The sequence below is a fragment of the Triticum dicoccoides genome, chromosome 5B (assembly GCF_002162155.2).
Source record: "Triticum dicoccoides isolate Atlit2015 ecotype Zavitan chromosome 5B, WEW_v2.0, whole genome shotgun sequence".
Classification (NCBI taxonomy): Eukaryota; Viridiplantae; Streptophyta; class Magnoliopsida; order Poales; family Poaceae; genus Triticum; species Triticum dicoccoides.
In genome coordinates, this window is record NC_041389.1 from 8,557,301 (window position 1) to 8,629,389 (window position 72,089).

At 43.4% G+C, this 72,089-nt stretch overlaps 1 protein-coding gene and 1 pseudogene across 1 annotated transcript; both read left to right on the plus strand.

Annotated features, from left to right (window-relative positions):
- Positions 1 to 21,387: 21,387 nt before the first annotated feature.
- On the plus strand, positions 21,388 to 31,458 carry LOC119306271 (annotated as a pseudogene).
- Positions 31,459 to 32,036: 578 nt separating this feature from the next.
- Positions 32,037 to 35,768, plus strand: LOC119306276 (putative serine protease HhoA). Its single transcript, XM_037582541.1, has 8 exons — positions 32,037 to 32,502; positions 32,600 to 32,763; positions 32,853 to 33,083; positions 33,172 to 33,252; positions 33,335 to 33,465; positions 33,924 to 34,041; positions 34,252 to 34,344; positions 35,053 to 35,768. Exons 1-8 carry the CDS (start codon positions 32,271 to 32,273, stop codon positions 35,209 to 35,211), a joined length of 1,209 nt encoding a protein of 402 aa, XP_037438438.1. The 5' UTR covers positions 32,037 to 32,270; the 3' UTR covers positions 35,212 to 35,768.
- Positions 35,769 to 72,089: the final 36,321 nt, after the last annotated feature.

Here is a 72,089-nt window from a genome sequence, read left to right on the forward strand (position 1 = left end):
TGGTTGAACAAGTTTGCTTTTGTTATGTTGAACAAGTTTGCTTTTATTATGTTGAACAAGTTTGCTTTTGTAATGACGAACAAGTTTTCTTTGGTTGTCTGTTGACATCATCTAATCGCTGAGCATGGTTTAGTTTTACCTTTATCTATTTATTATTTAGGCAGAGCTATTCAGGCATGGAAGATATAATCATCCTTATGGTTACAATGACACATGATCTTTCCAACCACATAAGTTAACTGCAAACATTTCCCCTGTAAATTGTAGTTACACATTCCAACCAATACCTGCAGGTTGTAATTTCATACTGAATGACCATCAATGACTAAGTGAAGCAAATAATTGCTATGCAAATAATTGCTATAATCATCCTTGTAGTTACACATTCTCCTCTTGCTCTCTACTTCCTCTCTTCTCTTCTTTAGTTAATAAACTAAATTTTACTGATGTTGTTGTTAACTGAATTTTACTAGTTAAACACATTATAACTTGAGTGTAACTCAGGACAAGTTAAACTTAAGCTAGAAGATACAAGTTGAAGACACACCAGGCAATTTTTATAATATTATCAGAAAAATATCTTCAGTGTAACTCAGGACAAGAAAAATCTCCACCAGAATAGGACTAGCATTTAAGAGTAATTTCCTCCAGTCAAACAAAGTTCAAACAAAAACTGACAACAGTCTTTTGATTAAGAGCCAAGTCACAACACTCTTTGAAGTTCAAACAAAAATTGACAACACTTGTTTGATCTGTGTCCTCCAAGAAAGAGCCAAGTCAGTCTCACCCAACTAGGGAAACATCAGTTAGACCACTAGCAATTGGGAATACACAACTGGGGCTAGGTTTGTGCTCTAGCTAGGCAGTAAAACAGAGCATATAGAGGCATTGCCTGCCTCTGCTGCAAGTGGGGATGTGAGCAGGATTATCACAATTAGATCACTAATTTGCTGGAATCTTATTTACAATTTTCTTCAAACTAGTTACCACTCACTAGTACAATGTTTTCTAAACTGGTTGCCATCATCTCCCTTTTATCATTTTGGTTATGTGAAATTAGTTGTAGTGAGTGGCCAAGCAACCACTAGCAATTTGTGCATAACAATTCCTGGTAGTTTTACCTGTAAGCCCCCCTCTTCTGGCAACCTAGTAAAAAAAATTATACTACACAGGAAGCATCTGTTTCCATCTCTCTGTATAAAGGTTTAGCATTTGGCTGAATTGACTGAACGAGAAATGGGAAAAACTAACAACTCAAACAGAATGATGCCACTGCCGTTCGGCGCTACTATTGGATTGAAATACTACAACCGGAATCAACATGATTATCGCTGATTTGCTGGACAAACAGAGTGTTTGCGAGAAGGAAGAGGGGAGAGGAGGCGGAGCTCACCGGGGAGGCGCAAGGAGGCCCTGCGACAGCTTAGTAGCAACAGAGGTGGCCGAAGTTGAGGAAGACAGCGGCGACCCAAGGAAGAAGAGGTGGAGGGGGGGTGGAGGGGTCGAGCGCCGTCGCGCCCTGGTTCCGCGGCTCGCCGGCCCGGTGTTGAAGCAGATTCTGTCCGCCGCCTTGCCTGTCGCCTCGCACGATGGAGCTTGAGGGCTGGGAAGGTGAGGGAGGGGGTGGGTGGGTCCGGTGAAGGCAAGGGATGGGGTGGATTGGGAGCGGACGACGATGGGGGGCAGGGCAGGAGCTGACTGGGGGCGGCGACGGAGACGGAGGTGCGGGGGCGGCGGCGGCGTGGGTCGGGGCAGCGCGCGGGTGGATCTGGTGGCGAGGGAGAGAGGGTCGAAGGGAGGGAGGATAGCTAGGGGGAGGGTTCTAACGGCGCACCGTCCAGTCGTGCGCCATAAGTATGACTATTCTAATGGCGCACCACACCACGGCACGCCATTAGAACTTTGTTTTAATCTAGCCCACTAACCATATCTACAACGTAACCCAATCTACACCAGAACCCACCCACTAGCCCGAATGGTCAGCACGCAGCACACACACCAGGATGTCCTGGGTTCGATTCCCAGGCTCCCCAATATTTTTTATACATTTTAAATGCTGTTTTTTATATTTATTTGTGTTTAAATATGTTCAAACTTATTTAAATCATAACAGTAATATTTTTTATAAAAACAGTAATATTTTTTTAAAAAATATGTTCAAATTTCTTACTTGAAAATATCATCAGCGGCGGCGGTGGAGCGGGGGAGGGTGCGGGGATCGAGATCGAGATGGAGGGGGAATCGAGATCGAGATGGAGGGGGATTGAGATCAAGATGGAGGGGGATCGAGATCAAGTGTCCTCATGAATTCAAAAAGTGCCCATGACATTTAAAAATATTCATGATATCAAAAAGTGCCCATGAAATACAATCGAGAAATGAAGACTACGATCTGCTTGCCCTTCTTTTTCGCAAATGGAGTTCTTCTGTGGAACGGACGTCCTTTAGGTAGGGTGGTCCTGCTTCTTCTTGTGGTGTGTGCTGCTACTTCATCGTCGTCGTCATGTTCGATCTTCGGGTCGCCATACTTGTCGAAGTCTTGCTCATTGGCTACTCCATCCATTCCGATGATCTTCCTTTTGTCTCTCCTCACGACAACACGACTGGGCTTTGGCGGGTCGGTAATGAAGAAGCATTGGTCCACTTGGGAAGCCAGTACCCATGGCTCATTTTTCGCGGTGACGTTTGCGCCCGCGGTCTTGGATTTGGCTTCGGGTATAAACACGACTGGGCTTTGGCATAGTGCGCCATTAGTAGGTTTGCAAAAAAGTAAAAAAAATTATATACTAATGGCGCACTGTCTCGGTCGTGCGCCATTACTAGTTCTAACTAGTAATGGCGCACTTTGCCATCCCTGCGCCATTAGTTTGTATGGAAAATGGAAAAAAAATCAATAGTAGTGGTGCACCATGAGCACGGTGCGCCATTAGTGTCTTCCACACTAATGGCGCACGAGCAACCTGTGCGCCATTCCTATAGCCCTTTTCCTAGTAGTGTGACCGAGACGGTTCTCCGGTCAATAACCAACAGCGGGATCTGGATACCCATGTTGGCTCCCACATACTCCTTGATGATCTCATCGGATGAACCACGATGTCGAGGGTTCAAGCAACCACGTATACTATTCCCTTTGTCAAACGATATGTTACTTGCCCGAGACTCGATCGTCGGTATCCCAATACCTCGTTCAGTCTCGTTACCGGCAAGTCACTTTACTCGTACCGTAATGCATGATCCCGTGACCAGACACTTGGTCACTTTGAGCTCATTATGATGATGCACTACCAAGTGGGCCCAGTGATACCTCTCCGTAACACGGAGTGACAAATCCCAGTCTCGATCCGTGTCAACCCAACAGATACTTTCGAAGATACCTGTAGTGCACCTTTATAGTCACCCAGTTATGTTGTGACGTTTGGTACACCCAAAGCACTCCTACGGTATCCGGGAGTTACACGATCTCATGGTCTAAGGAAGAGATACTTGACATTGGAAAAGCTCTAGCAAAACGAACTACACGATCTTGTGCTATGCTTAGGAATGGGTATTGTCCATCACATCATTCTCCTAATGATGTGATCCCGTTGTCAACGACATCTAATGTCCATAGTCAGGAAACCATGACTATTTGTTGACCAACGAGCTAGTCAACTAGAGGCTTACTAGGGACGTATTGTGGTCTATGTATTCACACGTGTATTATGATTTCCGGATAATACAATTATAGCATGAATAAAAGACAATTATCATGAACAAGGAAATATAATAACAATCCATTTATCATTGCCTCTAGGGCATATTTCCAACACGTACTCGTCGTGATCCAAATCACCGGAGATCCTAGTGCCGAACGGACGGCACCTCCGCGTTCAACACACGTACAGCCCGGTGACGTCTCCCATGCCTTGATCCAGCAAGGTGAGAGGGAGAGGTTGAGGAAGACTCCATCCAGCAGCAGCACAACGGCGTGGTGGTGATGGAGGAGCGTGGTAGTCCAGCAGGGCTTCGCCAAGCACCGCGGGAGAGGAGGAGTAAGAGAGGTAGGGTTACGCCAAGAAGGGAGAGGTTCTCATGTGTTGGCAGCCCCAAAACCCTCAAGTATATATAGGGGAGAGGGAGGGGGGTGCGCCCCCTCTAGGGTTTCCACCCCAAGGGGTGCGGCTGCCCCAATCCCATCTAAGGGTGGCGGTCAAGGGGAGAGAGGGGGGAAACTTGCCCCCCAAGTTAGGTGGAAGCACCCCCTCCCCAAACCCTAGGCGCCTTGGGCCCTTGTGGGGGGCGCACCAGCCCACCTGGGGCTGGTCCCCTCCCACACTTGGCCCATGCAGCCCTCCGGGGCCGGTGGCCCCACTTGGTGGACCCCCAGGACCCTCCTGGTGGTCCCGGTACGTTACCGATAAAACCCGAAACTTTTCCGGTGACCAAAACAGGACTTCCCATATATAAATCTTTACCTCCGGACCATTCCGGAACTCCTCGTGACGTCCGGGATCTCATCTGGGACTCCGAACAACATTCGGTAACCACATACAAACTTCCTTTATAACCCTAGCGTCATCGAACCTTAAGTGTGTAGACCCTACGGGTTCGGGGACCATGCAGACATGACCGAGACGTTCTCCGGTCAATAACCAACAGCGGGATCTGGATACCCATGTTGTCTCCCACATGTTCCACGATGATCTCATCGGATGAACCACGATGTCAAGGACTCAATCGATCCCGTATACAATTCCCTTTGTCTAGCAGTATTGTACTTGCCCGAGATTCGATCGTCGGTATACCGATACCTTGTTCAATCTTGTTACCGGAAAGTCTCTTTACTCGTTCCGTAACACATCATCCCGTGATCAACCCCTTGGTCACATTGTGCACATTATGATGATGTCCTACCGAGTGGGCCCAGAGATACCTCTCCGTTTACACGGAGTGACAAATCCTAGTCTCGATTCGTGCCAACCCAACAGACACTTTCGAAGATACCTGTAGTGCACCTTTATAGCCACCCAGTTACGTTGTGACGTTTGGTACACCCAAAGCATTCCTACGGTAACCGGGAGTTGCACAATCTCATGGTCTAAGGAAATGATACTTAACATTAGAAAAGCTTTAGCATACGAACTACGATCTTTGTGCTAGGCTTAGGATTGGGTCTTGTCCATCACATCATTCTCCTAATGATGTGATCCCGTTATCAACGACATCCAATGTTCATGGTCAGGAAACCGTAACCATCTATTGATCAACGAGCTAGTTAATTAGAGGCTTACTAGGGACATGGTGTTGTCTATGTATCCACACATGTATCTGAGTTTCCTATCAATACAATTATAGCATGGATAATAAACGATTATCATGAACAAGGAAATATAATAATAACTAATTTATTATTGCCTCTAGGGCATATTTCCAACAGTCTCCCACTTGCACTAGAGTCAATAATCTAGTTCACATCGCCATGTGATTAACACTCACAGGTCACATCGCCATGTGACCAACATCCAAAGAGTTTACTAGTTTCATTAAACTAGTTCACATCATCATGTGATTAAGACTCAATGAGTTCTAGGGTTTGATCATGTTTTGCTTGTGAGAGAGGTTTTAGTCAACGGGTCTGCAACATTCAGATCCGTATGTACTTCGCAAATCTCTAGGTCATATTGTAAATGCTGCTTCCACGCTCCACTTGGAGCTATTCCAAATGGTTACTCCACTATACGTATTTGTTTTGCTACTCAGAGTCATTCGGATAGGTGTTAAAGCTTGCATCAACGTAACCCTTTACGCCGAACTCTTTATCACCTCCATAATCGAGAAACATATCCTTATTCCTCTAAGGATAATTTTGACCGCTATCTAGTGATCCACTCCTTGATCACCTTTGTACCCTCTTGCCAGATATGTAGCAAGGCACACATCAGGTGCAGTACACAACATAGCATACTGTAGAGCCTACGTCTAAGGCATAGGGGACGACCTTCGTCCTTTCTCTCTTTTCTGCCGTGGTTGAGCTTTAACTATTAACTTCGTACCTTACTACTTAGGCAAGAACTCCTTCTTTGACTGATCCATCTTGAACACCTTCAAGATCATGTCAAGGTATGTGCTCATTTGAAAGTACTATTGAGCGTTTTTTGATCTATCCTCATAGATCTTGATGCTCAATGTTCAAGCAGCTTAATCCAGTTTTTCTATTGAAAAACACCTTTCAAATAACCCTATATGCTTTCTAGAAATTCTACATCATTTCTGATCAACAACATGTCAACAACATACTCATCAGAAATTCTATAGTGCTCCCACTCACTTCTTTGGAAATACAAGTTTCTCATAAACTTTGTATAAACCCAAAATCTTTGATCATCTTATCAAAGTGCATATTCCAACTCCGAGATGCTTACTCCAGTCCATGGAAGGATCGCTGGAGCTAGCATACCTTTTAGCATCCTTAGGATCGACAAAACCTTTCTGATTGTATCACATACAACCTTTCCTTACGAAGACTGGTAAGGAAACTCGTTTTGACATCCATCTGCCAGATTTCATAAATGCACCTAATGCTAACATGATTCCGACGGACTTAAGCATCGCTACGGATGAGAAAATCTCATCGTAGTCAACTCCTTGAACTTGTGAAAAACTCTTCACCACAAGTCAAGCTTCATAGACGGTGACATTACTGTCCACGTCCGTCTTCTTCTTAAAGATCCATTTATCTCAATGGCTTGCTGATCATCGGGCAAGTCCACCAAAGTCCATGCTTTGTTCTGATACATGGATCCGTTATCGGATTTCATGGCTTCTAACCATTTGTCGGAATTTGGGCCCACCATCGCTTCTCCATAGCTCGTTGGTTCATTGTTGTCTAGCAACATGACCTTCAAGACATGATTACTGTACCACTCTGAAGTAGTACGCATCCTTGTCACCCTACGAGGTACGGTAGTGACTTGATCCAAAACTTCATGATCACTATCATAAGCTTCTACCTCAATTGTTGTAGGCGCCACAGGAACAACTTCCTGTGCCCTGCTACACACTTGTTGAAGTGACGGTTGAATAACCTTATCAAGTCTCCACCATCCTCCCACTCAACTCTCGAGACAAACCTTTCCTCGAGAAAGGACCAATTCAAGAAACAATCCCTATTGCTTTCGGATCTGAATTAGGAGGTATACCCAACTGTTTTGGGTGTTCTATGAAGATGCATTTTATCCGCTTTGGGTTCGAGCTTATCAACCTGAAACTTTTTCACATAAGCGTCGCAGCCCCAAACTTTTAAGAAACGACAACTTAGGTTTCTCCAAACCATAGTTCAAACGGTGTCATCTCAACGAAATTACGTGGTGCCCTATAAAGTGAGTGCGGTTGTCTCTAATGCCTAACCCATGAACGATAGTGGTAATTCGATAAGAGACACCATGGTACGCACCATATCCAATAGGGTGCAACTATGATGTTCGGACACACCATCACACTATGGTGTTCCAGGCGGTATTGGTTGTGAAACAATCTCCACAAAGTCTTAATTGTGTGCCAAACTCGTAACTCAGATACTCATCTCTATGATCATATCATAGACATTTTATCCTCTTGTCACAATGATCTTCAACTTCACTCTGAAATTACTTGAACCATTCAATAATTCAGACTTGTGTTTCATCAAGTAAATATACTCAACATCTACTCGAATCATTTGTGAAGTAAGAACATAACGATATTCACTGCATGCCTCAGCACTCATTGGACTGCACACATCAAAATGTGTTACTTCCAACAAGTTGCTGTCTTGTTCCATCTTACTGAAAACGAGGCTTTTCAGTCATCTTGCCCATGCGGTATGATTTGCATATCTCAAGTGATTCAAAATCAAGTGAGTCCAAACGATCCATCTGCATGGAGTTTCTTCATGCGTATACACCAATAGACATGGTTCGCATGTCTCAAACTTTTCAAAAACGAGTGAGTCCAAAGATCCATCAACATGGAGCTTCTTCATGCGTTTTATACCAATATGACTTACATGGCAGTGCCACAAGTAAGTGGTACTATCATTACTATCTTATATCTTTTTGCACGAAAAATGTGTATCACTACGATCGAGATTCATCCTTTAGGTGCAAGACCATTGAAGGTATTATTCAAATAAATAGAGTAACCATTATTCTCCTTAAATGAATAACCGTATTGCGATAGACATAATCCAATCATGTCTATGCTCAACGCAAACACCAAATGACAATTATTCAGGTTTAATACTAATCTTGATGGTAGAGGGAGCGTGCGATGTTTGATCACATCAAACTTGGAAACACTTCCAACACATATCATCAGCTCACCTTCAGCTAGTCTCCGTTTATTCCGTAGCTCTTTTATTTCGAGTTAATAACACTTAGCAACCAAACCGGTATCTTAATACCCTGGTGCTACTAGGAGTACTAGCAAAGTACACATTAACATAATGTATATCCAATATACTTCTATCGACCTTGCCAGCCTTCTCTTCTACCAAGTATCTAGGGTAATCCTGCTCCAGTGGTTGTTCCCCTTATTACAGAAGCACTTAGTCTTGGGTTTGGGTTCAACCTTGGGTTTCTTCACTAGAGCAGCAGCTGATTTGCCGTTTCATGAAGTATCCCTTCTTGCCCTTTCCCTTCTTGAAACTAGTGGTTTCATTAACCATCAACAATTGATGCTCCTGCTTGACTTCTACTTTCGCGGTGTCAAACATCGCGAATACTTCAAGGATCATCATATCTATCCCTGATATGTTATAGTTCATCACGAAGCTCTAGCAGCTTGGTGGCAATGACTTTGGAGAAACATCACTATCTCATCTGGAAGATCAACTCCCACTCGATTCAAGTGATTGTTGCACTCAGAGAATCTGAGCACAAGCTCAACGATTGAGCTTTTCTTCCTTAGTTTGCAGGCTAAGAAAATTGTCGAAGGTCTTATACCTCTTGACGTGGGCACGAGCCTGAAATCCCAATTTCAGCCCTCGAAACATCTCATATGTTCCGCGATGTTTCGAAAACGTCTTTGGTGCCTCAACTCTAAACCATTTAAGTGAACTATCACGTAGTTATCAAAACGTGTATGTCCGATGTTCGCAACATCCACAAACGACGTTTGGGGTTCAGCACACTGAGGGGTGCATTAAGGACATAAGCTTTCTACTGTCCGCATAATCGCTACTGTCAACTTTCAACTATATTTTCTCTAGGAACATATCTAAACAGTGGAACTAAAGCGCGAGCTTACGACATAATTTGTGAAGCTCTTTTGACTATGTTCAGGATAATTAAGTTCATCTTATGAACTCCCACTCAGATAGATATCCCTCTAGTCATCTAAGTGATTACATGATCCGAGTCAACTAGGCCGTGTCTGATCATCACGTGAGACGGACTAGTCATCATCGGTGAACATCTTCATGTTGATCGTATCTACTATACGACTCATGCTCGACCTTTCGGTCTCTTGTGTTCTGAGGCCATGTCTGTACATGCTAGGCTCGTCAAGTTAACCTAAGTGTTTCGCGTGTGTAAATCTGGCTTACACTCGTTGTATGTGAACGTAAGAATCTATCACGCCCGATCATCACGTGGTGCTTCGAAACGACGAACTTTCGCAACGGTGCACAGTTAGGGGGAACACTTTCTTGAAATTTTAATGAGGGATCATCTTATTTACTACCGTCGCTCTAAGCAAATAAGATGCATAAACATGATAAACATCACATGCAATCAAATAGTGACATGATATGGCCAATATCATTTTGCTCCTTTTGATCTCCATCTTCGGGGCTCCATGATCATCATCGTCACCGGCACGACACCATGATCTCCATCATCGTGTCTTCATGAAGTTGTCTCGCCAACTATTACTTCTACTACTATGGCTACCAGTTAGCAATAAAGTAAAGTAATTATATGGCGTTGTTTAATGACACGCAGGTCATACAATAAATAAAGACAACTCCTATGGCTCCTGCCGGTTGTCATACTCATCGACATGCAAGTCGTGATTCCTATTACAAGAACATGATCAATCTCATACATCACATATCATTCATCACATTCTTCTTGGCCATATCACATCACAAAGCATACCCTGCAAAAACAAGTTAGACGTCCTCTAATTGTTGTTTGCATGTTTTACGTGGCTGCTATGGGTTTCTAGCAAGAACGTTTCTTACCTACGCAAAACCACAACGTGATATGCCAATTGCTATTTACCCTTCATAAGGACCCTTTTCATCGAATCCGTTCCGACTAAAGTGGGAGAGGCTGGCACCCGCTAGCCACCTTATGCACCAAGTGCATGTCAGTCGGTGGAACCTGTCTCATGTAAGAGTACGTGTAAGGTCGGTCCGGGCCGCTTCATCCCACAATACCGTCGAAACAAGATTGGACTAGTAACGGTAAGCATATTGAACAAAATCAACGCCCACAACTACTTTGTGTTCTACTCGTGCAAAGAATCTACGCAATAGACCTAGCTCATGATGCCACTGTTGGGGAACATAGCAGAAATTCAAAATTTTCCTATGTGTTACCAAGATCTATCTATGGAGAAACCAGCAACGAGGGGAAGGAGAGTGCATCTACATACCCTTGTAGATTGCTAAGCGGAAGCATTCAAGAGAACGGGGTTGAAGGAGTCGTACTCGTCGTGATCCAAATCACCGGAGATCCTAGTGCCGAACGGACGACACCTCCGCGTTCAACACACGTACAGCCCGGTGACGTCTCCCATGCCTTGATCCAACAAGGTGAGAGGGAGAGGTTGAGGAAGACTCCATCCAGCAGCAGCACAACGGCGTGGTGGTGATGGAGGAGCGTGGTAGTCCAGCAGGGCTTCGCCAAGCACCGCGGGAGAGGAGGAGTAAGAGAGGTAGGGTTGCGCCAAGAGGGAGAGGTTCTCATGTGTTGGCAGCCCCAAAACCCTCAAGTATATATAGGGGAGAGGGAGGGGGGTGCGCCCCCTCCAGGGTTTCCACCCCAAGGGGTGCGGCTGCCCCAATCCCATCTAAGGGTGGCGGTCAAGGGGAGAGAGGGGGGAAACTTGCCCCCCAAGTTAGGTGGAAGCACCCCCTCCCCAAACCCTAGGCGCCTTGGGCCCTTGTGGGGGGCGCACCAGCCCACCTGGGGCTGGTCCCCTCCCACACTTGGCCCATGCAGCCCTCCGGGGCCGGTGGCCATACTTGGTGGACCCCCGGGACCCTCCTGGTGGTCCCGGTACGTTACCGATAAAACCCGAAACTTTTCCGGTGACCAAAATAGGACTTCCCATATACAAATCTTTACCACCGGACCATTTTGGAACTCCTCGTGACGTCCGGGGTCTCATCCGGGACTCCGAACAACATTCGGTAACCACATACAAACTTCCTTTATAACCCTAGCGTCATCGAACCTTAAGTGTGTAGACCCTACGGGTTCGGGAACCATGCAGACATGACCGAGACGTTCTCCGGTCAATAACCAACAGCGGGATCTGGATACCCATGTTGGCTCCCACATGTTCCACGATGATCTCATCGGATGAACCACGATGTCAAGGACTCAATCGATCACGTATACAATTCCCTTTGTCTAGCGGTATTGTACTTGCCCGAGATTCGATCGTCGGTATATCGATACCTTGTTCAATCTCATTACCGGCAAGTCTCTTTACTCGTTCCGTAACACATCATCCCATGATCAACCCCTTGGTCACATTGTGCACATTATGATGATGTCCTACCGAGTGGGCCCAGAGATACCTCTCCGTTTACACGGAGTGACAAATCCCAGTCTCGATTCATGCCAACCCAACAGACACTTTCGAAGATACATGTAGTGCACCTTTATAGCCACCCAGTTACGTTGTGACGTTTGGTACACCCAAAGCATTCCTACGGTAACCGGGAGTTGCACAATCTCATGGTCTAAGGAAATGATACTTGACATTAGAAAAGCTTTAGCATACGAACTACGATCTTTGTGCTAGGCTTAGGATTGGGTCTTGTCCATCACATCATTCTCCTAATGATGTGATCCCGTTATCAACGACATCCAATGTTCATGGTCAGGAAACCGTAACCATCTATTGATCAACGAGCTAGTCAATTAGAGGCTTACTAGGGACATGGTGTTGTCTATGTATCCACACATGTATCTGAGTTTCCTATCAATACAATTATAGCATGGATAATAAACGATTATCATGAACAAGGAAATATAATAATAACTAATTTATTATTGCCTCTAGGGCATATTTCCAACAGCCTCGCTGCCTCACCCTCCCCTCAACCGCCACCCACCGTCGTGTTGCCGCCCCCCGGCCATCCCTATAACCCCGGTCATGCACCATTTTTTCCTGTGAACCTCTGCACCCCCTTCCCCCTCCTTGACATCCCTAAGACAGATAATGGGGTAGCCTGCACTCTAAGATAGACAATGGGATCTCTGTCGTCCTAAGATAGATAATGAGGTTTCTTCTCCGGCAAAGCGAGCTTCTTCCTTTCCTCCTATGCTTCGTTCCATCACTCAAAAATGGTCCGACCCAAATTTCAAATTCAGACGACTTACATGTAACCATCGTGGCCAATATTAGGCAACTTACCATGCATATGGAAAACCTGAACCACATTTTTTGCTACCACCTCGCGTGGTGGCACGGCAGGTCAGCTGCAAGAAAGTGTTGGGTAACGTAGCAGAAATTCAAAATTTTCCTACGTATCACCAAGATCTATCTATGGAGAGACCAGCAACGAGTAGAAAGGAGAGTGCATCTACATACCCTTGTAGATCGCTAAGCGGAAGCGTTCAAGTGAACGGGGTTGATGGAGTCGTACTCGTCGTGATTCAGATCACCGATGATCTAGTGCCGAACGGACGGCACCTCCGCGTTCAACACACGTACAGCTCGACGATGTCTCCCACGCCTTGATCCAGCAAGGAGAGAGGGAGAGGTTGAGGAAGACTCCATCCAGCAGCAGCACAACGGCGTGGTGGTGATGGAGGAGCGTGGCAATCCTGCAGGGCTTCGCCAAGCACCTACGGGAGAGGAGGAGGTGTCACGGGAGGGAGGGAGGCGCCAAGGGCTCAGGTATGGATGCCCTCCCTTCCCTCCACTATATATAGGGGCAGGGGAGAGGGGGGAGGCGCAGCCTTGCCCCCTACTCCAAGAAAAGGGTGCGGCCAAGAGGGGGGGAGGAGTCCATCCTCCCCAAGGCACCTCGGAGGTGCCTTCCCCCTTGAGGACTCTTCCCTCTAGGGTTCCCTAGGCGCATGGGCCTCTTGGGGCTGGTGCCCTTGGCCCATGTAGGCCAAGGCGCACCCGCTACAGCCCATGTGCCCCCCCGGGACAGGTGGCCCCACCCGGTGGGCCCCCGGGACCCTTCCGGTGGTCTCGGTACAATACCGATAACCCCGAAACTTGTCCCGATGGCCGAAACAGGACTTCCTATATATAAATCTTTACCTCCGGACCATTCCGGAACTCCTCGTGACGTATGGGATCTCATCCGGGACTCCGAACAACATTCGGTAACCACATACAAACTTCCTTTATAACCCTAGCGTCATCGAACCTTAAGTGTGTAGACCCTACGGGTTCGGGAGACATGTAGTCATGACCGAGATGTTCTCCGGTCAATAACCAACAGCGGGATCTGGATACCCATGTTGGCTCCCACATGTTCCACGATGATCTCATCGGATGAACCACGATGTCAAGGACTCAATCGATCCCGTATACAATTCCCTTTGTCTAGCGGTATGGTACTTGCCCGAGATTCGATCGTCGGTATACCGATACCTTGTTCAATCTCGTTACCGGCAAGTCTCTTTACTCGTTCCGTCACATCATCCCGTGATCAACCCCTTGGTCACATTGTGCACATTATGATGATGTCCTACCGAGTGGGCCCAGAGATACCTCTCCGTTTACACGGAGTGACAAAATCCCAATCTCGATTCGTGCCAACCCAACAGACACTTTCAGAGATACCCGTAGTGTACCTTTATAGCCACCCAGTTACGTTGTGGCGTTTGGCACACCCAAAGCACTCCTACGGTATCCGGGAGTTGCACAATCTCATGGTCTAAGGAAATGATACTTGACATTAGAAAAGCTTTAGCATACGAACTACATGATCTTGTGCTAGGCTTAGGATTGGGTCTTGTCCATCACATCATTCTCCTAATGATGTGATCCCGTTATCAATGACATCCAATGTCCATGGTCAGGAAACCGTAACCATCTATTGATCAACGAGCTAGTCAACTAGAGGCTTACTAGGGACATGGTGTTGTCTATGTATCCACACATGTATCTGAGTTTCCTATCAATACAATTCTAGCATGGATAATAAACGATTATCATGAACAAGGAAATATAATAATAATCAATTTATTATTGCCTCTAGGGCATATTTCCAACAGTCTCCCACTTGCACTAGAGTCAATAATCTAGTTCACATCGATATGTGATTAACACTCAAGGTCACATCCCCATGTGACTAACACCCAAAGAGTTTTGGGTTTGATCATGTTGCTTGTGAGAGAGGTTATAGTCAACGGGTCTGAACCTTTCAGATCCGTGTGTGCTTTACAAATCTCTATGTCATCTCCTAGATGCAGCTACCACGTTCTATTTGGAGCTATTCCAAATAACTGTTCTACTTGGAGCTATTCTAAATTGTTGCTCCATTATACGTATCCGGTATCTCTACTCAGAGCTATCCGGATAGGTGTTAAGCTTGCATCGACGTAACCCTTTACGACGAACTCTTTTACCACCTCCATAATTGAGAAAATTCCTTAGTCCACTAGTTACTAAGGATAACTTTGACCGCTGTCCTGTGATCCATTCTTGGATCACTCTTGTACCCCTTGACTGACTCATGGTAAAGCACACTTCAGGTGCGGTACACAACATAGCATACTGTAGAGCCTATGTCTTAAGCATAGGGGACGACCTTCGTTCCTTTCTCTCTATTCTGCCATGGTCGAGCTTTAAGTCTTAACTTCATACCTTACAACTCAGGCAAGAACTCCTTCTTTGACTGATCCATCTTAAACACCTTCAAGATCACGTCAAGGCATGTGCTCATTTGAAAGTACTATTAAGCGTTTTGATCTATCCTTATAGATCTTGATGCTCAATGTTCAAGTAGCTTAATCCAGGTTTTCCATTGAAAACACTTTCCAAATAACCCTATATGCTTTCCAGAAATTCTACGTCATTTCTGATCATTAATATGTCAACAACATATACTCATCAGAAATTCTATAGTGCTCCCACTCACTTCTTTGGAAATACAAGTTTCTCATAAACTTTGTATACACCCAAAATCTTTGATCATCATCAAAGCATACATTCCAACTCCGAGATGCTCACTCCAGTCCTCAGAAGGATTGCTGGAGCTTTGCATACTTATTAGCATATTTCAGGATAGACAAAACCTTCCGGTTGTATCACATACAACCTTTCCTCATGAATCGTCGAGGAAACAATGTTTTGACATCCTATCTGCAAGATTTCATAAATAATGCAGTAATTGCTAATATAATTCCAACAGACTCTTAGCATCGCTACGAGTGAGAAAGTCTCATCGTAGTCAACTCCTTGAACTTGTCGAAAAACATCTTAACGACAAGTCGAGCTTTCTCAATGGTGACACTTACCATCATTGTCTGTCTTCCTTTCAAAATCCATATGTACCTAACAGCCTTACGACCATCAAGTAGTTCTTCCAAAGTCTACACTTTGTTTTCATACATGGATCCTCTCTCGGGTTTTATGGCCTTGAGCCATTTATCGGAATCCGGGCCCACCATCGCTTCTCCATAGCTCGTAGGTTCATTGTTGTCTAGCAACATGACGTCCAAGACAGGATTACGTACCACTCTGAAGTAGTACGCATCCTTGTCATCCCACGAGGTTTGGTAGTGACTCGATCCGAAGTTTCATGATCACTATCATAAGCTTCCACTTCAGTTGGTGTATGTGCCACAGGAACAACTTCCTGTGCCCTGCTACACACTTGTTGAAGTGACGGTTCAATAACCTCATCAAGTCTCCACCATCCTCCCACTCAACTTTTCGAGAGAAACCTTTCCTCGAAAAAGGACCCGATTCAAGAAACAATGCCTATTGCTTTCGGATCTGAATTAGGAGGTATACCCAACTGTTTTTGGGTGTCCTATGAAGATGCATTTTATCTGCTTTGGGTTCGAGCTTATCAACCTGAAACCTTTTCACATAAGCGTCGCAGCCCCAAACTTTCAAGAAACGGCAACTTAGGTTTCTCCAAACCATAGTTCATACGGTGTCGTCTCAACAAAATTATGTGGTGCCCTATTTAAAGTGAATGTGGTTGTCTCTAATGCTTAACCCATGAACGATAGTGGTAATTCGATAAGAGACATCATGGTATGCACCATATCCAATAGGGTGCAACTATGACGTTTGGACACACCATCACACTATGGTGTTCCAGGCTGTATCAGTTGTGAAACAATTTCCACAATGTCTTAATTCTGTGCCAAACTTGTGATTCAGATATTCATCTCTATGATCATATCATAGATCTTTTATCCTCTTGTCACGACGATCTTTCAACTTCACACTGAAATTACTTGAACCTTTCAATAATTCAGACTCGTGATTCATCAAGTAAATATACTCAACATCTACTCGAATCATCTGTGAAGTAAGAACATAACGATATTCACTGCATGCCTCAGCACTCATTGGACTGCACACATCAAAATGTGTTACTTCCAACAAGTTGCTATCTTGTTCCATCTTACTGAAAACGAGGCTTTTCAGTCATCTTGCCCATGTGGTATGATTTGCATGTCCCAAGTGATTCAAAATCAAGTGAGTCAAAACGGTCCATTTGCATGGAGTTTCTTCATGCATATACACCAATAGACATGGTTCGCATGTCTCAAACTTTTCAAAAACGAGTGAGCCCAAAGATCCATCAATATGGAGCTTCTTCATGCGTTTTATACCGATATGACTTACGTGGTAGTGCCACAAGTAGGTGGTACTATCATTACTATCTTTTGGCATGAACATGTGTATTACTACGATCGAGATTTAATAAACCATTCATTTTAGGTGTAAGACCATTGAAGGTATTATTCAAATAAACAGAGTAACCATTATTCTCCTTAAATGAATAACCGTATTGCGATAGACGTAATCCAATCATGTCTATGCTCAACGCAAACACCAAATAACAATTATTTAGGTTTAACACCAATCTCTTTGGTAGAGAGAGCGTGCGATGCTTGATCATATCAAGCTTGGAAAAACTTCCAACACATATCGTCAGCTCACCTTTAGCTAGTCTCCGTTTATTCCGTAGCCTTTTGTTTCGAGTTACTAACACTTAGCAACCGAACCGGTATCTAATACCCTGGTGCTACTAGGAGTACTAGCAAAGTACACATTAACACAATGTATATCCAATATACTTCTATCGACCTTGCCAGCCTTCTTATCTACCAAGTATCTAGGGTAATTCTGCTCTAGTGGTTGTTCCCCTTATTACAGAAGCACTGAGTCTCGGGTTTGGGTTTTACCTTGGGTTTCTTCACTAGAGCAGCAGCTGATTTGCCGTTTCATGAAGTATCCCTTCTTGCCCTTGCCCTTCTTGAAACTAGTGGTTTCACCAACCATCAACAATTGATGCTCCTTCTTGATATCTACTTTCGCGGTGTCAAACATCGCGAATACCTCAGGTATCATCATATCTATCCCTGATATGTTATAGTTCATCACGAAGCTCTAACAGCTTGGTGGCAATGACTTTGGAGAACCATCACTGTCTTATCTGGAAGATCAACTCCCACTCGATTCAAATGATTGTTGTACTCAGACAATCTGAGCACAAGCTCAACAATTGAGCTTTTCTCCTTAGTTTGCAGGTTAAGAAAGTCATCGGAGGTCTTATACCTCTTGACATGGGCACGAGCCTGAAATCCCAATTTCAGCCCTCAAAACATCTCATATGTTTCGCAATGTTTCAAAAACGTCTTTGGTGCCTCAACTCTAAACCGTTTAACTGAACTATCACGTAGTTATCAAAATGTGTATGTCAGATGTTCGCAACAACCACAGACAACGTTCGAGGTTCAGCACACTGAGCGGTGCATTAAGGACATAAGCCTTCTATGAAGTAATGAGGATAATCCTAGTCCGCATAATTGCTACTATCAACTTTCAACTAATTTTTCTCTAGGAACATATCTAAACAGTAGAACTATAGCGTGAGCTACGACATACTTTGCAAAAACCTTTTGACTATGTTCAGGATAATTAAGTTCATCTTATGAACTCCCACTCAGATAGACATCCCTCTAGTCATCTAAGTGATTACATGATCCGAGTCAAACTAGGCCGTGTCCGATCATCACGTGAGACGGACTAGTCATCATCGGTGAACATCTTCATGTTGATCGTATCTTCTATACGACTCATGTTCGACCTTTCGGTCTCCGTGTTCCGAGGCCATGTCTGTACATGCTAGGCTCGTCAAGTTAACCCTAAGTGTTTTGCATGTGTTCCGAGGCCATGTCTGTACATGCTAGGCTCGTCAACACCCGTTGTATTTGAACGTCTGAATAAAACACCTGATCATCACGTGATGTTTTGAAATAGCGAACTGTCGCAACGGTGCACAGTTAGGGGAGAACACTTCTTGAAATTGTTGTAAGGGATCATCTTATTTACTACCGTCGTTCTAAGCAAATAAGATGTATAAACATGATAAACATCACATGCAATCAAATAGTGACATGATATGGCCATTATCACTTTGCTCCTTTTGATCTCCATCTTCGGGGCTCCATGATCATCATCGTCACCGGCATGACACCATGATCTCCATCATCATGATCTCCATCATCGTGTCTTCATGAAGTTGCCTCGCCAACTATTACTTCTACTACTATGGCTAACGGTTAGCAATAAAGTAAAGTAATTACATGACGTTTAAGTTGACATGCAGGTCACAAATAAATAAAGACAACTCCTATGGCTCCTGCCGGTTGTCATACTCATCGACATGCAAGTCGTGATTCCTATTACAAGAACATGATCAATCTCATACATCACATATATCATTCATCACATCCTTTTTGGCCATATCACATCACATAGCATACCCTGCAAAAACAAGTTAGACGTCCTCTAATTGTTGTTTGCATGTTTTACGTTGCTGCTATGGGTTTCTAGCAAGAACGTTTCTTACCTACGCATGAACCACAACGTGATATGCCAATTGCTATTTACCCTTCATAAGGACCCTTTTCATCGAATCCGATCCGACTAAAGTGGGAGAGACAGACACCCGCCAGCCACCTTATGCAACTAGTGCATGTTTGTCGGTGGAACCGGTCTCACGTAAGCGTACGCGTAAGGTTGGTCCGGGCCGCTTCATCCCACGATGCCGCCGAATCAAGATAAGACTAGTAACGGCAAGCATATTGAACAATATCGACGCCCACAACTACTTTGTGTTCTACTCGTGCAAAGAATCTATGCAATAGACCTAGCTCATGATGCCACTGTTGGGTAACGTAGCAGAAATTCAAAATTTTCCTACGTATCACCAAGATCTATCTATGGAGAGACCAGCAACGAGTAGAAAGGAGAGTGCATCTACATACCCTTGTAGATCGCTAAGCGGAAGCGTTCAAGTGAACGGGGTTGATGGAGTCGTACTCGTCGTGATTCAGATCACCGATGATCTAGTGCCGAACGGACGGCACCTCCGCGTTCAACACACGTACAGCTCGACGATGTCTCCCACGCCTTGATCCAGCAAGGAGAGAGGGAGAGGTTGAGGAAGACTCCATCCAACAACAGCACAACGGCGTGGTGGTGATGGAGGAGCGTGGCAATCCTGCAGGGCTTCGCCAAGCACCTACGGGAGAGGAGGAGGTGTCATGGGAGGGAGGGAGGCGCCAAGGGCTCAGCTATGGATGCCCTCCCTTCCCTCCACTATATATAGGGGCAGGGGAGAGGGGGAGGCGCAGCCTTGCCCCCTACTCCAAGAAAAGGGTGCGGCCAAGAGGGGGGGAGGAGTCCATCCTCCCCAAGGCACCTCGGAGGTGCCTTCCCCCTTGAGGACTCTTCCCTCTAGGGTTCCCTAGGCGCATGGGCCTCTTGGGGCTGGTGCCCTTGGCCCATGTAGGCCAAGGCGCACCCCCTACAGCCCATGTGGCCCCCCGGGACAGGTGGCCCCACCCGGTGGGCCCCCGGGACCCTTCCGGTGGTCCCGGTACAATACCGATAACCCCGAAAGTTGTCCCGATGGCCGAAACAGGACTTCCTATATATAAATCTTTACCTCCGGACCATTCCGGAACTCCTCGTGACGTCCGGGATCTCATCCGGGACTCCGAACAACATTCGGTAACCACATACAAACTTCCTTTATAACCCTAGCGTCATCGAACCTTAAGTGTGTAGACCCTACGGGTTCGGGAGACATGTAGTCATGACCGAGATGTTCTCCGGTCAATAACCAACAGCGGGATCTGGATACCCATGTTGGCTCCCACATGTTCCACGATGATCTCATCGGATGAACCACGATGTCAAGGACTCAATCGATCCCGTATACAATTCCCTTTGTCTAGCGGTATGGTACTTGCCCGAGATTCGATCGTCGGTATACCGATACCTTGTTCAATCTCGTTACCGGCAAGTCTCTTTACTCGTTCCGTAACCCATCATCCCGTGATCAACCCCTTGGTCACATTGTGCACATTATGATGATGTCCTACCGAGTGGGCCCAGAGATACCTCTCCGTTTACACGGAGTGACAAAATTCCAATCTCGATTCGTGCCAACCCAACAGACACTTTCAGAGATACCCGTAGTGTACCTTTATAGCCACCCAGTTACGTTGTGGCGTTTGGCACACCCAAAGCACTCCTACGGTATCCGGGAGTTGCACAATCTCATGGTCTAAGGAAATGATACTTGACATTAGAAAAGCTTTAGCATACGAACTACATGATCTTGTGCTAGGCTTAGGATTGGGTCTTGTCCATCACATCATTCTCCTAATGATGTGATCCCGTTATTTAATGACATCCAATGTCCATGGTCAGGAAACCGTAACCATCTATTGATCAACGAGCTAGTCAACTAGAGGCTTACTAGGGACATGGTGTTGTCTATGTATCCACACATGTATCTGAGTTTCCTATCAATACAATTCTAGCATGGATAATAAACGATTATCATGAACAAGGAAATATAATAATAATCAATTTATTATTGCCTCTAGGGCATATTTCCAACAGAAAGAGCCACAACGTGGTAGCTGCTAATCCTATCAAATCCGCTCAATCGAATCGATCACCGTTGTCGCGTCAGTCGACTACTGCTCTGCTCTTCTCGATGGCGACGGACAAGGCGGTTACCAGATCGCTGGAGCATTCCAAGACGACACGCGGCGGCGACGACGTGGAGCATGAGGAAGATAGGGAAGCCAAGAAGATGAAGATGAATCTGGCGGCGGAGGAAGTCGCCTCCGATGATGACGACTAGGAGGAGGAGCTGGAGATCCCATCTCCGCCCCACCAGCCCTACATCTCCGACGAGCTAATGGACAGGCATGCCTACCCGTAGATATTCGCCGCGTATGAGCTCGCCGAAGCCGCATTCTCTCAAAAACAAGGTCAACCCCCCTCTTTCTCCCTCTCATCCTTGCCATCTTGGATCAGATCACCTGGAGAAGCTGCTGCCCACGCAACATCACTTCGAAAAGCTGGCCCTCCCCGTTCCCGACTCCAGGAAGAAGGCCGTACTCTCCGCAGCCAGATCCATCATAGGCCTCTCCTCCTCTCTTGGTACACACGCGCGATGATACCATCTGCTTCATGCATGCATGTCATGCCGCCTCTCCGGCTAAGGATCTCCATGAAACCTTGCTTTGCTGATATATATAGCTGCACAAATCCTTAGGTGGCGAGCCACTGGCACGGTCAGCCAGTCTCTAGATCGAAAGGGATGAGGGGAGCCAAACCGCGGTCGTGTTGACGACCGCGCATCTGATCCGCGCCAACAAGCCGCTGGCCAAAGACTACTGGGCGAAAAAAGACCGGTACCAGTATCACCCCGACGCTCAAGTGAATAGTACTCTAGAACCACAAAAATAACACGCTTTGCTTTATCAACGTATCTTATTTCCTGTGTTTTCATTTAGGTTATTGTTCACTTGCTTGACGAAACCACTGCGGAGGGCCACCTGCTCTATCACCAGGAGCATTATGATTTTGCTTTCTTTAAGGTTGCAATGGATCAACGTGTTCAATTAGCCTCTTTTGCTGACACGGACAATATTGGTCAAGTGGCTTTGCAGCTCGGTAGAGAAGAAAATTTGAATCTAAAGATAATCCATGGCAAAGTGAAACGGAAAGCAGGACACCACTTCTTGTACTTTTCCTAAGACTAGTAAGCATGAAAAAATAAATGTAAACCAGGCGAGATTCTCTTAATATAAAAAAAATGTTTTTAAAAATATAAATCAAATGGATACACAATGTTTGATGTCGCTCAAATTGTATTTTCAAAAGTGAGACACAATAGTGGTTATGTTGCTGCACAGAGTAATCGCAGGAAAATATTCTCATTTAAATAAAATCAGCAATTATTTATTAATGCAGTAATATAGGCTTGTAATGTAGTCTTCTCTTCGAGTGTAGCCAGGGAAAAAAAGTATAAACTGCCTTACGATGCAATTATATTGTTCAAGATGCTTAATTCTCGAATCTTATTTTATTCTACTAATGTGCATAGCAAAATATATACTTGTACTAATTTGGATCAAATTATATATATTGTTTGGTTGTGTGGATTGCCAAAATTATATAGCTACCTACTATGGATAATAAGAAATAGAAGATGATATGTGACTACAACAACTTCTATATAAAATAAAGATGATTTACAAGAACTAATTGAAATGTAAAAGGGCTAAAGAAATCCAATAATTATCATGATAGGAAGTATTTATCCGGTTTTGTATGTGTTTACGCGTTGGCAACCATACTAACTTACAATGCTGTAAGACCCTCTGTGCGTACAGAAACTGAAATGAGTTATGAAGAGAAATAAAGATGGAAGGAACAGTATTCCAGAGTATTTGTCAAGCTTAACCTTATCAAGCTTTCAGGTCAGCTTCTAAATTACAAAAAACATGATGAATCCTCAAATAAGAAAGAACCAACAATTTGGAACATGCTACAAAACTGGTGAAGATAGAAAGCATCCATCCTCTTTTTCCGTCGTAAGGAGTAGCTTTAACATACATTTGTAACAGTGTAATACCTGATCCGGAAAAAGTTATTCATTATTATTATTGGAGGAAAGAGGCCGCATACAAAGAAAGAGAGACGGTGCAAATAAGGCCTTAAACAGTATGTCTTCAAGTTTGATGACTGCAAATATGTTGGATCATTTGAAACTGCACAAGTATATAAGAATAAATATATGTGCCAAAATAGCAAAAGGTATATGGTTTCTCTGTCATGAAACAAAATAAATCTGACTGAATACAGTTTGTATGATTTCTCTGTACCAATATACGGCAGCTGTATTAGGACAGATCCTTCAAAGGATCTATTTATTGGAACTCAGCCGGATTAGTTTCTTCATTGGATCCTTCTGTATGGTAAAATTCTCTTTATTGTAACGCAGTAGAGATTGCACACCTTTACAGAACATCGAGAGATATTCTCTAACAACAGTCACGGAGTCATGTAACCAGTTTTAGATGTATAGAATCATGTAGCTGAAATAGTAGTACATCTACAATATCTTGCCTCCTACTGAATCTTACATAATTTACTGGATTGCTATGCAATTATGTTAAAGCGACGCGTGTAAAGTTTTCTCTAAGAATGAATCATATATTCTGATTTCCAACCTATCCCTGGAGCTAGTGCCTAGGTAGGGGCAACCCACCTTAATTCTAGGTAAATCAACGTCATGCGTAAAACACACACTGATCAAATAGCACAAATAAGGCAATTCTAATCAAGGGGTTGGCATTACCTCTTGATACGGTCCAGTTTAATGCATATGGTCGTACGAAGTAAAGCCCAAGGAAGCCGACATGAACATGAGAAGTAATCATGGGAAATAGAGACTCTGCATCTTGACTTCTTCAGTATCCTTCTTGATCCTACTTTGTAAGACAAGATTGCTGCATTTTTATGTGCGTGCCATATCTAATTACACATTTTCAGTACAGCAATCGGCAACCTAAGATAATCCCAAATCTATAATTCTAGATTGCTTGAAGCCCCATGATTCTTATTTAATATGTAATGCACGTGCACCCACTGAACATAAACTTTATGAGAGACAGTGAATTCAAATTTCTCAACCAGCCAAACTTATGCATGTAGTCCAATTCTAATCTTGGTTTAAATAAGAATCGCATTGTAAGTATACAGGTCTAGACAAACACAGTCTTACAATCAGTCCCATTCTTCCTATATCTACTCCCTTGGTTCCAAAATATAAGTCTTCTTAGCTATTCCAATACGTACTATATACAAATGTATATAGACATATTTTAGAATGTAGATTCACTCATTTTACTCCCTATGTAGTCCGCATTGAAATATCTAAAAAGACTTATATTTTAGAACGGAGGGAGTATATATGAGAATGATTTTCATGCTCCAGATCACATGTATTTCCCAAAGAAATTTCTGACCCACCTCCAAGTGCCAAAAGTGCATTATTAGTCATGCAAATTGCAGAATACCCCCAAATCGAATTAATGGTTCACCTGATAGATTTGTGATAGACCTTCGGTGCCCTCGACTGTGCACGTAGGAAGAACTGCAGGAGGTCCTTGACGGCCCAGTAGGACGACGGCAGGAACGGCAATGAAGGCACCTCCTGCGCCATGGCCGAGACCGGTGCCACCTTAGGGACGACGGCAGTTGGCTGCTTGGACTTGGAGGACGTCAGTGGTGGGTTGTTGTCGGCGTGGGTGTTGTGAACGGAGCTGAAGTCGATGCGGATGCCGATGGTTGCCAGAGAGCATGCCCTAGACATGGATGGAGTCGTCGCAGTAGTGGCAAAAGAGCGCCTGGCCTCCAGGAAGAAGACGATGGCGGCGACAACACATGTGTTCCTGGAGGAAGACGAAACTCCTCGCACTTCCCCCATCGTGGCTAGCGTGCATGATGGCGGCAGGCGGCTCGCGATTAGCTTCCTAATAGGATGGATGCGTCCGAGATAAGTTTTTTTAATAGGATGGATTTGTGTGAGATTAGTTTCCTAATAGGATGGATGCACTCTGATTTAGTTACCCAGAATAGGATGCACCCTTGATTATTAGTTTCCTGATTTCCCAGGCATGGAGTTTCATATATTCCTCCACGGTGGAGTACGGTCAGTCAATGTAAATTGCAAAGTGCACACAGAAAATGGTTTAGGTTAAGGCTAACCGTTAGATTGATTTTAGTGGGCCTAATCGTGCGGTGGTATTGGATCTGTGTACACTTTGTGGGGTGTCCTTAAAGAAGTTCTTGTTTGGTTGTTTAATGGTAGTATAGATATAGACTAGTAAGCATGCACGTGCAACGCACGTGTCAAACGTAAACCAGACGAGATTCACATAATATAAAAAAATAAATGTTTTTAAAAATATAAATCAAATGGATACACAATATTTGATGTCGCTCAAATTGTATTTTCAAAAGTGAGACACAATAGTGGTTATGTTTCTGCACAGAGTAATCGCAGGAAAATATTCTCATTTAAATAAAATCAGCAATTATTTATTAATGCAGTAATATAGGCTTGTAATGTAGTCTTCTCTTCGAGTGTAGCCAGGGAAAAAAAAGTATAATCTGCCTTACGATGCAATTATATTGTTCAAGATGCTTAATTCTCGAATCTTATTTTATTCTACTAATTTGCATAGCAAAATATATACTTGTACTAATTTGGATCAAATTATATATATTGTTTGGTTGTGTGAATTGCCAAAATTATATAGCTCCCTACTATGGATAATAGGAAATAGAAGATGATATGTGACTACAACGACTTCTATATAAAATAAAGATGATTTACAAGAACTAATTGAAATGTAAAAGGGCTAAAGAAATCCAATAATTATCATGATAGGAAGTATTTATCCGGTTTTGTATGTGTTTACGCGTTGGCAACCATACTAACTTACAATGCTGTAAGACCCTCTGTGCGTACAGAAACTGAAATGAGTTATGAAGAAAAATAAAGATGGAAGGAACAGTATTCCAGAGTATTTGTCAAGCTTAACCTTATCAAGCTTTCAGGTCAGCTTCTAAATTACAAAAAACATGATGAATCCTCAAATAAGAAAGAACCAACAATTTGGAACATGCTACAAAACTGGTGAAGATAGAAAGCATCCATTCTCTTTTTCCGTCGTAAGGAGTAGCTTCAACATACATTTGTAACAGTGTAATACCTGATCAGGAAAAAGTTATTCATTATTATTATTGGAGGAAAGATGCCGCATACAAAGAAAGAGAGACGGTGCAAATAAGGCCTTAAACAGTATGTCTTCAAGTTTGATGACTGCAGATATGTTGGATCATTTGAAACTGCACAAGTATATAAGAATAAATATATGTGCCAAAATAGCAAAAGGTATATGGTTTCTCTGTCATGAAACAAAATAAATCTGACTGAATACAGTTTGTATGATTTCTCTGTACCAATATACGGCAGCTGTATTAGGACAGATCCTTCAAAGGATCTATTTATTGGAACTCAGCCGGATTAGTTTCTTCATTGGATCCTTCTGTATGGTAAAATTCTCTTTATTGTAACGCAATAGAGATTGCACACCTTTACAGAACATCGAGAGATATTCTCTAACAACAGTCATGGAGTCATGTAACCAGTTTTAGATGTATAGAATCATGTAGCTGAAATAGTAGTACATCTAAAATATCTTGCCTCCTACTGAATCTTACATAATTTACTGGATTGCTATGCAATTATGTTAAAGCGACGTGTGTAAAGTTTTCTCTAAGAATGAATCATATATTCTGATTTCCAACCTATCCCTGGAGCTAGTGCCTAGGCAGGCGCAACCCACCTTAATTCTAGGTAAAGCAACGTCATGCGTAAAACACACACTCATCAAATAGCACAAATAAGGCAATTCTAATCAAGGGGATGGCATTACCTCTTGATACGGTCCAGTTTAATGCATATGGTCGTACGAAGTAAAGCCAAGGAAGCCGACATGAACATGAGAAGTAATCATGGGAAATAGAGACTCTGCATCTTGACTTCTTCAGTATCCTTCTTGATCCTACTTTGTAAGACAAGATTGTTGCATTTTTATATATGTGCCATATCTAATTACACATTTTCAGTACAGCAATCGGCAACCTAAGATAATCCCAAATCTATAATTCTAGATTGCTTGAAGCCCCATGATTCTTATTTAATATGTAATGCACGTGCACCCACTGAACATAAACTTTATGAGAGACAGTGAATTCAAATTTCTCAACCAGCCAAACTTATGCATGTAGTCCAATTCTAATCTTGGTTTAAATAAGAATCGCATTGTAAGTATACAGGTCTAGACAAACACAGTCTTACAATCAGTCCCATTCTTCCTATATCTACTCCCTTGGTTCCAAAATATAAGTCTTCTTAGCTATTCCAATACGTACTATATACAAATGTATATAGAGATATTTTAGAATGTAGATTCACTCATTTTACTCCCTATGTAGTCCGCATTGAAATATCTAAAAAGACTTATATTTTAGAACGGAGGGAGTATATATGAGAATGATTTTCATGCTCCAGATCACATGTATTTCCCAAAGAAATTTCTGACCCACCTCCAAGTGCCAAAAGTGCATTATTAGTCATGCAAATTGCAGAATACCCCCAAATCGAATTAATGGTTCACCTGATAGATTTGTGATAGACCTTCGGTGCCCTCGACTGTGCACGTAGGAAGAACTGCAGGAGGTCCTTGACGGCCCAGTAGGACGACGGCAGGAACGACAATGAAGGCACCTCCTGCACCACGGCCGAGACCGGTGCCACCTTAGGGACGACGGCAGTTGGCTGCTTGGACTTGGAGGACGTCAGTGGTGGGTTGTTGTCGGCGTGGGTGTTGTGAACGGAGCTGAAGTCGATGCGGATGCCGATGGTTGCCAGAGAGCATGCCCTAGACATGGATGGAGTCGTCGCAGTAGTGGCAAAAGAGCGCCTGGCCTCCAGGAAGAAGACGATGGCGGCGACAACACATGTGTTCCTGGAGGAAGACGAAACTCCTCGCGCTTCCCCCATCGTGGCTAGCGTGCATGATGGCGGCAGGCGGCTTGCGATTAGCTTCCTAATAGGATGGATGCGTCCGAGATAAGTTTTTTTAATAGGATGGATTTGTCTGAGATTAGTTTCCTAATAGGATGGATGCACTTTGATTTAGTTATCCAGAATAGGATGCACCCTTGATTATTAGTTTCCTGATTTCCCAGGCGTGGAGTTTCATATATTCCTCCACGGTGGAGTACGGTCAGTCAATGTAAATTGCAAAATACACACAGAAAATGGTTTAGGTTAAGGCTAACCGTTAGATTGATTTTAGTGGGCCTAATCGTGCGGTGGTATTGGATCTGTGTACACTTTGTGGGGTGTCCTTAAAGAAGTTCTTGTTTGATTTTTTAATCTATACTACTATTAAATATAGATAGATGATAAATATATGGTATGCAATATATATTATCATGACTGAAATTCTACTCTCTTTTTTCTTTGGACTATTTACTATATATGAGGCAAAAGCCCCACAATCCCACCAAATTTATTACTCAAAAAACCATAAGCACAGGAGGAGGAGATACAGAAGAGAGAGAGAGAGCATGGTGGAGAAAGAGTACATACATACCTACGGTAAGCCTGAAATTCCATGTAGTCATATTTAATGTAATTTCTTACCTTCAATCTTCAATTCATTGACACTTTCTGTTTATTATAAGAAAATTCTATAAATGTTTCCTAGGATAACGGTCGCGGAGGACCACTCATTGACTTTGATGGAAATGTTGTGGGCATGTTCAATGGTTGTAATAGAGGGCCTCTTGTTCCTTCTTCTGTTTTGAATGGGTGCATGGATTTGTGGACCAATTTTGGGTATGCATTCTCCCTTAGTTTTACGGATAAGTCTTTTAACTAATGCCTTCATCATTTTTTCAACTTGTTGTTGGTTATTGAACTAGACATATGACCTCATCAATAGAGAGAAAACCTGAGTTTGTGTTGTTCAAAAATGTGCCTTTTGCCATGGATATTGTATTTACTTTGCAAAATCATGTGTGAGTGACAATAGACTATGGGTGAAACTTTGAAGGGTTGCTAGGTGGAGCGTTGTAAGACTGTAAGATGATTCACGATGATACCTTTATTGGAGAAAAGAGGTTCGATTGCCAAAACAATTTTTCAGTGTGTTAATACTAATTATGATGATAGTGCATAAATAAAACGTCATTGAATACTTTTTTTAACATAAATGCATCTTTTTATCGAAGCATTCTTATTTTTATAGCTTGATCTAAAATCATGTTATGATTTTGTAGGTGCATCCCTGGGCCCACCTTGGGTTGCAATTTGAGGCCATCAAGTTTCTAGATCCCACTCGTGGTGAGTATATATGGCGCAAGTTAAACATTGATGATGGTCTTGTTGTTGAAGAGGTATATCTGATTGTTTGTTTTGCTTTATTTGACTTTCTATTGAATTTTCGGCAACTCCTTCTCATGCATGTTACCAAATGTTAATTCTTGCCAATTAAACCTTAGGTGTCAGCAGGATCCCATGTTGAGAAAATTGGAATCGAGTAGGTGATATTATTGATTGCATTAATGGAGAACACATTTCTACCACACTTGAGGTACGTGTACTATGATTCTATTAGATTTTAAAATATTAGAAATATTTATGTCAATTTCTATTGTTGTTATTTTACTTTTTCTTGTAATCGTGTTTTACTTTGTTGTTGATATTATTAGTTGGAAAGCAAGTTGTTGAGCATATGCATGGGCAGTTTTGACAGAGGAAACGATATTAATGTCAAAATTGATGTTTTGGTAAGTTTGGTCTTGTGTTTAAAATTATGTTTTGTTGGGTCTGTGTCGTCCATTACTTCATACAAAATATTTTTTTGTAAAATATTTTATTGAAAAAAATAGTCTCATGACTGTACAGGTCCGGGTATTTCACATAGCTAACCGTCTCCGGAGGACAAAAAATTTAGCTGTAAATGTATCTGATCATCAGGAAATTATTGAACAAGGTATACAACTCTGTTTTTAACCTAGTCCTATGTAAAGTTTATGTGGATTGTGATTTCTGAATCTCAAGCTATTTGCATCCTTTTCTATATATATAATTTTATTTATGTTGTGCAATCATTTATTATTATTCTTTTGAACTCACGAATCGTCATATGTTTTTGCACCGCCTCACATGAATGTGGGTCTATCTAAATTTGCTTACTAATTTTTTGAAACCTATAGCTATGCTTTACGACAAATTATCATATTGGCCTCATTTAAACCTCGAGATTAGAAAATCCAAAAACCTTTGTAAATGCATAGGATCAATTTGCTGATACTGCAAAGGACCTATCTTGTATAGATCCATCTTCTTGTTTTGTATTTTTTTTTGTCAGTTACAAATCTTGCACCAAATAGTGGGATCTCAGGGATTTATTCTTGTTTTTATAATTCTTTGGGATTTATATCCCAGGATCATTAATTAGCTTGCATTGTGGTAAGTAGTTGGGTGATGATTTTTCTGCTGCTCCACTACTACTCTCCTAGACTATTTTCATGAGCTGCTTGGCTATGAGACTCAACTACACTATCTCACAGTTTGTAAAAATCCATTACACTTACTACCTAAGAGAAAGTTGTAACTGAGCGTAGCACAGTCGGTCCTTTTTGTCACTTTCGTATGCATATAGCAAGGAGTTGTGTTACTTTTATACATTAATAATGGTCAAAATACTATCGGCTAAATCTGTTTTCACTAAATTAGTAAACTTGTGTGTATCTCTAATATTTAGAGTAATATGCTTTTATGCCAAAACATCCATGTTCGATTTTTTGCACACACTTGACATTGCTTTGGACTGAGATAATGCATGCACTTGTTGGTATGTTGATGTCGTACGATTCTTAGCACTAGCTTTGAAGTCCATGCCATTATGTAAGAATGTATATTGAACTGTACTTGCATGTGTACATTTGGAGCTATACATGGATATACTAACAATGCTACGTAACTTTCTTTTTGTAGCTTACTATCTTGTCACCAATGGAGAAGGCTTTTCTGCTGCTGTGTCACCTGAACAAGTTGACTCAGACTCGAACTCGGACTCTGAGTGACTATGTTGCGTTTGCGCTGGTTCATGCCTTCCAAGTGTTTTTTTGTACAATGGAAAAAACTACATCGAAAAGAAGAATACAAAATCATTTAGCCAAATACTATATTTCTTCATCTTACAAATGCCTAGTGTTTAGGGGACATCGAGATCAAGAGTTTCCGTGCTAAGAAGGGGCTTTTAGGAAGTTTAGAGCAGACCCGCCACAACAAATAGGACGAGACTTGCCGTAGGATGAAGTGGGAGCACGGATGGGAGCATGGAAAGGGAGCAGGCAAGCTGGATCCTCGTGCGGCCAGCGTTTTGGCTGGACCTGCGTGATTTATGGAATCCCAGTGTTCCTTTTCAAAAAACAAAGAAAAAATCGTGCGTGGTGCATGCATATGCATGTGGACCCGAAATCACAAACCTATATGACCCACGAAGTCAATCAGTTACGGATCCCGGTTATTGCTCTTCCTGATTGATTGATTGGTTCCCAGGCAAGTCTCGTCCAGTGGGCTGTTGGCTCAATCTAATCGATCACCATCGTCGATTGCGGCTGCCGACTACTGCTCGATCTGCTCTTAGCGATGGCGGCGGACACGGCTGCGACCCGATCGCCGGAGGAGCGATCCAAGGCCATCGGCGGTGACGACGTTCAGGACGAGGAGAGACACGCCAAGAAGATGAGGACCACTCTGGAAGGCGACGACGGCGACGAGGAGGAGTTGGAGATCTCGTCTCCGCTCCGCGAGCCCTACCTCCCCAAGGAGGTAGACATGCGCGCCAACCCGCATATCCTCGCCGCCTATAAGCTCGCCCGAGACAAATTCCATGATAAACGAGGTTATCTCTCTCTTCCTCCCCCGTCTCCCATCCTTGTGCTCTTGCACTTACTTTCTAAGAGAAAGAGATCCTTCTCATCTTGCTGCCGATCGCGAGGAGAAGCTGCTCCCCATGCGCCTATCATCACGCTTCGGATCGTCGCCCGTCCTCATCCCTGAATCCGGGAGGAAGGCCGTGCTCTCCACCGCCGGATCCATCATCCGCCTCTCCTCCTCTCTCGGTAGTACTACCAATGCCAAGTCTCCATCTTCATGCATTCTAGCGCCGCTAAGGGTCGCCACAAAATCTTGCTGATACATAGCTGACTGTGCCCGCAGGTGGCGATCCGCTGGCACAGTCCGCCGGTTTCTGGATCGACTGGGACGAGGGGAGCAAAACCGGCATTGTCTTAACGACCGCGCATCTGATCCGCGCCAACAAGCCGCTGGCCAAAGACTACTGGGCGAAAAAAGACCGGTACCAGTATCATCCCGGTGCTCAAGTGAGTACCCATCAACAACGGACCTCAAAAGTAGCTAGTAACAATTTGCCTGATTTGCCTGATTTACTTTCTACGACATTTGGTTTCAGGTTACTGCTCACTTGCTCGACGACACCACCACGGAGGGCCGTCTGCTCTATCACCAGGAGCATTACGACCTTGCTTTCTTTAAGATTGCAATGGATCAGAGTGTTCAAGTAGCCTCTTTCGCTGACACGTTCAACAGCGGCCAGCAGGCTTTGCGGCTCGGAAGAGATGGAAATTTGATTTTAAGGATAACTCTTGGCAAGATGATGCAAGGTGACTTCGTGTATTTTTGCGTGAGATTCGCTCTTGTTTTTTCGTTCACTATTTACTTGAGGCAAATGCCCCAACAACTCCATATTACTCAACAAAGCATATGTGCAGGAGGCGGAGACACGGAGAGAGAGTGCACGGAATGGACCGGGATATACTTCATACGCATCAGTTCCCAAGTCTGAGTTACATGTAAGCTTGACCTTCTATTTCGTAATTCTTTCACAATATTTTGTTTGTTATATGGACAATTATATACATATCGATCTTTTAGTCCGACGATGGAGGAGAGCCGGTCATTGACTTTGATGGAAAGGTTGTGGGGATGATCAATGATTGTCAACGTGGGTCCTTTGTTCCTTTTTTCATTTTGAATAGGTGCATGGAACTCTGGAGGAATTTCGGGTATGCATTCTTACTCGGTTTTATGACAATGCTTGTTAATGCATTCTTTGTCCTTTTTTGTAATTGTTGTTTGACTACATGTACAACCTCATCAATAGAGATAAAGCCTACATTTTGATAGGTCAAAATGCCTACATTTTGATAGGTCAAAATTTGATTGTTGTCATGCTCTATGTTTATAATATTTGATACATTTATGTATTTATTTTACAAAATCATGTCTAAGTGACACTATAGACTGGGGTGGAACTTTGAAGGGACCTAGGTTGATTGGAGCATATTGTAAGATTTTTCACGACATTACCATTATTGGGGAGAATTTGTTGATCATTGAGATGATTATGAGTGTTTTACTACATTTTATACTGATAGTGTTTTTTTGTAAACTTAAAGAGCCCATTTAATTAAAGGAATCATATTCCTATAGCTAGAACTGAAATTCTGTTACGGCTTTGTAGGTGCATCCCTCGGCCCCACCTTGGATTGCAGTTTAAGGCCATCAAGTTTCTAGATCCCTCTCATGTTGAGTACATATGGCGCAAGCTAAAAATTGATGAAGGTCTTCTTGTTGAAGAGGTATACAATTTTGCTTCTTTTTTATCTTGCTACTATATATAATAGCACCTACAGGTAAGGCGCATGTAGTTTATTTTTCACTTCTGTAGATTTGATACCCCCACCCCCCTCCTCTTTCCACTTGCCTTAGGAATAGTACTGCGATTATGTTTTACCGTGATCTTCTCATGCATGTTATTGACTAATTAATTATTTTCAATTAAACCTTAGGTGTCAATGGGATCTCATGCTGAAAAAGTTGGAATCCGAGTAGGTGATATTATTGGCAGCATTGATGGAGAACGTATTTCTACCAGAATTGAGGTGTGCACTGTGCTTTTTTTAGGTTTTATAAACAAAAATAAAAATAATTAGTGGTTCTATTGCTTTTTTTGTCCTTGTAATTTCTTACTTTTTTGCTGCTGTTATCAGTTGGAAAAAAAGTTGTTGAGCATATCAATGGGTAGTTTTCATGGGGGAAATGACATTAATGTCAAAGTGGACATTTCTGTAAGTTTGAAATTGTGTTTTGATCAACATGTGTCGTCCATTTCTTCATATAAAATAATTCTTTGCAAAATACTAGCATTGAGAAATAGTCACACGAACTCTATAGGTCCAGGTATTTCACACGAACAACCGTCTTTGGAGGGATAAACATTTAAATGTAAATATATTGGATCACCGAGAAGTTGTTGAACGAGGTATACACCTCTCTTTCTACAACATAGTGCCATCTATATTTTCTTTGGATTTTCAACTATGAATCTCAAATTATGTGCACCCATTTTTTTGTATATTTTCTTTTATATATTGTGCAATCATATCTCAATCCACCCGATGTTTTGAATGTCACAATTTAAAAGTAGTATATAAATCATGATTTTGGAGTTTTTGGAATGTGCTTCATTCATTGTTTTTGTGCCTTACATTATGTAAGAATGTAAATTGAACTATACTTGCATGTCTACTTTTGGAAATCTACATGGATGCACAACCATCTCGTTAACAATGCTATTTTTCCATTTGCAGCTTTTTATCTCATCACAAATGGAGAAGGGTTTTCACCCCCTGTATCACCTGACCAAGATTAGTCAGATTCGGATTCGGACAAGTCACTTCGTTGTGCTTGCAATAATTCATGTGAGGGTTTATGTCTTCAAAGTATTTATTTGTAAAATGGAGGGATAACATCTAGAATAAGACCAGATTGTTTAGCCAAGTCCTATATTTCAAGGTCTTACGCATGCCTAGATATTTAGGGGAGCTGAGACAAGAGTTTCAGTACTAAGAGGGGGAATTATGATGTTGTGTTTGTGTGTGCTGCTAACCTCACCGCTCCTAGAAGAGGTTATCATGGCACTTGTGTTGTATGTAACCAAACAACAACACTTTGCATCTCGGTAGAACATGATGCAGGCGACAAACATAGGTGCCTATGTTGCTGCTCGGACTGGCTAGAGGGGATGCAGGCAAACAAACTATGTGTAAAACATGGTTTTTGACTTGCCACAGATGCAAAGTGCCAAAAATAACAAAACATTCCTTACTTGTACTCATCGGGTCTATCCGCCTAATACTGGAAAGAAAGAGATTTTGGAGCAAGGAAAGGAAAGAAGAGGGGGGAAAGGGAGTGACCTCGCTCAGAAGTGATGGGCGAAGAGGTTATAGCTCAGGCAACTTCAAATTGAATTGCAAAAATGTCTTGTATTAGAAACATTTGTACTCCCTCTGATCCATATTGCATGTCGCAGCTTGGTACTAAAGTTGTACTAATTGTATTGAAGGGAGTAGTATATATATTAATATCACCAGTGCAATATTCTCAAGCTGGATTTTACAAACCTTTCTATCAAGAAGCAAACACAGTAGCAAATGCTCTAGCTAGCTATATACCAGTAAATCCTTTGATTTTTGGGAGAGCACCGTCCCCGACTTTATTTCTCTATTATTTGTAAATGCTATGTCGATTATCTGAGAATAATTCATGTCCCAAAAAAAAGTTGTGCCCATGCTCTCCCTCCAAGTTCATGTAATGGGGCTACTGAACTGCAACTGGCTCATGTCTAGGAAGCATCGGCGCCACCACCAAAACGAAGCCCATTGTAAGCCACCTCTCATCTCGTCCTCTGCTCTAGTCCCCATCCACAGAACACTCCTTTTTAAGCATGCGCCATGGCCTCTCACAGCAATTGCCATGTCTTGGCGAGAACAAAGGAAATTGCCAAGGGCTTTCTTCCATAGGCCAGATTTTTATTTTACTTTATTCTTCTTAGTCAAAAACCAAACAGGTTGAAGATTATGTCTTCCTACAGAGATTTGATCCTTTTTTTCTTTAAGAAGATACATTATAGATTAAGGAAATCTTGCAGTAATCCTAGCATCTAAAAAGGATTCAGACCAGAGCACATTCTTCTGTGCATGACCTTGTTGTTCCCATCTATAGGGGACACAACTGTTCTGATCCCGAGCTCACGTGAGCTCGGGTGAACAGTAAAATAAAATAAAAATCAAAAACTTCGATTTTTTTCTGGAACTTCGAAAAATGTTCGGATAGCTTGCAAAATTTCATCAGCAGATTATATTCGTGTAAAATGTGGCAAAATAATAAAACTGATGCTCCAAAATTTTATTTTCAAACGCATTTTGGAGAATTGATTTTTTTGCCACATTTTACACGAATGTCATCTAGTGATGAAATTTTGCAAGCTATCAGAACATTTGTCAAAGTTCCACATAAAATTTTGATTTATTTATTATTTTTCTGTTAACCGAGCTGATTTGAGCTTGGGATTAGAACGCATCTGTTGGTCCCTATCTTGATCGATAGCCATGCTTGACATATTGTAGATGGAACCAACGGCCAACATGGTGAAAATTCTCCTGGAGATCATATAGAGGGATATTCATTGCCAAAACTTCCAGAGGTATGACCTAAAATTTTCATGATGGAACACTTTATGTTGCGGCTAGAACATCACTAGGAATGATCAATTGCACCCCACAAATTGGTTGGCCCGCAGTACTCAAACACGAGTTAGTATGCTGACCTTTTTTAGTTTTGCAATCTCCTGCAGTTCTCCTACTAGATTAGGATTAGTAGCTATGAAAAAGTTGCACATTTAACTTTATTACTTCAAATATATGCCATGCATCTGTTGTTGAACGTAGCAATAATTCAAAAAAAATCCTACGTGTCTCCAAGATCAACCTAGGAGATGCTAGCAACGAGAGAGAGGGGGGGAGTGCATCTTCGTACCCTTGAAGATCGCTAAGCGGAAGCGTTGCAAGAACGTGGTTGATGGAGTCGTACTCGCGGCGATTCAAATCAAGGAAGATCCAATCTAGCACCGAATGAACGGCTGATGTCTACTACACAACCTTCTTCTTGTAGACGTTGTTGGGCCTCCAAGTGTAGAGGTTTGTAGGACAGTAGCAAATTTCCCTCAAGTGGATGACCTAAGGTTTATCAATCCGTGGGAGGCGTAGGATGAAGATGGTCTCTCCCAAACAACCCTGCAACCAAATAACAAAGAGTCTCTTGTGTCCCCAACACACCCAATACAATGGCAAATTGTATAGGTTCACTAGTTTGGCGAAGAGATGGTGATACAAGTGCAATATGAATGGTAGATATGGGTATTTGTAATCTGAAAATATAAAACAAAAAGGTAACTAATGATAAAAGTCAGCATAAACGGTATTGCAATGCTTGGAAACAAGGCCCAGGGTTCATACTTTCACTAGTGCAAATTCTCTCAATAATAATAACATAATTGGATCATATAACTATCCCTCAACATGCAACAAAGAGTCACTCCAAAGCCACTAATAGCGGAGAACAAACGAAGAGATTATGGTAGGGTACGAAACCACCTCAAAGTTATCCTTTCTGTTCTATCTATTCAAGAGTCCGTAGTAAAATAACACAAAGCTATTCTTTCCGTTCAATCTATCATAGAGTTCATACTAGAATAACACCTTAAGACACAAATCAACCAAAACCTTAATGTCACCTAGATACTCCAATGTCACCTCAAGTATCCGTGGGCATGATTATACGATATGCATCACACAATCTCAGATTCATCTATTCAACCAACACAAAGTACTTCAGAGAGTGCCCCAAAGTTTCTACCGGAGAGTCAAGATGAAAACATGTGCCAACCCCTATGCATAAGTTCATTGAACCCGCAAGTTGATCACCAAAACAAACATCAAGTAGATCACATGAATATCCAATTGTCACCACAGATAAGCACGACAAGACATACATCAAGTGTTCTCAAATCCTTAAAGACTCAATCCGATAAGATAACTTCAAAGGAAAAACTCAATCCATTACAAAAGAGTAGAGGGGGAGAAACATCATAAGATCCAACTATAATAGCAAAGCTCGCGATACATCAAGGTCGTGCCAAATTAAGAACACGAGATAGAGAGATCAAACACATAGCTACTGGTACATACCGTCAGCCCCGAGGGTGAACTACTCCCTCCTCGTCATGGAGAGCGCCGGGATGATGAAGATGTCCACCGGTGAGGGAACCCCCCTTCGGCAGGGTGCCGGAACAGGGTCCCAATTGGTTTTTGGTGGCTACAGGGGCTCGCGGCGGTGGAACTACCGATCTATTGTGTTCCCCGATGTTTTTAGGGTATATGGAGATATATAGGTGAAAGAAGTCGGTCGGGGGAGCCATGAGGGGCCCCCAAGGGTGGGGGCGCGCCCAAGGGAGGTGGGCGCGCCTCCCTGCCTCGTGGCCACCTCGGAGCTTCCCTTACGTGCACTCCAAGTCTCCATTAATGCACTCCAAGTCCCCTGTATTGCTTCCGTTCCAAAAATAACTTCCCCGAAGGTTTCATTCCGTTTGGACTCCGTTTGATATTCCTTTTCTTCGAAACACTGAAATAGGCAAGAAAACAGCAATATGGGTTGGGCCTCCGATTAATAGGTTAGTCCCAAAAATAATATAAAAGTGCTTAGTAAAGCCCATAAACATCCAAAACAGATAATATAATAGCATGAATGCTTCATAAATTATAGATATGTTGGAGACGTATCAGCATCCCCAAGCTTAATTCCTGCTCGTCCTCGAGTAGGTAAATGATAAAAGAAAGAATTTATGAAGTGTGAATGCTAGCAGGTGCACAAGTTTGATCAATGATAATTTCAATCACCTTTTCTAGCATGATTATCTGTCATAAGAGTAGTTCATCTCATAAAACTTCTCAAGATCAAGTGACAAACTATTCACATGTTAAAGCATAGACCATAAACTTTCTTGAAAACTAGCAAACTTCATTCTCAGTCATCAAACAATTACAATTCATCTTATTTTCAGGAAGGGTCTATGTCAGAGCTTTGATTTAGCAAACTCCACATACTCAACTATCATATAGTCTTCCATGATTGCTATCACTCAAAGCATATTCTTAGAACAAATAGCATCCATCGAACACAGAGAAAGATAGGGGCTTAGTGTTTCGCCTCCCAACTCACTTATCATATAGATAATTGTCAACAATAATAATTCATGATCAAATATATTTGCATGGCCATATATGCTTATATCTTTCCCCAACACATGATGCTTGCCAACTAAAGAGTAGGTAGGAATGAGAAGGAATACTACTGACTCTTGCATAAAAGTAAAAGATAGGCCCTTTGCAGAGGCAAGCAGGGATTTGTAGAGGTGCCAGAGCTCGATTTTGAAATAGAGATGAAAATAATTTTGAGAGGTATGCGTTCATTGTCAACATAACAACCAAGAGTTCCCAATATCTTCCATACTACATACATTATAGGCGGTTCCCAAACATAATGGTAAAGTTTTTACTCCCCCTCCACCAACAATCATCAACCCATGGCTTGCCCGAAACAACGGGTGCCTCCAACTAACATCAAACCTGGGGGAGTTTTGTTTGCAATTATTTTTTATTTGATTTTGATCTTTTGATCATGGGACTGGGCATCCCAATTACCAGCCATTTTTCTCGTGAATGATGAGCGGAGTCCACTCATCGTGAGAATAACCCACCTAGCATGGAAGATACTGACATCCCCTAGTCGCTACATGAGCAATTCGGGCATACAAAACAGATTATTATTTGAAGGTTTAGAGTTTGGCACATGCAAATTTACTTGGGACGGCAGGTAAATACCGCATATAGGTAGGTATGGTGGACACTCATGGAAGAAACTTGGTTCAAGGAATTTGGATGCACAAGCAGTATTCCCACTTAGTACAGATATTTTGGCTAGCAAAGGATTCTAAAAAGCAAGCACCACATGTTGGAGGATCTATAACAATATAACTTCTATACAAATACACCCAAGCATAACTCATTACGTTGTCTTCCTTGTCCAACTTCAACTAATTTGCTCAGGTTTGAAAATAATTAATGGGGCTCGCAATCATAGAAGATGTCTAAGATAGTATATTTATATGTGAAATCTCTCTTCCTTCAATATTCTTTCATGAATTTTTCAAGTGACCAATACAATGTTTGCTAACCTTCAATAAATTTACTACCTCTACTTCTTAGATGTGAAGTCATTACTCCCACTGGGGTAAGCAAATGAAACATATATAATTTCAGATTTATGACATTCAACTCATTCAACCATTTACTCATAGGATATAAGTGAAGCACACGAGTAAATGACAAACTACTCCAAAAAGATATAAGTGAAGATCAATGAGTAGTTAAATAATTATGTAACTATGTGAAGACTCTCCTCATTTAAGAATTTCAGATCTTGGTATCTTATTCAAACAGGAAGAAAAATAAAATAAAATGACATTGCAAGGATAGCACAACTCATGTGAAGAAGCAAAAACTTAGGTTCAACCGATACTAAACGATAATTGTTGAAGAAGAAAGGTGGGATGCCTACCGGGGCATCCCCAAGTTTGGATACTTGAGACTTCTTGAAATATTATCTTGGGGTGCCTTGGGCATCCCCAAGCTTGAGCTTTTATGTCTCCTTAATTCCTTTTATATCTCGGTTTCCTAAATCTCGAAAGCTTCATCCACACCAAACTCAACAAGAACTCGTGAGATAGGTTAGTATAAATCAATGCAAAAACCTTATCATTTTCTACTGTAACAAATCACTAAAATTAATATTCAACATTGCATACAAAATGTCTCTGTATATTTAATACTCCTATCCTCAAATAGAATCATTAAACAAGCACACATATGCAAATAATGCAAACATAACAGTAATCTGTCAAAACAGTATAGTTTGTAAAGAATGCAAGATTCATCATACTTCCCTAACTCCAAAAATTATGAGAAAAATAGTACGCTGTAGAAGATTTATAAGATCTCAAAATGCAAAAAGTTTCAATATTATATCATTCTCTGACTTTTCTAGGGAATTTTTTCAACAGCGGTAAACTTTCTGTTTTGAAACAACAACATGTATACTTGCAAAATAAGCATGGTAAAGGCTATCCTTAACATTTTTATTGAAAATATAGATGCAAAACATTATTCTAAATAACAGCAAGCAAATACTAACAAAAGAAAATGATGCTCCAAGCAAAACACATATCGTGTGGTGAATAAAAATATTGCTGCAAGTAAAGTTACCGATGAACGAAGACGAAAGAGGGGATGCCATCCGGGGCATCCCCAAGCTTAGACTCTTGGTTGTCCTTGAATATTGCCTTGGGGTGCCTTGGGCATCCCCAAGATTAGGCTCTTGACATTCCTTATTCCATAGTCCATCGAATCTTTACCCAAAACGTGAAAACTTCACAACACAAAACTCAACAGAAAACTCGTAAGCTCCGTTAGTATAACAAAATAAAACCACCACTTAGGTACTGTAATGAACTCATTCTAAATTCATATTGGTGTAATATCTACTATATTCCAACTCCTATATGGTTCATACCCTCTGATACTACTCATAGATTCTTCAAAATAAGCAAACAACACATAAAAAACAGAATCTGTCAAAAACAGAACAGTCTGTAGTAATCTGTATCAAACGTATACTTCTGGAACTCCAAAAATCCTACCAAAATAGAAAGTCCTAAGCAATTTGTCTATCAATCCAGAGCAAAAATAATCAGATCAAAAACACGTTTTTGTGAATTATCAAAACTAATTTTCTGGGTGCAAAAGTTTCTGATTTCCAGCAGGATCAACACAACTATCACTGTAAGCTATCCTAAGAGCATCTCCAACAGCCGTGCTTCCGCCGCGCGCAAAAAACCTGTTTGCCGCGCGCGCTTTGGCTGGTTTAGCGCGGCCGCCAGCACTGGCTCCAACAGCCATGCTATAATGCAGCGCGCGCGCCGCTCCAGCGGCGCGCAAAAATACAGCGCGTGCGACTCGCCGGGCATTTACATATATGGCATCTTGGACACAAAATGAGTTTGAAACATTCATCAAAATGCAATGAACATGTGAAATTTGACACAAACAAGTTGATGAATAAAAGTTCATGCCGACAAGTTCAAAATCATGCCCACAAGTTCATCCAACCAAGTCCAAAAATGCAAACTAAAGTTCAAGACACAAATGAAAGACACATCAATCCTCTTCCTCGTCTTCGTCCTCATCTTCCGAAGACGATTCTTCCGCCTCCGAAGATGAATCTTCCTCCCTCACCTCATCATGCACCGTATCACGTGAAGCTCCGACGGTGTTGGCAAGATCTTCAACGGCATCTTCATGGGAATGTGTGTGAGGAGGCACATCGAAAGACATTCCGCCCATGATGGCCGGAGGTGCACCCATGCCTCCCATGAGAGAAGCAAAACTCATGCCTCCCATGGAGGCCATAGCGTCGAAGGGTGCTCCAAAGCCACCCATGCCTTCTATGGCGGCCGGAGGTGCACCCATGCCTCCCATGGCTCCGAAGCCACCCATGCCTCCCATGGCGCCAAGGCCACCGCCACCCATGCCGCCAAGGCCACCACCACCCATGGCACCGAGGCCACCGCCACCCATGCCGCCAAGGCCACCGCCATCCATGCCGTGGATCATGGCTCTTTTTTGGATCAAGACTTCTTCACGGGCAAGGTTGACATATTCCTTTTGCGCATCATTGAACAAAGATGTGTCCAAGAAGAACAAGTGCTTCTCCCATTCCAACAACTTAGCTCACTCCTCCATGCCCACCTTCCTCTCCTCAATGACACTTTCCTCTCCTCGGCTGCCACCCTCCTCTCTCGGCCACCAACCTCCTCTCCTCGGCCGCGGCATCTTGGTTCCTTGCCATTTTCCTCACCTCGTTGGCTTCTTTTCTTGCCTTCACAATAGCTTCCATAGCATTTTTGAGCTCATCATCTCCTTTCCTCTTCTTATTTTCGGTTTTGTCTTTCTTGCACCCATCCGGTCGTTTTTGCTTCGAGTATGAAACTGAGTTGGGTGTGGGGCTTCTCTTGCCATCATCACTTGATGCATCATCCTCTTCCTCCTCATCATCATCATTCAACTCAATTGTTCGCTTGCGTTTGTTGCTCAAATGCAAATCGTCCAAACCATCACGCTTCTTCCATTTCTCATCATCCTTCAACACTTCATAGCAATGAGGCAATGTGAAGATCCTTCCTTTCTTGATCTTCCCCTTCTTGGTTGTCCTCACCTCTTCTTTGAACAAGTTTTGTGCAATGTTGTACTACATGAAAACAAAGCAAGTTAGCACTTCGGACACCAAAAACAAGTAGGATGAACATGTATGAAATGCCACTTACTCTATCGGCCTCATTTGTGCCACTTGGGTTCAACTTGTCAACCGACTTTTGTGCGGCCGCCCACTTTTGACAATCCGAGTTGATTGTCGACCATTGGGACCGAAGTGATCTCTCAGAGTGGTCAATTCCACTCACGTTGTGAGCATCAAAGTGTTCTTTCATCCGCCCCCAATAAGCATCTCTACTTTGATCACCTCCAACGGATGGATGCCTCGACACGTGCAACCAAGTATAGCATTGTAAGATGTCATCTTTGTTCGTGTAATTGCCCTCTCTTCCTTTCGGCGCGTCGATAATGCCCTCACCCTCCTCGTCCACCTCAAACTCATGGTCTTCGAAATGGATGTCATTGGTTTGAAACCAATGCGAATTGTTGGAGCCAACACCCATAGTTGACATGTATGCATCATCGTTGAGACTACGAAGTTTTTTGAACAATGCAAATAAGCTATCTATATGATGCATTGAAAAAATAACAAGAAAATAAAAGTTGGAATTTTTTTCACCTTGGGGGCATTTCATCGAACATGTGGTGCGCGTCGGCGGCCGGCTCAACGAGTGAGCTCGCCGGCGCTTCGGTAGCCGCCGCGCCCGTCAAACGCCCTGCAAGCTTTTTCCCCTCGCCTTCGAGCTGCCGGAGCCGTCCGCCGCCTTCTTCTTTGCGGATGTTTTGCACTTCTTCGGTCGCGCCGCATTGGGGAGCTTCGATGGTGCGGCGGCGGTACGGGACGGCACCGACGCGACGCCACCCATCGCTGTGGTCATCCGCGGCGGCAAGAAGAGGCTGCGCGCGAGGCCGACGCTCGGCGGAACTCCGACGGTGGCGACGCCAACGCTCCCCGTGCTAGGGTTTTCGGCGGCGGCGGCTGCGGCGGCGGCGGCGGGGGGTCGCGGCCGTACAACGGGGTGAGCGGGGTGCCGGTGCACGCGTCCATGGGTGGCAGGGCGTCGGCGCCGGCGCGCGCGGGGCGTAGGAGGAGGAGAGGAGAGAGTGCGGCGCGAGTGATTGAATGTGCCGCGCGCGGAAACGGGCGCCCCAAATACACCGCGCGAGATAGCGTATCCGACCGTGCGCCCAAATCCTTATACAGCGCGCACTGTTTTTGCACGCCCGCTGGAGCCATCCGCCGGATTGCGCACGCGCTAAAACACCCACTTTTGCAGCGCGGCTCATGTTTAGCGCGGCTGTTGGAGATGCTCTAAAGGTCTTACTTGGCACTTTGTTGAAACAAAAGCTATAAAACATGATTACTACAGTAGCATAATCATGGGAACAAACAAAAACAGTAAGGATAAATATTGGGTTGTCTCCCGACAAGCGCTTTTCTTTAATGCCTTTCTAGCTAGGCATGATGATGACAATGATGCTCACATAAAAGATAAGAATTGAAACATAAAAGGAGCATCATGAAGCATATGACTAGCACATTTAAGTCTAACCCACTTCCTATGCATAGGGATTTTGTGGGCAAACAACTTATGGGAAGAATAATCAACTAGCATAGGAAGGTAAAACAAGCATAGCTTAAAAAATTTCAACACATAGAGAGGAAACTTGATATTATTGCCATTCCTACAAGCATATGTTCCTCCCTCATAATAATTTTCAGTAGCATCATGAATGAATTAAACAATATAACCAGCACATAAAGCATTCTTTTCATGATCTACAAGCATAGAAAATTTACTACTCTCCACATAAGCAAATTTCTTCTCATGAATAGGAGTGGGAGTATCATAAGAGACTTGAATACTATAAATTGTTTCCACATTAAAAGAGTAATGTTCAGAAAAAGGGTAATCATAATCATGAAAACAATTATAAATATAATCATCACTACTTTTTATAGCATAAGTTTCATCACAATAATCATCATAAGTAGCAACTTTTTGTTGGAAATATGCCCTAGAGGCAATAATAAAAGTGTTATTATTATATTTCCTTGTTCATGATAATTGTCTTTTATTCATGCTATAACTATATTATCCGGAAATCGTAATACACGTGTGAATACATAGACCACAATATGTCCCTAGTGAGCCTCTAGTTGACTAGCTCGTTGTGATCAACAGATAGTCATGGTTTCCTGGCTATGGACATTGGATGTCGTTGATAACGGGATCACATCATTAGGAGAATGATGTGATGGACAAGACCCAATCCTAAGCATAGCACAAAGATCGTGTAGTTCATTTGCTAGAGCTTTGCCAATGTCAAGTATCTCTTCCTTTGACCATGAGATCATGTAACTCCTGGATACCGTAGGAGTGCTTTGGGTGTATCAAACGTCACAACGTAACTGGGTGACTATAAAGGTGCACTACAGGTATCTCCGAAAGTATCTATTGTTTTATGCGGATCGAGACTGGGATTTGTCACTCCGTGTAAACGGAGAGGTATCTCTGGGCCCACTCGGTAGGACATCATCATATGCGCAATGTGACCAAGGAGTTGATCATGGGATGATGTGTTACGGAACGAGTAAAGAGACTTGCCGGTAACGAGATTGAACAAGGTATTGGATACCGACGATCGAATCTCGGGCAAGTAAAATACCGCTAGACAAAGGGAATTGTATACGGGATTGATAAAGTCCTTGACATCGTGGTTCATCCGATGAGATCATCGTGGAACATGTGGGAGCCATCATGGGTATCCAGATCCCGCTGTTGGTTATTGACCGGAGAACGTCTCGGTCATGTCTGCATGTCTCCCGAACCCGTAGGGTCTACACACTTAAGGTTCGATGACGCTAGGGTTATAAAGGAAGCTTGTATGTGGTTACCGAATGTTGTTCGGAGTCCCGGATGAGATCCCGGACGTCACGAGGAGTTCCAGAATGGTCCGGAGGTAAAGGTTTATATATGGGAAGTCCTGTTTTGGTCACCGGAAAAGTTTCAGGCGATATCGGTAATGTACCGGGACCACCGGGAGGGTCCCGGGGGTCCACCAAGTGGGGCCACCTGCCCCAGAAGGTTGTGTGGGCCAAGTGTGGGAGGGGACCAGCCCCTAGGAGGGCTGGTGCGCCCCCCACAAGGGGGCCAAGGCGCAAGGAAGAGTGGGAGGGGGCAAACCCTAGTCCAGATGGGCCTTAAGGCCCATATTGGTGCGCCTCCCTCTCCTCTCCCCTCTTGGCCGCCACCCCCTTTGCCATCTAGGGCTGGCCGCACCCCTTGGGGGTGGGAAACCCTAAAGGGGGCGCAGCCCCCCCTTCCCCCTATATATAGTTGAGGTTTGGGGCTGCCATACACATGAGAACTTCTCCTCTTGGTGCAGCCCTGCCTCTCTCCCTACTCCTCCTCTCCCATGGTGCTTGGCGAAGCCCTGCGGGATTGCCACGCTCCTCCACCACCACCACGCCGTTGTGCTGCTGTTGGATGGAGTCTTCCTCAACCTCTCCCTCTCTCCTTGCTGGATCAAGGCGTGGGAGACGTTACCGGGCTGTACGTGTGTTGAACGCGGAGGTGTCGTCCGTTCGGCACTTGATCATCGGTGATCTGAATCACGACGAGTACGACTCCATCAACCCCGTTCACTTGAACGCTTCCGCTTAGCGATCTACAAGGGTATGTAGATGCACTCTCCTTTCTACTCGTTGCTGGTCTCTCCATAGATAGATCTTGGTGATACGTAGGAAATTTTTTGAATTTCTGCTACGTTCCCCAACAGTGGCATCATGAGCTAGGTCTATTGCGTAGATTCTTTGCACGAGTAGAACACAAAGTAGTTGTGGGCGTTGATGTTGTTCAATATGCTTACCGTTACTAGTCCAATCTTGTTTCGACGGTATTGTGGGATGAAGCGGCCCGGACCGACCTTACACATACTCTTACGTGAGACAGGTTCCACCGATTGACATGCACTTGGTGCATAAGGTGGCTAGCGGGTGCCAGTCTCTCCCACTTTAGTCGGAACGGATTCGATGAAAAGGGTCCTTATGAAGGGTAAATAGCAATTGGCATATCACGTTGTGGTATTGCGTAGGTAAGAAACGTTCTTGCTAGAAACCCATAGCAGCCACGTAAAACATGCAAACAACAATTAGAGGACGTCTAACTTGTTTTTGCAGGGTATGCTTTGTGATGTGATATGGCCAAGAAGAATGTGATGAATGATATGTGATGTATGAGATTGATCATGTTCTTGTAATAGGATTCACGACTTGCATGTCGATGAGTATGACAACCGGCAGGAGCCATAGGAGTTGTCTTTATTTATTGTATGACCTGTGTGTCATTGAAGAACGCCATGTAAACTACTTTACTTTATTGCTAAACGCGTTAGTCATAGAAGTAGAAGTAGTCGTTGGCGTGACAACTTCATGAAGACACGATGATGGAGATCATGATGATGGAGATCATGGTGTCGTGCCGGTGACGATGATGATCATGGAGCCCCGAAGATGAAGATCAAAAGGAGCAAAATGATATTGGCCATATCATGTCACTATTTGATTGCATGTGATGTTTATCATGTTTATGCATCTTGTTTACTTAGGATGACGGTAGTAAATAAGATGATCCCTTACAAAATTTCAAGAAGTGTTCTCCCCTAACTGTGCACCGTTGCTACAGTTTGTCGCTTCTAAGCACCACGTGATGATCGGGTGTGATGGATTCTTACGTTCACATACAACGGGTGTAAGACAGTTTTACACAGCGAAAACACTTAGGGTTAACTTGACGAGCCTAGCATGTGCAGACATGGCCTCGGAACACGGAGACCGAAAGGTCGAGCATGAGTCGTATAGCAGATACGATCAACATGAAGATGTTCACCGATGATGACTAGTCCGTCTCACGTGATGATCGGACACGGCCTAGTTGACTCGGATCATGTAATCACTTAGATGACCAGAGGGATGTCTATCTGAGTGGGAGTTCATAAGATGAACTTAATTATCCTGAACATAGTCAAAAGACCTTTTGCAAATTATGTCGTAAGCTCGCGCTTTAGTTCCACTGTTTAGATATGTTCCTAGAGAAAATATAGTTGAAAGTTGATAGTAGCGATTATGCGATCAGTAGAAAGCTTATGTCCTTAATGCACCGCTCAGTGTGCTGAACCCCAACGTCGTTTGTCGATGTTGCGAACATCGGACATACACGTTTTGATAACTACGTGATAGTTCAATTAAATGGTTTGAGTAGAGGCACCAAAGACGTTTTCGAAACGTCGCGGAACATATGAGATGTTTCGAGGGCTGAAATTGGGATTTCAGGCTCGTGCCCACGTCAAGAGGTATAACACCTCCGACGATTTTCTTAGCCTGCAAACTAAGGGAGAAAAGCTCAATCATTGAGCTTGTGCTCAGATTGTCTGAGCACAACAATCACTTGAATCGAGTGGGAGTTGATCCTCCAGATGAGATAGTGATGTTTCCCCAAAGTCATTGCCACCAAGCTGCTAGAGCTTCGTGATTAACTATAACATATCAAGGATAGATATGATGATCCTTGAAATATTCATGATGTTTGACACCGCGAAAGTAGAAATCAAGAAGGAGCATCAATTGTTGATGGTTGGTGAAACCACTAGTTTCAAGAAGGGCAAGGGAACAAAGGGATACTTCATGAAACGGCAATTCAGCTGCTGCTCTAGTGAAGAAACCCAAGGTTGAACCCAAACCCGAGACTAAGTGCTTCTGTAATAAGGGGAACAACCACTGGAGCAGCATTACCCTAGATACTTGGTAGATGAGAAGGCTGGCAAGGTCGATAGAAGTATATTGGATATACATTATGTTAATGTGTACTTTACTAGTACTCCTAGTAGCACCAGGATATTGGATACCGGTTCGGTTGCTAAGTGTTAGTAACTCGAAATAAAAGCTACGGAATAAACGGAGACTAGCTAACGTATTATTATTATATAACTGTATTATCCGGAAATAAAAGCTAACTCGAAATACACGTGTGAATATGCCCTAGAGGCAATAATAAAAGTATTATTATTATATTTCCTTGTTAATGATAATTGTCTTTTATTCATGCTATAACTGTATTATCCGGAAATCGTAATACACGTGTGAATACATAGACCACAATATGTCCCTAGTGAGCCTCTAGTTGACTAGCTCGTTGTGATCAACAGATAGTCATGGTTTCCTGGCTATGGGCATTGGATGTCGTTGATAACGGGATCACATCATTAGGAGAATGATGTGATGGACAAGACCCAATCCTAAGACTAGCACAAAAGATCGTGTAGTTCATTTGCTAGAGCTTTGCCAATGTCAAGTATCTCTTCCTTCGACCATGAGAGCGTGTAACTCCTGGATACCGTAGGAGTGCTTTGGGTGTATCAAACGTCACAACGTAACTGGGTGACTATAAAGGTGCACTACAGGTATCTCCGAAAGTATCTATTGTTTTATGCGGATCGAGACTGGGATTTGTCACTCCGTGTAAACGGAGAGTTATCTCTGGGCCCACTCGGTAGGACATCATCATATGCGCAATGTGACCAAGGAGTTGATCACGGGATGATGTGTTATGGAACGAGTAAAGTGACTTGCCGGTAACGAGATTGAACAAGGTATTGGATACCGATGATCGAATCTCGGGCAAGTAACATACCGATAGACAAAGGGAATTGAATACGGGATTGATTAAGTCCTTGACATCGTGGTTCATCCGATGAGATCATCGTGGAACATGTGGGAGCCATCATGGGTATCCAGATCCCGCTGTTGGTTATTGACCGGAGAACGTCTCGGTCATGTCTACATGTCTCCCGAACCCGTAGGGTCTACACACTTAAGGTTCGATGACGCTAGGGTTATAAAGGAAGTTTGTATGTGGTTACCGAATGTTGTTCGGAGTCCTGGATGAGATCCCGGACGTCACGAGGAGTTCCGGAATGGTCCGGAGGTAAAGATTTATATATGGGAAGTCCTATTTTGGCCACCGGAAAATGTTCGGGATTTTTCGGTATTGTACCGGGAAGGTTCTAGAAGGTTCCGGAGTGGGGCCCACCTGCATGGGGGGGCCCACATGGACGTGGGTAGTGGGGGCAAGGCCCCACACCCCTGGTCAAGGCGCACCAAGATCCCCCCTTAGAAGGAATAAGATCATATCCCGAAGGGATAAGATCAAGATCCCTAAAAAGGGGGGATAACAATCGGTGGGGAAGGAAATAATGAGATTTCTTTCCTCCCACCTTGGCCAACGCCCCAATGGACTTGGAGGGCAAGAAACCAGCCCCTCCACCCCTATATATAGTGGGGAGGCGCATGGGAGCTATACACGAAGTTCTGGCACAGCCCTACCTCTCTCCCTACTCCTCCTCTCCCATGGTGCTTGGCGAAGCCCTGCTGGATTGCCACGCTCCTCCACCACCACCACGCCGTTGTGCTGCTGTTGGATGGAGTCTTCCTCAACCTCTCCCTCTCTCCTTGCTGGATCAAGGCGTGGGAGACGTCACTGGGATGTACGTGTGTTGAACGCGGAGGTGCCGTCCGTTCGGCACTAGGATCATCGGTGATTTGAATCACGACGAGTACGACTCCATCAACCCCGTTCACTTGAACGCTTCCGCTTAGCGATCTACAAGGGTATGTAGATGCACTCTCTTTCTACTCGTTGCTGGTCTCTCCATAGATAGATCTTGGTGACACGTAGGAAAATTTTGAATTTCTGCTACGTTCCCCAACAGTGGCATCATGAGCTAGGTCTATTGCGTAGATTCTTTGCACGAGTAGAACACAAAGTAGTTGTGGGCGTTGATGTTGTTCAATATGCTTACCGTTACTAGTACAATCTTGTTTCGACGGTATTGTGGGATGAAGCGGCCCGGACCGACCTTACACGTACTCTTACGTGAGACAGGTTCCACCGATTGACATGCACTTGGTGCATAAGGTGGCTAGCGGGTGCCAGTCTCTCCCACTTTAGTCGGAACGGATTCGATGAAAAGGGTCCTTATGAAGGGTAAATAGCAATTGGCATATCACGTTGTGGTATTGCGTAGGTAAGAAACGTTCTTGCTAGAAACCCATAGCAGCCACGTAAAACATGCAACAACAATTAGAGGACGTCTAACTTGTTTTTGCAGGGTATGCTATGTGATATGATATGGCCAAAAGGATGTGATGAATGATATATGTGATGTATGAGATTGATCATGTTCTTGTAATAGGATTCACGACTTGTATGTCGATGAGTATGACAACCGGCAGGAGCCATAGGAGTTGTCTTTATTTTTTGTATGACCTGCGTGTCATTGAAGAACGCCATGTAAACTACTTTACTTCATTGCTAAACGCGTTAGTCATAGAAGTAGAAGTAGTTGTTGGCGTGACAACTTCATGAAGACACGATGATGGAGATCATGATGATGGAGATCATGGTGTCATGCCGGTGACAAGATGATCATGGAGCCCCGAAGATGAAGATCAAAGGAGCTATATGATATTGGCCATATCATGTCACTACTCTATTTGATTGCATGTGATGTTTATCATGTTTATGCATCTTGTTTACTTAGGACGACGGTAGTAAATAAGATGATCCCTTACAAAATTTCAAGAGGTGTTCTCCCCTAACTGTGCACCGTTGCTACAGTTCGTCGCTTCTAAGCACCACGTGATGATCGGGTGTGATGGATTCTTATGTTCACATACAACGGGTGTAAGATAGTTTTACACAGCGAAAACACTTAGGGTTAACTTGACGAGCCTAGCATGTGCAGACATGGCCTCGGAACACGGAGACCGAAAGGTCGAGCATGAGTCGTATAGTAGATACGATCAACATGAAGATGTTCACCGATGATAACTAGTCCGTCTCACGTGATGATCGGACACGGCCTAGTTGACTCGGATCATGTGATCACTTAGATGACCAGAGGGATGTCTATCTAAGTGGGAGTTCATAAGATGAACTTAATTATCCTGAACATAGTCAAAAGACCCTTTGCAAATTATGTCGTAGCTCGCGCTATAGTTCTACTGTTTAGATATGTTCCTAGAGAAAATATAGTTGAAAGTTGAAAGTAGCGATTATGCAGACAATAGATAGCTTATGTCCTTAATGCACCGCTTAGTGTGCTGAACCCCAAATGTCGTTTGTGGATGTTGCGAACATCGGACATACACGTTTTGATAACTACGTGATAGTTCAGTTAAATGGTTTAAGTAGAGGCACCAAAGACGTTTTCGAAACGTCGCGGAACATATGAGATGTTTCGAGGGCTGAAATTGGGATTTCAGGCTCGTGCCCACGTCAAGAGGTATGAGACCTCCGACGATTTTCTTAGCCTGCAAACTAAGGGAGAAAAGCTCAATCGTTGAGCTTGTGCTCAGATTGTCTGAGTGCAACAATCACTTGAATCGAGTGGGAGTTGATCTTCCAGATGAGATAGTGATGTTTTCCCAAAGTCATTGCCACCGAGCTGCTAGAGCTTCGTGATGAACTATAACATATCAGGGATAGATATGATAATCCTTGAGGTATTCGCGATGTTTGACACCGCGAAAGTAGAAATCAAGAAGGAGCATCAATTGTTGATGGTTGGTGAAACCACTAGTTTCAAGAAGGGCAAGGGAACAAAGGGATACTTCATGAAACGGCAATTCAGCTGCTGCTCTAGTGAAGAGACCCAAGGTTGAACCCAAACCCGAGACTAAGTGCTTCTGTAATAAGGGGAACAGCCACTGGAGCAGAATTACCCTAGATACTTGGTAGATGAGAAGGCTGGCAAAGTCGATAGAAGTATATTGGATATACATTATGTTAATGTGTACTTTACTAGTACTCCTAGTAGCACCAGGGTATTAGATACCGGTTCGGTTGCTAAGTGTTAGTAACTCGAAATAAAAGGCTACGGAATAAACGGAGACTAGCTAAAGGAGAGCTGACGATATGTGTTGGAAGTGTTTCCAAGTTTGATATAATCAAACATCGCACGCTCCCTCTACCATCAAGATTAGTATTAAACCTGAATGGTTTATTGAATCTCGATCGTAGTGATACACATTTTCATGCCAAAAGATATAAGATAGTAATGATAGTACCACTTACTTGTGGCACTGCCATGTAAGTCATAATGGTATAAAACGCATGAAGAAGCTCCATGTTGATGGATCTTTGGACTCACTCGTTTTGAAAAGTTTGAGACATGCAAACCATGTCTATTGGTGTATATGCATGAAGAAACCCCATGCAAATGGATCGTTTGGACTCACTTGATTTTGAATCACTTGAGATATGCAAATCATACCACATGGGCAAGATGACTGAAAAGCCTCGTTTTCAATAAGATGGAACAAGATAGCAACTTGTTGGAAGTAACACATTTTGATGTGTGCAGTCCAATGAGTGTTGAGGCATGCAGTGAATATCGTTATGTTCTTACTTCACAGATGATTCGAGTAGATGTTGAGAATATTTACTTGATGAAACACAAGTCTGAATTATTGAAAGGTTCAAGTAATTTCAGAGTGAAGTAGCAGATCATTGTGACAAGAGGATAAAATGTCTATGATATGATCATAGAGATGAATATCTGAGTTACGAGTTTTGGCACACAATTAAGACATTGTGGAAATTGTTTCGCAATTAATACCGCCTGGAACACCATAGTGTGATGGTGTGTCCGAACATCATAGTTGCACCCTATTGGATATGGTGCGTACCATGATGTCTCTTATCGAATTACCACTATTGTCCATGGGTTAGGCATTAGAGACAACCACATTCACTTTAAATAGGGCACCACGTAATTCCGTTGAGATGACACCGTATGAATTATGGTTTAGAGAAACCTAAGTTGTCGTTTCTTAAAAGTTTGGGGCTGCGACGCTTATATGAAAAAGTTTCAGGTTGATAAGCTCGAACCCAAAGCGGATAAAATGCATCTTCATAGGAAACCCAAAATAGTTGGGTATGCCTCCTATCTCAGATCCGAAAGCAATATGGATTGTTTCTAGAATCGGGTCCTTTCTCGAGGAAAAGTTTCTCTCGAAAGAATTGAGTGGGAGGATGGTGGAGACTTGATGAGGTTATTGAACCGTCTCTTCAACTAGTGTGTGACAGGGCACAGGGAGTTGTTCCTGTGGCACCTACACCAATTGAAGTGGAAGCTTATGATATTGATCATGAAACTTCGGATCAAGTCACTCCCAAACCTCGTAGGATGACAAGGATGCGTACTACTTCAGAGTGGTACGTAATCCTGTCTTGAAGGTCATGTTGCTAGACAAAAATGAACCTACGAGCTATGGAGAAGCGATGGTGGGCCCGGATTCCGATAAATGGCTTGAGGCCATAAAATCCGAGAGAGGATCCATGTATGAAAACAAAGTGTAGACTTTGGCAGAACGGCTCGATGGTCGTAAGGCTAATGAGTACAGATGGATTTCAAAAGGAAGACGGACAATGATGGTAAATGTCACCATTAAGAAAGCTCGACTTGTTGTTAAGATGTTTTCCGACAAGTTCAAGGAGTTGACTACGATGAGATTTTCTCACTCGTAGCGATGCTAAGAGTCTGTTGGAATTATATTAGCGATTACTGCATTATTTATGAAATCTTGCATATAGGATGTCAGAACATTGTTTCCTCAACGATTTTCTTGAGGAAAGGTTTTATGTGATACAACCGGAAGGTTTTGTCAATCCCGAAAGATGCTAATAAGTATGCAAAGCTCCAGCAATCCTTCTAAGGACTGGAGTGAGCATCTCGGAGTTGGAATGTATGCTTTGATGATGATCAAAGATTTTGGTGTATACAAAGTTTATGAGAAACTTGTATTTCCAAAGAAGTGAGTGGGAGCACTATAGAATTTCTGATGAGTATATGTTGTTGACATATTGATGATCAGAAATGAATTTCAATGGAAAGCCTGGATTAAGCTACTTGAACATTGAGCATCAAGATCTATAAGGATAGATCAAAATGCTTAATAATACTTTCAAATGAGCACATACCTTGACATGATCTTGAAGGTGTTCAAGATGGACCAGTCAAAGAAGGAGTTCTTGCCTGAGTTGTAAGGTACGAAGTTAAGACTTAAAGCTCGACCACGGCAGAATAGAGAGAAAGGACGAAGGTCGTCCCCTATGCTTAAGACGTAGGCTCTTCAGTATGCTATGCTGTGTACCGCACCTGAAGTGTGCCTTGCCATGAGTCAGTCAAGGGGTACAACAGTGATCCATGAATAGATCACAGGACCACGGTCAAAGTTATCCTTAGTAACTAGTGGACCAAGGAATTTTTCTCGATTATGGAGGTGGTAAAAGAGTTCGTCGTAAAGGTTACGACGATGCAAGCTTGACACCTATCCGGATAGCTCTGAGTAGAGATACCGGATACATATAATGGAGCAACATTTTAGAATAGCTCAAAGTAGAACAGTTATTTGGAATAGCTCCAAATAGAGCGTGGAAGCTACATCTAGGAGATGACATAGAGATTTGTAAAGCACACACGGATCTGAAAGGTTCAGACCCGTTGACTAAAACCTCTCTCACAAGCAACATGATCAAACATAAAACTCATTGAGTGTTAATCACATAGTGATGTGCACTAGACTACTGACTCTAGTAAACTCTTGGGTATTAGTCACATGGCGATGTGACCTGTGAGTGTTAATCACATGGCGATGTGAACTAGATTATTGACTCTAGTGCAAGTGGGAGACTGTTGGAAATATGCCCTAGAGGCAATAATAAAAGTGTTATTATTATATTTCCTTGTTCATGATAATTGTCTTTTATTCATGCTATAACTGTATTATCCGGAAATCGTAATACACGTGTGAATACATAGACCACAATATGTCCCTAGTGAGCCTCTAGTTGACTAGCTCGTTGTGATCAACATATAGTCATGGTTTCCTGGCTATGGACATTGGATGTCGTTGATAACGGGATCACATCATTAGGAGAATGATGTGATGGACAAGACCCAATCCTAAGCATAGCACAAAGATCGTGTAGTTCATTTGCTAGAGCTTTGCCAATGTCAAGTATCTCTTCCTTTGACCATGAGATCATGTAACTCCTGGATACCGTAGGAGTGCTTTGGGTGTATCAAACGTCAAAACGTAACTGGGTGACTATAAAGGTGCACTACAGGTATCTCCGAAAGTATCTATTGTTTTATGCGGATCGAGACCGGGATTTGTCACTCCGTGTAAACGGAGAGGTATCTCTGGGCCCACTCGGTAGGACATCATCATATGCGCAATGTGACCAAGGAGTTGATCACGGGATGATGTGTTACGGAACGAGTAAAGAGACTTGCCGGTAACGAGATTGAACAAGGTATTGGATACTGACGATCGAATCTCGGGCAAGTAAAATACCGCTAGACAAAGGGAATTGTATACGGGATTGATAAAGTCCTTGACATCGTGGTTCATCCGATGAGATCATCGTGGAACATGTGGGAGCCATCATGGGTATCCAGATCCCGCTGTTGGTTATTGACCGGAGAACGTCTCGGTCATGTCTGCATGTCTCCTGAACCCGTAGGGTCTACACACTTAAGGTTCGATGACGCTAGGGTTATAAAGGAAGCTTGTATGTGGTTACCGAATGTTGTTCGGAGTCCCGGATGAGATCCCGGACGTCACAAGGAGTTCCGGAATGGTCCGGAGGTAAAGATTTATATATGGGAAGTCCTGTTTTGGTCACCGGAAAAGTTTCGGGCGATATCGGTAATGTACCGGGACCACCGGGAGGGTCCCGGGGGTCCACCAAGTGGGGCCACCTGCCCCAGAAGGTTGTGTGGGCCAAGTGTGGGAGGGGACCAGACCCTAGGAGGGCTGGTGCGCCCCCCACAAGGGGGCCAAGGCGCAAGGAAGAGTGGGAGGGGGCAAACCCTAGTCCAGATGGGCCTTAAGGCCCATATTGGTGCGCCTCCCTCTCCTCTCCCCTCTTGGCCGCCACCCCCTTTGCCATCTAGGGCTGGCCGCACCCCTTGGGGGTGGGAAACCCTAAAGGGGGCGCAGCCCCCCTTCCCCCTATATATAGTTGAGGTTTGGGGCTGCCATACACATGAGAACTTCTCCTCTTGGTGCAGCCCTGCCTCTCTCCCTACTCCTCCTCTCCCATGGTGCTTGGCGAAGCCCTGCGGGATTGCCACGCTCCTCCACCACCACCACGCCGTTGTGCTGCTGTTGGATGGAGTCTTCCTCAACCTCTCCCTCTCTCCTTGCTGGATCAAGGCGTGGGAGACGTCACCGGGCTGTACGTGTGTTGAACGCGGAGGTGCCGTCCGTTCGGCACTTGATCATCGGTGATCTGAATCACGACGAGTACGACTCCATCAACCCCGTTCACTTGAACGCTTCCGCTTAGCAATCTACAAGGGTATGTAGATGCACTCTCCTTTCTACTCGTTGCTGGTCTCTCCATAGATAGGTCTTGGTGATACGTAGGAAATTTTTTGAATTTCTGCTACGTTCCCCAACAGTGGCATCATGAGCTAGGTCTATTGCGTAGATTCTTTGCACGAGTAGAACACAAAGTAGTTGTGGGCGTTGATGTTGTTCAATATGCTTACCGTTACTAGTCCAATCTTGTTTCGACGGTATTGTGGGATGAAGCGGCCCGGACCGACCTTACACGTACTCTTACGTGAGACAGGTTCCACCGATTGACATGCACTTGGTGCATAAGGTGGCTAGCGGGTGCCAGTCTCTCCCACTTTAGTCGGAACGGATTCGATGAAAAGGGTCCTTATGAAGGGTAAATAGCAATTGGCATATCACGTTGTGGTATTGCGTAGGTAAGAAACGTTCTTGCTAGAAACCCATAGCAGCCACGTAAAACATGCAACAACAATTAGAGGACGTCTAACTTGTTTTTGCAGGGTATGCTATGTGATATGATATGGCCAAAAGGATGTGATGAATGATATATGTGATGTATGAGATTGATCATGTTCTTGTAATAGGATTCACGACTTGCATGTCGATGAGTATGACAACCGGCAGGAGCCATAGGAGTTGTCTTTATTTTTTGTATGACCTGCGTGTCATTGAAGAATGCCATGTAAACTACTTTACTTTATTGCTAAACGCGTTAGTCATAGAAGTAGAAGTAGTCGTTGGCGTGAAAACTTCATGAAGACACGATGATGGAGATCATGATGATGGAGATCATGGTGTCATGCCGGTGACAAGATGATCATGGAGCCCCGAAGATGAAGATCAAAGGAGCTATATGATATTGGCCATATCATGTCACTACTCTATTTGATTGCATGTGATGTTTATCATGTTTATGCATCTTGTTTACTTAGGACGACGGTAGTAAATAAGATGATCCCTTACAAAATTTCAAGAGGTGTTCTCCCCTAACTGTGCACCGTTGCTACAGTTCGTCGCTTCTAAGCACCACGTGATGATCGGGTGTGATGGATTCTTACGTTCACATACAACGGGTGTAAGACAGTTTTACGCAGCGAAAACACTTAGGGTTAACTTGACGAGCCTAGCATGTGCAGACATGGCCTCGGAACACGGAGACCGAAAGGTCGAGCATGAGTCGTATAGTAGATACGATCAACATGAAGATGTTCACCGATGATAACTAGTCCATCTCACGTGATGATCGGACACGGCCTAGTTGACTCGGATCATGTGATCACTTAGATGACCAGAGGGATGTCTATCTAAGTGGGAGTTCATAAGATGAACTTAATTATCCTGAACATAGTCAAAAGACCCTTTGCAAATTATGTCGTAGCTCGCGCTATAGTTCTACTGTTTAGATATGTTCCTAGAGAAAATATAGTTGAAAGTTGAAAGTAGCGATTATGCAGACATTAGATAGCTTATGTCCTTAATGCACCGCTTAGTGTGCTGAACCCCAAATGTCGTTTGTGGATGTTGCGAACATCGGACATACACGTTTTGATAACTACGTGATAGTTCAGTTAAATGGTTTAAGTAGAGGCACCAAAGACGTTTTCGAAACGTCGCGGAACATATGAGATGTTTCGAGGGCTGAAATTGGGATTTCAGGCTCGTGCCCACGTCAAGAGGTATGAGACCTCCGACGATTTTCTTAGCCTGCAAACTAAGGGAGAAAAGCTCAATCGTTGAGCTTGTGCTCAGATTGTCTGAGTGCAACAATCACTTGAATCGAGTGGGAGTTGATCTTCTAGATGAGATAGTGATGTTTTCCCAAAGTCATTGCCACCGAGCTGCTAGAGCTTCGTGATGAACTATAACATATCAGGGATAGATATGATAATCCTTGAGGTATTCGCGATGTTTGACACCAAGAAAGTAGAAATCAAGAAGGAGCATCAATTGTTGATGGTTGGTGAAACCACTAGTTTCAAGAAGGGCAAGGGAACAAAGGGATACTTCATGAAACGGCAATTCAGCTGCTGCTCTAGTGAAGAGACCCAAGGTTGAACCCAAACCCGAGACTAAGTGCTTCTGTAATAAGGGGAACAGCCACTGGAGCAGAATTACCCTAGATACTTGGTAGATGAGAAGGCTGGCAAAGTCGATAGAAGTATATTGGATATACATTATGTTAATGTGTACTTTACTAGTACTCCTAGTAGCACCAGGGTATTAGATACCGGTTCGGTTGCTAAGTGTTAGTAACTCGAAATAAAAGGCTACGGAATAAACGGAGACTAGCTAAAGGAGAGCTGACGATATGTGTTGGAAGTGTTTCCAAGTTTGATATAATCAAACATCGCACGCTCCCTCTACCATCAAGATTAGTATTAAACCTGAATGGTTTATTGAATCTCGATCGTAGTGATACACATTTTCATGCCAAAAGATATAAGATAGTAATGATAGTACCACTTACTTGTGGCACTGCCATGTAAGTCATAATGGTATAAAACGCATGAAGAAGCTCCATGTTGATGGATCTTTGGACTCACTCATTTTGAAAAGTTTGAGACATGCGAACCATGTCTATTGGTGTATATGCATGAAGAAACTCCATGCAAATGGATCATTTGGACTCACTTTATTTTGAATCACTTGAGATATGCAAATCATACCACATGGGCAAGATGACTGAAAAGCCTCGTTTTCAATAAGATGGAACAAGATAGCAACTTGTTGGAAGTAACACATTTTGATGTGTGCAGTCCAATGAGTGCTGAGGCATGCAGTGAATATCGTTATGTTCTTACTTCACAGATGATTCGAGTAGATGTTGAGAATATTTACTTGATGAAACACAAGTCTGAATTATTGAATGGTTCAAGTAATTTCAGAGTGAAGTAGCAGATCATTGTGACAAGAGGATAAAATGTCTATGATATGATCATAGAGATGAATATCTGAGTTACGAGTTTTGGCACACAATTAAGACATTGTGGAAATTGTTTCGCAATTAATACCGCCTGGAACACCATAGTGTGATGGTGTGTCCGAACATCATAGTTGCACCCTATTGGATATGGTGCGTACCATGATGTCTCTTATCGAATTACCACTATTGTCCATGGATTAGGCATTAGAGACAACCACATTCACTTTAAATAGGGCACCACGTAATTCCGTTGAGATGACACCGTATGAATTATGGTTTAGAGAAACCTAAGTTGTCGTTTCTTAAAAGTTTGGGGCTGCGACGCTTATATGAAAAAGTTTCAGGTTGATAAGCTCGAACCCAAAGCGGATAAAATGCATCTTCATAGGAAACCCAAAACAGTTGGGTATGCCTCCTGTCTCAGATCCGAAAGCAATATGGATTGTTTCTAGAATCGGGTCCTTTCTCGAGGAAAAGTTTCTCTCGAAAGAATTGAGTGGGAGGATGGTGGAGACTTGATGAGGTTATTGAACCGTCTCTTCAACTAGTGTGTGACAGGGCACAGGGAGTTGTTCCTGTGGCACCTACACCAATTGAAGTGGAAGCTTATGATATTGATCATGAAACTTCGGATCAAGTCACTCCCAAACCTCGTAGGATGACAAGGATGCGTACTACTTCAGAGTGGTACGTAATCCTGTCTTGAAGGTCATGTTGCTAGACAACAATGAACCTACGAGCTATGGAGAAGAGATGGTGGGCCCGGATTCCGATAAATGGCTTGAGGCCATAAAATCCGAGAGAGGATCCATGTATGAAAACAAAGTGTAGACTTTGGCAGAACGGCTCGATGGTCATGAGGCTAATGAGTACAGATGGATTTCAAAAGGAAGACGGACAATGATGGTAAATGTCACCATTAAGAAAGCTCGACTTGTTGTTAAGATGTTTTCCGACAAGTTCAAGGAGTTGACTACGATGAGATTTTCTCACTCGTAGCGATGCTAAGAGTCTGTTGGAATTATATTAGCGATTACTGCATTATTTATGAAATCTTGCATATAGGATGTCAGAACATTGTTTCCTCGACGATTTTCTTGAGGAAAGGTTGTATGTGATACAACCGGAAGGTTTTGTCAATCCCGAAAGATGCTAATAAGTATGCAAAGCTCCAGCAATCCTTCTAAGGACTGGAGTGAGCATCTCGGAGTTGGAATGTATGCTTTGATGATGATCAAAGATTTTGGTGTATACAAAGTTTATGAGAAACTTGTATTTCCAAAGAAGTGAGTGGGAGCACTATAGAATTTCTAATGAGTATATGTTGTTGACATATTGATGATCAGAAATGAATTTCAATGGAAAGCCTGGATTAAGCTACTTGAACATTGAGCATCAAGATCTATAAGGATAGATCAAAATGCTTAATAATACTTTCAAATGAGCACATACCTTGACATGATCTTGAAGGTGTTCAAGATGGACCAGTCAAAGAAGGAGTTCTTGCCTGAGTTGTAAGGTACAAAGTTAAGACTTAAAGCTCGACCACGGCAGAATAGAGAGAAAGGACGAAGGTCGTCCCCTATGCTTAAGACGTAGGCTCTTCAGTATGCTATGCTGTGTACCGCACCTGAAGTGTGCCTTGCCATGAGTCAGTCAAGGGGTACAAGAGTGATCCATGAATAGATCACAGGACAGCGGTCGAAGTTATCCTTAGTAACTAGTGGACCAAGGAATTTTTCTCGATTATGGAGGTGGTAAAAGAGTTCATCGTAAAGGTTACGACGATGCAAGCTTGACACCTATCCGGATAGCTCTGAGTAGAGATACCGGATACATATAATGGAGCAACATTTTAGAATAGCTCAAAGTAGAACAGTTATTTGGAATAGCTCCAAATAGAGCGTGGAAGCTACATCTAGGAGATGACATAGAGATTTGTAAAGCACACACGGATCTGAAAGGTTCAGACCCGTTGACTAAAACCTCTCTCACAAGCAACATGATCAAACATAAAACTCATTGAGTGTTAATCACATAGTGATGTGAACTAGACTACTGACTCTAGTAAACTCTTGGGTATTAGTCACATGGCGATGTGACCTGTGAGTGTTAATCACATGGCGATGTGAACTAGATTATTGACTCTAGTGCAAGTGGGAGACTGTTGGAAATATGCCCTAGAGGCAATAATAAAAGTATTATTATTATATTTCCTTGTTCATGATAATTGTCTTTTATTCATGCTATAACTGTATTATCCGGAAATCGTAATACACGTGTGAATACATACACCACAATATGTCCCTAGTGAGCCTCTAGTTGACTAGCTCGTTGTGATCAACAGATAGTCATGGTTTCCTGGCTATGGACATTGGATGTCGTTGATAACGGGATCACATCATTAGGAGAATGATGTGATGGACAAGACCCAATCCTAAGCATAGCACAAAGATCGTGTAGTTCATTTGCTAGAGCTTTGCCAATGTCAAGTATCTCTTCCTTTGACCATGAGATCGTGTAACTCCTGGATACCGTAGGAGTGCTTTGGGTGTATCAAACGTCACAACGTAACTGGGTGACTATAAAGGTGCACTACAGGTATCTCCGAAAGTATCTATTGTTTTATGCGGATCGAGACTGGGATTTGTCACTCCGTGTAAACGGAGAGGTATCTCTGGGCCCACTCGGTAGGACATCATCATATGCGCAATGTGACCAAGGAGTTGATCACGGGATGATGTGTTACGGAACAAGTAAAGAGACTTGTCGGTAACGAGATTGAACAAGGTATTGGATACCGACGATCGAATCTCGGGCAAGTAAAATACCGCTAGACAAAGGGAATTGTATACGGGATTGATAAAGTCCTTGACATCGTGGTTCATCCGATGAGATCATCATGGAACATGTGGGAGCCATCATGGGTATCCAGATCCCGCTGTTGGTTATTGACCGGAGAACGTCTCGGTCATGTCTGCATGTCTCCCGAACCCGTAGGGTCTACACACTTAAGGTTGGATGACGCTAGGGTTATAAAGGAAGCTTGTATGTGGTTACCGAATGTTGTTCGGAGTCCCGGATGAGATCCCGGACGTCACGAGGAGTTCCGGAATGGTCCGGAGGTAAAGATTTATATATGGGAAGTCCTGTTTTGGTCACCGGAAAAGTTTCGGGCGATATCGTTAATGTACCGGGACCACCGGGAGGGTCCCGGGGGTCCACCAAGTGGGGCCACCTGCCCCAGAAGGTTGTGTGGGCCAAGTGTGGGAGGGGACCAGCCCCTAGGAGGGCTGGTGCGCCCCCCACAAGGGGGCCAAGGCGCAAGGAAGAGTGGGAGGGGGCAAACCCTAGTCCAGATGGGCCTTAAGGCCCATATTGGTGCGCCTCCCTCTCCTCTCCCCTCTTGGCCGCCACCCCCTTTGCCATCTAGGGCTGGCCGCACCCCTTGGGGGTGGGAAACCCTAAAGGGGGCGCAGCCCCCCCTTCCCCCTATATATAGTTGAGGTTTGGGGCTGCCATACACATGAGAACTTCTCCTCTTGGTGCAGCCCTGCCTCTCTCCCTACTCCTCCTCTCCCATGGTGCTTGGCGAAGCCCTGCGGGATTGCCACGCTCCTCCACCACCACCACGCCGTTGTGCTGCTGTTGGATGGAGTCTTCCTCAACCTCTCCCTCTCTCCTTGCTGGATCAAGGCGTGGGAGACGTCACCGGGCTGTACGTGTGTTGAACGCGGAGGTGCCGTCCGTTCGGCACTTGATCATCGGTGATCTGAATCACGACGAGTACGACTCCATCAACCCCGTTCACTTGAACGCTTCCGCTTAGCGATCTACAAGGGTATGTAGATGCACTCTCCTTTCTACTCGTTGCTGGTCTCTCCATAGATAGATCTTGGTGATACGTAGGAAAATTTTTGAATTTCTGCTACGTTCCCCAACACTTTTTTCTCATCATAATCAATTGAAACCTCTTCCAAGATAGTGGAATCATCACTAAATAAAGTAGACACTCTTCCAAATCCACTTTCATATTCATCACAATAAGATTCAACATTTTCCAAAGTAGTGGGATCATTACTTCCTAAAGTTGACACTTTCCAAACCCACTTTCATCAATATAATCATCATAGGTAAGAGGCATGCTATCATCATGACAACTTTGCATATCAAAACTTGGGGGACAAAAAATATCATATTCATCAAACATAGCTTCCCCAAGCTTGTGGCTTTGCATATCATTAACATCATGGATATCCAAGGAATTCATATTAACAACATTGCAATCATGCTCATCATACAAAGATCTAGTACCAAACATTTTAATGCATTCTTCTTCTAGCAATTGAGCACAATTTTCCTTTCCATCATTTTCACGAAAGATATTAAAAAGATGAAGCGTATGAGGCAAACTCAATTCCATTTTTTTGTAGTTTTTCTTTTATAAACTAAACTAGTGATAAAACAAGAAACTAAAAGATTCGATTGCAAGATCTAAAGATATACCTTCAAGCACTCACCTCCCCGGCAACGGCGCCAGACAAGAGCTTGATGTCTACTACACAACCTTCTTCTTGTAGACGTTGTTGGGCAAGTGCAGAGGTTTGTAGGACAGTAGCAAATTTCCCTCAAGTGGATCACCTAAGGTTTATCAATTCGTGGGAGGCGTAGGATGAAGATGGTCTCTCTCAAACAACCCTGCAACCAAATAACAAAGAGTCTCTTGTGTCCCCAACACACCCAATACAATGGCAAATTGTATAGGTGCACTAGTTCGGCGAAGAGATGGTGATACAAGTGCAATATGGATGGTAGATATGAGTATTTGTAATATGAAAATATAAAAACAGCAAGGTAACTAATGATAAAAGTGAGCGTAAACGGTATTGCAATGCTAGGAAACAAGGCCTAGGGTTCATACTTTCACTAGTGCAAGTTCTCTCAACAATAATAACATAATTGGATCATATAACTATCCCTCAACATGCAACAAAGAGTCACTCCAAAGCCACTAATAGCGGAGAACAAACGAAGAGATTATGGTAGGGTACGAAACCACCTCAAAGTTATCCTTTCTGTTCTATCTATTCAAGAGTCTGTAGTAAAATAACACAGAGCTATTCTTTCCGTTCAATCTATCATAGAGTTCATACTAGAATAACACCTTAAGACGCAAATCAACCAAAACCCTAATGTCACCTAGATACTCCAATGTCACCTCAAGTATCCGTGGGCATGATTATACGATATGCATCACACAATCTCAGATTCATCTATTCAACCAACACAAAGTACTTCAAAGAGTGCCCCAAAGTTTCTACCGGAGAGTCAAGACGAAAAAGTGTGCCAACCCCTATGCATAAGTTCATTGAACCCGCAAGTTGATCACCAAAACATACATCAAGTAGATCACGTGAATATCCCATTGTCACCACAGATAAGCACGACAAAACATACATCAAGTGTTCTCAAATCCTTAAAGACTCAATCTGATAAGATAACTCCAAAGGGAAAACTCAATCCATTACAAGAGAGTAGAGGGGGAGAAACATCATAAGATCTAACTATAATAGCAAAGCTCGCGATACATCAAGATCGTGCAAAATTAAGAACACGAGAGAGAGAGAGATCAAACACATAGCTACTGGTACATACCGTCAGCCTCGAGGGTGAACTACTCCCTCCTCGTCATGGAGAGCGCCAAGATGATGAAGATGGCCACCGGTGAGGGAACCCCCCTCCAACAGGGTGCCGGAACAGGGTCCCGATTGGTTTTTGTTGGCTATAGAGGCTTGCGGTGGCGGAACTCCCGATCTATTGTGTTCCCCGATGTTTTTAGGGTATATGGAGATATATAGGCGAAAGAAGTCAGTCAGGGGAGCCATGAGGGGCCCACAAGGGTGGGGGCGCGCCCAGGGGAGGTGGGCGCGCCTCCCTGCCTTGTGGCCACCTCGAATCTTCCCTTACGTGCACTCCAAGTCCCCTGGATTGCTTCCATTTCAAAAATAACTTCCCCGAAGGTTTCATTCCGTTTGGACTCCGTTTGATATTCCTTTTCTTTGAAACACTGAAATAGACAAGAAAACGACAATATGGGCTGGGCCTCCGGTTAATAGGTTAGTCCCAAAAATAATATAAAAGTGCTTAGTAAAGCCCATAAACATCCAAAACAGATAATATAATAGCATGGATGCTTCATAAATTATAGATATGTTGGAGACGTATCAACGGAGCCTCCGCGTTCAACACACATACAGCCTGGGGACATCTCCTCCTTCTTGATCCAGCAAGGGGGAGGAGAAGTTGAGGGAGAGCTTCAGCAGCACGACGGCGTGGTGGTGGAGCTTGCAATTTTTCTACTGGGCTTCGCCAAGCTCTACGGAGGAGGAGGAGGTGTTGGAGGAGGGAGGGGCTGCGCCAGGGGAAGAGTATGATGGCCCTCCCACCCCCCACTATTTATAGTGGAAGGGAAGAGGGGGCCGGCCCCCTTAGATCCCATCTACAAGGGGGGGGGGGCAAGGGGGGAACTTTCTCCCCAAGTTTGGTGGGAGGCGCCCCCACCCCCTAGGGTTTCCAACCCTAGGGACCTTGGGCCCTTGGGGGCGCACCAGCCCACTAGGGGGCTGGTTCCCACCCTTGTTCAGCCCATTAAGTCCCCCGAGGCAGGTGGCCCCACCCGGTGAACCCCTAGACACCTTTCGATGGTCCCGGTACAATACCTATAACCCCCGAAACTATTCCGGTGACTGAAACTGGACTTCACATATATAAATCTTTACCTCCGGACCATTCCGGAACTCCTCTGATGCCCGGGATCTCATCCAGGACACCGAACAACCTTCGGCAACCACATACAATTTCCCATAACAACTGCGTAACCGAACCTTAAGTGTGTAGACCCTACGGGTTCGGGAACCATGCAGACATGACCGAGACATCTCTCCGGCCAATAACCAACAGCGGGATCTGGATACCCATGTTGGTTCCCACATGTTCCACATGATCTCGTCGGATGAACCACGATGTCGGGGTTTCAATCAATCCCATATACAATTCCCTTTGTCCACCGGTATGTTACTTGCCTGAGATTCGATCATCGGTATCCCCATACCTCGTTCAATCTTGTTACCGGCAAGTCTCTTTACTCGTTCCGTAACACATGATCCTGTGACTAACTCCTTAGTCACATTGAACTCATTATGATGATGCATTACCGAGTGGGCCCAGAGATACCTCTCTGTCATACGGAGTTACAAATCCCAGTCTCGATTCGTGCCAACCCAACAGACACTTTCGAAGATACCTGTAGTGGACCTTTATAGCAACCCAGTTATGTTGTGATGTTTGGTCCGCCCAAAGCATTCCTATGGTGTCCGGGAGTTGCACAATCTCATGGTCCGAGGAAATGATACTTGACAATGGAAAAGCTCTTAGCAAACAAACTACACGATCTTGTGCTATGCTTAGGATTGGGTCTTGTCCATCACATCATTCTCCTAATTATGTGATCATGTTATCAACGACATCCAAATGTCCATGGTCAAGAAACCACAACCTTCTATTGATCAACGAGCTAGTCAACTAAAGGCTTACTATGGACATATTACGGTCTATGTATTCACACATGTATTACGGTTTCCGGTTAATACAATTATAACATGAACAGCAGACAATTATCATGAACAAGGAAATATAATAATAACCATTTTATTATTGCCTCTAGGGCATATTTCCAACAGTCTCCCATTTGCACTAGGGTCAATAATCTAGTTAGATTGTGATGAATCGAACACTCGTAGAGTGCTGGTGTTGATCATGTTTTGCTCGCGGAAGAGGTTTAGTCAACGGATCTGCGACATTCAGATCTGTATGCACTTTAAAAATATCTATGTCTCCATCTTGGACATTTTCACGAATGGAGTTGAAGCGGCGCTTGATATGCCTGGTCTTCTTGTAAAACCTGGCCTCCTTGGCAAGGGCAATAGCTCCAGTGTTGTCACAGAAGAGAGTCATCGGGCCTGATGCATTGGAATAACTCCTAGGTCGATGATGAACTCCTTCATCCAGATTTCTTCATGTGCTACCTCCAAGGCTGCCATGTACTCTGCTTCACATATAGATCCCGCCTTGACACTTTGCTTGCAACTGCACCAGCTGACTGCCCCACCATTCAAAATGTACACGTATCCGGTTTGTGACTTAGAGTCATCCAGATCTGTGTCGAAGCTAGCATCGATGTAACCCTTTACAACAAGCTCTTTGTCACCTCCATAAATGAGAAACATATCCTCAATCCTTTTTAGGTACTTCAGGATATTCTTGACCATTGTCCAGTGTTCCATGCCGGGATTACTTTGGGACCTCCCTACCAAACTTACAGCAAGGTTCACATCAGGTCTGGTACACAGCATGGCATACATAATAGACCCTATGGCTGAGGCATAGGGGATGACACTCATCTTTTCTCTATCTTCTACCGAGGCCAGGCATTGAGTCGTGCTCAATCTCACACCTTGCAATACAGGCAAGAAACCTTTCTTGGACTGATCCATATTGAACTTCTTCAATATCTTGTCAAGGTATGTGCTTTGTGAAAGACCAATGAGGCGTCTCGATCTATCTCTATAGATCTTGATGCCTAATATGTAAGCAGCTTCTCCAAGGTCCTTCATTGAAAAACACTTATTCAAGTAGGCCTTTACGCTTTCCAAAAGTTCTATATCATTTCCCATCAATAGTATGTCATCTACATATAATATGAGAAATGCTACGGAGCTCCCACTCACTTTCTTGTAAACACATGCTTCTCCATAAGTCTGCATAAACCCAAACGCTTTAATCATTTTGTTAAAGCGAATGTTCCAACTCCGAGATGCTTGCACCAGACCATAGATGGAGCGTTGGAGCTTGCACACCTTGTCAGCATTCTTAGGATCAACAAAACCTTCCGGCTGCATCATATACAATTCTTCCTTAAGGAAACTGTTAAGGAATGTCGTTTTGACGTCCATTTCCCATATCTCATAATTATAGAATGCGGCAACTACTAACATGATTCGGACAGACTTCAGTTTCGCGACGGGTGAGAAGGTCTCATCATAGTCAACCCCTTGAACTTGTCGATAACCCTTAGCGACAAGCCGAGCCTTATAGATGGTCACATTACCATCCGCGTCAGTCTTCTTCTTAAAGATCCACTTATTTTCTATGGCTTGCCGATCATCGGGCAAGTCTGTCAAAGTCCATACTTTGTTTTCATACATGGATCCTATCTCGGATTTCATGGCTTCAAGCCATTTGTTGGAATCTAGGCCCGCCATCGCTTCTTCATAGTTCGAAGGTTCACTGTTGTCTAACAACATGATTTCCAGGACAGGGTTGACGTACCACTCTGGTGCGGAACGCGCCCTTGTGGACCTACGAAGTTCATTAGCAACTTGATCCGAAGTTTCATGACCATCATCATTAACTTCCTCTCTAGTCGGCGCAGGCACCACAGAAACATCTTCCTGAGTTGTGATACTTTCCGGTTCAAGAGGCAGTACTTCATCAAGTTCTACTTTCCTCCCACTTACTTCTTTCGAGAGAAACTCTTTCTCCAGAAAGGATCCGTTCTTGGTAACAAAGATCTTGCCTTCGGATCTGAGGTAGAAGGTATACCCAATGGTTTCCTTAGGGAATCCTACGAAGACGCATTTTTCCGACTTGGGTTCGAGCTTTTCAGGTAGACGTTTCTTGACATAAGCATCGCATCCCCAAACTTTTAGAAACGACAACTTAGGTTTCTTCCCAAACCATAATTCATACGGTGTCGTCTCAACGGATTTAGACGGTGCCCTATTTAAAGTGAATGCGGTTGTCTCTAAAGCATAACCCCAAAATGATAGCGGTAAATTGGTAAGAGACATCATAGATCGCACCATATCCAATAGAGTGCGATTACGACGTTCAGACACACCATTACACTGAGGTGTTCCAGGCAGCGTGAGTTGTGAAACAATTTCACATTTCCTTAAGTGCGTACCAAACTCGTGACTCAAATATTATCCTCCACGATGTGATCGTAAGAACTTTATTTTCCTGTCACTTTTATTCTCTACCTCACTCTGAAATTCCTTGAACTTTTCAAAGGTTTCAGACTTGTGTTTCATTAAGTAGACATACCCATATCTACTCAAGTCATCAGTCAGGGTGAGAACATAACGATAGCCACCGCGAGCCTCAACGCTCATTGGACCGCACACATCAGTATGTCTTATTTCCATCAAGTTGGTTGCTCGCTCCATTTTTCCGGAGAACGGAGTCTTGGTCATTTTTCCCATGAGGCATGGTTCGCACGTGTCAAATGATTCATAATAAAGAGACTCCAAAAGTCCATCTGCATGCAGTTTCTTCATGCGTTTGACACGAATGTGACCAAGGCAGCAGTGCCACAAGTATGTGGGACTATCATTATCAACCTCACATCTTTTGGTATTCACACTATGAATATGTGTAACATCACGTTTGAGATTCAATAAAAATAAACCATTGACCAGCGGGGCATGACCATAAAACTTATCTCTCATATAAAAAGAACAACCATTATTCTTGGATTTAAATGAGTAGCTATCTTGCATTAAACGAGATCCAGATACAATGTTCATGCTCAAAGCTGGCACTAAATAATAATTATTGAGGTTTAAAACTAATCCCATAGGTAAATGTAGAGGTAGTGTGCCGACGGCGATCACATCGACCTTGGAACCATTCCCGATGCGCATCGTCACCTCGTCCTTCGCCAGTCTTCGCTTATTCCACAGCTCCTGTTTTGAGTTACAAATATGAGCAACCGCACCGGTATAAAATACCGAGGAGCTACTACGAGCGCTGGCAAGGTACACATCAATAACATGTATATCACATATACCTTTGGTGTTGCCAGCCTTCTTATCCGCTAAGTACTTGGGGAAGTTCCGCTTCCAATGACCATTTCCCTTGCAATAAAAGCACCGAGTCTCAGGCTTGGGTCCATTCTTTGGCTTCTTCCCAGCAATTGATTTACCGGGCGCGGCAACTCCCTTGTCGTCCTTCTTGAAGTTCTTCTTACCCTTGCCTTTCTTAAAA

Coding starts and splice junctions, on each gene's coding strand:
- LOC119306276 (XM_037582541.1), top strand. CDS start 32,271: ATGATAAACGAGGTTATCTCTCTCTTCCTCCCCCGTCTCCCATCCTTG. Junction 33,084..33,171: donor GTGACTTCGTGTATTTTTGC/GTGAGATTCGCT, acceptor GCATATGTGCAG/GAGGCGGAGACACGGAGAGA. Junction 34,345..35,052: donor GTATTTCTACCAGAATTGAG/GTGTGCACTGTG, acceptor TTCCATTTGCAG/CTTTTTATCTCATCACAAAT.